Raw genomic sequence first — 72,089 nt, forward strand, 5'->3', positions numbered from 1 at the left:
ATTCCCAATGCGGTTCGTATGGACTTTTTACCATGCGAATTGTGATTGGCAGTTTGTACGGCACTTGTACGATTTGTACGGTAAAAAGACCGTATATGAGTCATACGGGGAATTTTTTTCCAGGATCGTAATCGGCACCTGTATAGTTATCATAAGATAGTGAGAGTGTGAGCGTGTCCTCCTGGGGCTGGAATCTAAGAGGTTTATCCTGGAGGTTGGTAAGAGGGCGAGAGGGCCAGCGTGGCTTACTAGGGGAAGGGTGTCAAAGGACCTTTCCATTCCACCCTTTCAAGGGGTTGTTAGGAGCTTAGGGAGATTGAACCCTGGGGGAGTGTGTGAATTGCACAATTTCCCATTCTTTAATGAGCAGTGTAGGAGGTCTGGAGGTTATCCTTTACAGTAAGTAGGTCCAACTTCAGTTCAGTTAGTTTTTCCTCAATGCGGCGAAGGCTGTCACAGTCATGTACCCGCCCAGAATAAGATGTAGGGCGAGGCCCTTTCTCCTCACAGCACTTACACGGGGCAAAGGACTCATGCTTGGGTTCATTTATGGGCTCAAAATGTAGGGTGGGATTGGCAACTGTGGTGTTAGGAATCTGAGCAGGAAGTTGGCGAGATCACTCTTGTGTATGCCAGTGGGGGGGGCCAAGTGGATGTTTCCTGTGCCATGGAAATAGTGTTAGAAGAGGCGGAAGGTTGAGGGGGGTTGATAGGTGAAGGGGGCCCTGATGTAGTATCCAGTGCAATAGGTGAAGAGGTAGAGGAGGAGCGAGGATGTGAAGAGGTAAAGGAGGAGGGAGGGCTTAAAAGGTTTAAAGAATGGGAGCTGAGGGTTAATGTTGTGTGCAATCAAATTGTTATTATTGGTACTCAGAGATGCAGTCAGATTAGGGTACAGTTGAAGCCCCAGACAGGCGCATAGACCCTCCATATAGATTATTTAATTTGGATATACAAACTAAGGGTGACATACAGTGCACCATTAAATTAATATTCTGGGAAAATGTAACATTATCATACAAAATTCTTTTGGCAGCATTCGATTAGCCCCCACAGTTACCCAAACATCCCAAGAGTGAGGATGTAATACTCCTGTCTTATTTTGTGCTTGTCCTGGATGAAGTCCAACAAGGCAGAATAGGTGCTTGAAGTGGCCCCAGTTTATATCACAATCTTGTCGGCTAGGATAATGGCTCTCCTTATCACATAATACCCATATGGTCCAGCCCACAATTGCAAAATAAATATCCCATAAAACGGGAAGCTAAAGTACCTGTTAGAGAAATACTCTCCTTGTTGGAGTGACAGAGAGTAATTGAACCCTGTGTCTCTCAAATAAAAAATCTTCTTTTTCCTGTTTTGAAACCGGATCATTCATATCACATAGTCATAGACTACAGACATTTAAACAGTCATACACGTACATTTTCAATTCAAAATACACACAGTATGGCACTTATAAATAATTTATTAAAAAAATACAAAACAACCTTGGACAATTACAATGGTATTTTCTGCCAAAATATAGCATCTGAAAGCAAAGACTGGAGTGCCTTCTCGGCACTTGGCTTTCAGTGTTGTTTTTCTGGACTCCCCATGGGGTATCAGAACAGTCCTGGACTGTTTGCTGCCCGCATAGTGTTATTTCTATAAGAGATTGATCCAGACACATTGTAGTATCTAATTGATATCTACCTAATGGATGATGAGTTAAAAACAAATTTGGCTACAGTGGATCGCATATTATTGGGATTCTCTAAATCTGGCTCTAAATTCGACCTCAAGAATTCAAATCAAGTATTTCTAAGTGTCCTTTTACTAGTTTATGAACTTACATGTGATGGAAGAAACCTTGCACCACACCTTCTAGAGAAGTGTGCTATGCTGCAGCCTCCAAACACTCTAAAGAAACTGAAATCCTTGTTAGGATTTCCTAATTTTGGCAGAATGTACATACCTGATTATGCACAATGCATTAGGACAGTGTATGAATTGATTCATCCTGATTTTTCCACTTCTCATTGGACGTCAGAACACAGAGATATACTCAGATCACTACAATCTGATTTGCTTGCAACACATCACTTACACACACTTGTCCTCCGTATTCCTCGACACAAACACATCAGTCAACACCTATGCAAGCTCCACTTGCTCCCAGTCAAGAAAAGGGTCACTTTCAAGATACTCACCCACACCTACAAATGCCTACACAACACTGGACACCAATACCTCAACAAGAGAATCACCCTCAACATACCCAAAAGAAACCTCAGTTCTGCCAACCTCTTCCTCGTGGAAACCCCGCGCATCCATAGAGCCAGAGCAGGGGGAATATCCTTCTCCTACATCGTGGCCAAGACCTGGAACGAGCTCCTGACTGACAACAGACGCGCCCCTTCCCTGAACACCTTCAGGAAGGCTCTGAATACCTGGCTTTCAACTGAATGGAACTGCAGACCCCCTCCCAGTGCAGTGAGACCCTCACAGGTGAGTGGCGTGCTTACAATTCTGGTGATTGATTTATTGATTGATTGATTGACTTGTCAGTATAACAAACCCGATCATTTGTATAATTTTGAGTGCCACTGGCTTTATCTTTGATACTTCTAATTAAGGTGAGACAGTGCCCATTGCATATAAATCGGTACAAAAGGGGGTGGTGATCACCACCCCCTTTTGTACCGCATTGCATATAAAAGGCATTTATATTCCAGTGTGGAAATTTGATTTTTATCCACTGAAAACATACTGACTGCAATACAGATAGCTATACTTAATGAGTGGCCACTTGCACAAAGGAAACACATTATTGTTGTAATTCTCATTCCATCCTATGAGGCTGTTTCCAAAGCTAGCATTCCTAATGCTAAAGCCCTCCATCCTAGATGGATACAATAGTCAACATCCTGAACAGCTGTTGACGTAGACTTTGTCTTAGACCATCGTTACAGATACAAGAGTTTCTTCAGTTTGACATTGTTTATCCCATGCTGAGCAATATTTAAGCAGTATAAATACATTATTTATAGTGATAGTTTAGCCCAACCTACTACAGATACCAAGCACCAATATTCAGTGGCATGCGCCTCTGTTCTTGGTGTGATGTGGGACAGATATTCCAACCGCAAAAAACTCGCACACAGTCACATTCTTTAGAGGACTGTAGTGCTAGGTTGGCTGAACTGAAAGCTTTGTTACTTCCACTTGAGCATACGGATCAGGAATATCCCACACTTGTAGTGTGTGATTCGTATTCTTGTGTACCGTCTCTTAACAACAATTTACATTATTGGTGCCAAAATGGATTTAAATATTCTAAAGGCAACGCAATATAACATAAATCACTTCGGGTGAATGTGGCAGAGCTTAAAGTTACGATGCCACAGGGTCATGTTATTCCTACATTGAGTCATCAACCTGTGGAACCACACGTTGAAGTGAATGTTTTGGCAGATGAAGTGGCCAAATCTGCAGTTGTGATTGCAAAAGTTGCTGCAGTTATTCGTTCTCATACGAGGGTAGACAACTATATACTAGCTGTCGTTAATGCTACATGCGATGACACCCCTTTGCCATAGGGTTTTCCAGCTAAATATACATATCATTTAAGTTAACAAAACATACCCTTTGTTACAATTCCAGGAGTCGGTGATTGTTTGATTCCCAACAAAGACTGCAGTTTGGCCCTAGTGAAAACTATATATGAAGGTGTTGCTTCTGCACATGGAGGTGTGGCAGCCACAATTTTGTTGCTATAGCAGTGTTATTAGTAGCATGGATTATGCAAACAGGTCAAAAATATCTCCTTTGTTGTGACATTTGTCAACAAATTAAAACTTCCGCCGTGGCTCTTCCACAATAGACATACTTGCTGATTTCCAGCAAATCTTTTGGCTGCATTTATGTGGACCACAGTGGTCCTCTTAATTCAGATTGAGTATTTGAATGTATTCTACTTGCAGCTGATTCTTGCTCAAGGTTCCTCTGGGTGTGGCTGCAATGTTCAGCTAATGGTCAAACTGTTATTAAGGATTTGCAATACTTTATCTGAACATATGCAGGCACTAGATTACATTAGGAGTAGGGCCCTGCTTTGGCCTCAAAAGCGTAAAGGAATTCCATAGTGTCCCTGGGTGTAGGGATACATTACTCTTCTTCATGTCGACCTGAGGGCAATTCTGTTGTGGAGAGGATGAACAATGACTTAAAGCAGTCCTCAACAGCTAGAGTATCAGAATCAAGGTGTAGTTGTATCCACCACCTATTTGGGGTACAAAGAACATTTAATAAACTCCCTAAAAGATCTCTAGGTGGCATCAAAATATATGTTCCAGACCTTGAGGGTCCCGACAATGTGGCGGGAGCTAAACCCTTTGATGTAAATGATCGTTGTGCTGTCTTACATTATTTTCAAAACTTCTGCGATGGCCAATCCAAGAAGCAGTTGAAGACATCTGTAGGAATCAAGGATAAGCCAGCAGCTGGATTCCACAAGAGACATTCAAGAAAAGATTGTAGTAAAAAAGGAGTTTGGTCCTTGGCATTCAAGGTACAAGAAATTAATGTTGCCACCGTTTGCAGGTTTGAAAGACAATTGCTTTGTCTTTATTGGTCACATCAAGTGACATCATGTGGCCGATTGTAAACAGCAGACAATGAAGAGTCCTTGGGAGTTCCATAACTCCTCTTGCTACCATACAGGAAATCCCTCTGCAGCTTGTGAGCCCAATTGAAGCTATTTCTTGCCATCTGGGGGAAACAGAGAACTAACTTCAGTTAATTCCCAATACCACTATGAATTCCAGCGACACAACTGAAGTGAGTGCTATACTTACTACTGCATGTTCTGCAGCTGATGTCATTTATACTGATTCACCCCTCGTGGAATCCACCAGTTCTTTACTTGTACCTGTGCCTCCTGTTTTTCAACAAACCTTTTCTGGTTATCATGTGGGACCCAATGATTTTCCAGCCGACTCTTTTGACAGTTCCTCCGTCCTAGACACTCTACCTACATGGACATCTGTTTTCTTTTCATAGCTGAAACGCACTAATAATCCCTCCTTGGATATTTGTTTAGATAACAGTTTCCTTGGTTTTTCCATTTCTTTGGATTGGATTTGAGACTGTTTTTTCCTTACTGATTAATGGCCATTACCTTCCATAATGCTATGCCACAGAACTGGTTGATGAGATGTTCACGTCTCACTCATCTTCACATAACCTAAAAGAAGACTTGTCCTTTGGGAACATTTCAGCTGTTCCAGTAACTGATGGAATTGTTTGGGATAAAGTGCCTTATTATATCTTCGGCTCTATAGAAATACTGCAGGTTCCTTATGTTTTTAGAGTTTCCATGGGGGATGTTATTGTACTGGTTTTATATTCTGATGATTGGGATGTTGAGACTGTAAACTTCATGATCTCGGAGCTGGAACACTACACTGTTTTCTAATCTGAAGACATGTATTTACAGTTCAGCAGACCACTTGTCTAAGACTAGCAAAAATTGAAGAGATGAATGCCCCCAACATTCCTTTTACTGCCCGATTTGACAATTAACAATATTTAGCAAATTACACTGAACAACAGCTTAATAGTATGTTACAGAATGGTACATTTAACTCCACACTTTCAGGTCAAAACAGGTAGTTATAGTGGCCAGTGGACCCAAATGTATGTTATGGATGTTTTTTAATTCCTCACTGGGATTTAAGGCAAGCCTACCAGACCCTCATTATTACCATTCCCAACATTCAGGTATTGTCACCACCTATTAGGTAGGTATTAATTGTGCCAATAATGGTTGGAACATTCAACGCTGCTTGCAGTAAAGCAACATCTTTCGCTCCTGTTGGAAGACATCGACCTATCTATCTGTTTAATGAGTCCAACTCTCGATGTTCAAAAATATTTATTCATGCCACATATAATGAAATTGTGAAACTATTACAAATGGAAGCTGCTGATCAAGATAGTTTGGATAAAATGCTTGCTGTTGTTGATAATAATATTAATATGTTGTCTTCTCGTCTGTTATCGATGTTATGCACAGTGGCAGGTCTTAATTATACCATGGGCAAAGTCAGCTTAGATCTAATGTGCAGTTTAGTTGGACACTTTGGGTCCTCAAAAGAGGATGCTTACCATGCTCTACCAAAATTCTACACACCTATTCTTGGCTTTCAATCAGACACGTATGTACCAACTCATGGCCAAGAAAGACGGTACTTACACAATGTTGCATCTCAAGAAGTTAGAACAGCTCCCATTCACAATAGCAGAGACACCTTACGCAGTGTGCTTAATACAAGGCATAGCATTTTTGCCAATTTCAACATTTCAGTCTACAGCTTGCATTAAACATTTCTCAGTGGGTATATATGAAGCCCTAGGAGGAAGCTTTATATGCCATTCTCTTATCAATGTGAGCAGGCTGAGAAAGAGCTATTCCTTACTGGAAAGGAATACAACTCTTCTGTTGGTCACTCACTTGTCTGTAAACATGTTACCATTCGCAGTGCATGCAATGCTTCAGTAGCAAATTTGGCCTGTTTTCTAAAAGGAATACCAGCACCCTAAATTCTCCCCCTTATTACTGTCCTTTCAAATGGAAGCTATTTAATGTTAAATGACTAAGACTGTGGTGGTATTATGGCCGAGATCCCATACATTTTTGGGTTTCCAACATAGTGACTTGCTGCAATTATGTGTATTTCCACCTACGCCTACAGTCTCTGATAGTTTGTTGTGGTCTTCAATGCCAACTTTCCAGGCACAATTTAACAAGCTAAGCTGACTCAAAGACATTGTTTCAAAAAGATTTTGCATTAACATTTGTCTGGGAAACTTCTGAACTGCAGGTTGCAAGGACGTTCAGTGAAATACAGTCCTTGTTGAACCCAAATCTCTCATTACACTTCTGCAAGCTTGCGCACAGTATCTTTAAGGCTTTTGCAGCCCGCACAGTGTCCTGCAGCTTCCACGTTGTTCTGCACGGACGTGCCGGGAGCCACCCGGCAAAATCTTTTTGAAACAATGTCTTTGAGTCGGCTTAGCTTGTTAAATTGTGCCTTACAAGATGACTACACATCAACACTGCTGTGCACACATCAAGCAAGAGCCCACAGAAATGCTGAACCCTGGCCAGCCCGCAAGTAATCCTGTGGATAGCATTCACCCCTATTCTGGTATTGCATCCTAACATGACATGTGTACAATTTAGCAAACCTGAGCACAGAATGATTAGGAGAAGAGTAGATCATCATGAACAACCATCATTGCACCCTCAAGCCTCAGACTAAAGAAGAACAAGAGTGCCTATTACCCCTGGAAACCTCATAAAAAGTAAAACAAGCAATTGGCAATGTTAAAGAGGCATACAGAGCATGTGTCACATGAACCGATACCCATACATAAAATCTTTTATTTAGCAAGGACATTGACAAATCAGACAACAGGCGTAACAGTATGTATTACATAATACCCAGATAGGCATCAAAAGTACAAAACTGCAAGGCCATTGGCCAGTACAAATTCAAAGTATGCACATGTGTGCATGAGAAACTGCACATGGAATGGGCATCAAAAGTGACAAACAGCAAGGCCATTGGCCAGTCCATAGTTCTGGTCCGCACATGTGTGCATGAAAAACTGCACAGGGAATGGGCATCAAAAGTGACAAACAGCAAGGCAGTTGGCCAGTCCATAATTCTGGTCCGCACAAGTGTGCATGAGAAACTGCACAGGGAATGGACATCAAAAGTAACAAAAAGCAAGGCCATTGGCCAGTCCATTGTTCTGGTCCGCACGTGTGTGCATGAGAAACTGCACAGGGAATGGGCATCAAAATAAACAAACAGCAAGGCCATTGGCCAGTCCATAGTTTTGGTCCGCACATGTGTGCATGAGAAACTGCACAGGGAATGGGAATCAAAAGTAACAAACAGCAAGGACATTGGCAATTACAAATTCAAAGTATGCACATGTGTGCATGAGAAACTGCACAGGGAATAGGTAACACTGTCCACTGCCTTGGGAGTCACCCTAACTCAGGGGCTACAAATGGGCCGTCCAGGCACTGCTATGGGATAAAAGGTGTGGGGAAGGGGACTTTGCATCAACTTTGGCTTTCCGTTGAACCGGAAGGTAGCTGAGTGTCGGGCCAGTTGGAGGACTGGACCTGGGAGAGAGAGAATTGGCTGTGGTAGAGGCGTCAGTGGCTGTGGGAGCCTGAGGGCTGCTTGGACTGGGTGGTGTGGTGACATGGGGAGGTGGAGACATGCTGCTGGGAGACACAGTGTTTGAGGGTGAATGTTGAGGGCTGGGTCTCAACTTCTTGGGGATTCGATAGCCCACAAATGTCTTGGCTGGAGTGGGAAGTGGGATGGGTACAACAGCCTCACTCTCTACCAAAGGTGTATCAGGTGCAGGTGGCCCTCCCTGTGGGGATTTGCTGGATCTGGTGGTACGCTTGGGTTGGCCTTACCTTTTCCCCTGCATGCCCTGTCCAGATAAAGCCCCCACTTTGCTTTCCTGTCCCAACTACACAGGGGTGTAGGTGGGAGTTGACATTGTGGGAGAATCTGCCTTAGAAACGTGTTTGTGCTTAGTCGTAGCAGGCACCTGGTTCACAGCAGACAGGGCAAGTGTTTGTTTGTCTATGGGAGCAGGTTTGGGGATGGGAGTGCCCTTGGATGGGGGTGATTTTGATGAATGTGATGTTGATGCCTGCTTCTTGGCCTTATGCCCATGAGTGTCACATGATGGGCTTTTGGTTTTGCACTCCTGTGTGCCTGTTTTGTGTTGTGGGGATGGTGTCTGTGGTCTGGTCCGCTAAGAGTGCTGCAGTTGTGTGCTGCATGTGGAGGACTTGGAGCCTGAGGGCTGTGGTGTGTGGGCACTCTCATCAGGTGGTGCCACTGGCAGGGTGGTTGCTGAAGGGACAGGAGCTGGACTGGGAGCTTGTGACTACTGAATGGCTTCCGTCATTGTGGAGGACAAAGACTGGACAGTTCGGTGTAGGCCACCCAAGTCAGAATGAATCCCCTCCATAAAGGCGACTACCTGTGCCAACCTCTTGTCATGATCCTGGAAGGCATTCAGGAGAGCTGTCTGACCCACACACAGCTGGCGCAGAAGGTCCACCGCCTCCACACTGAGGTCAGCAGGGGAGACAGGGGCAGGGACAGCGGTGCCTGGGGGAAGGAGACTCTACCCTTCCTAGGGCGGCGGGCACGGACAGCACTTGTTGGAGCAACCGGTATGGTGAGCAATGGACGATGAGTGGTGGAAGAAGAAACAGATTTCGAGCTACCTGTGCCTGCCAACATCGAGGAGTCACTGCTGGAATCTGATGATGTGGAAGTTGGTGTTTCCAGGCAGGAATCATCCAGTGTACTACTATCCCCCTCCAAGGCGCTGGTCACATCAGTGTCAGTGAGCTCATGTGTAGCAGTCGTGCCAGAAGCTTCCCCTCTGGTGTCGGTCCCTTGTCCTTACATGGCCTCGGTAGATGCTGCAAGAGACAGAGACATATGTTCAGTATAGTGCCATACTCACAAACATCATATGCAAGCAAAGCACAAAAGTTGAAAATGATACTCCCATGTTGGCCTCCTCCATGTACAGTCAGCATGTGCAACATTTATGTAATCACTAGAAGATGCATGGAAACATGCAGAGTTGATAGTAATGCCCCATGTGACGTTGACACAGCCAAATAGCTGGCCCTTGCCTCCTTGTAACCTAACATACTATTCTCTGTAAGCCTTCTTACGCGCCTGTAGGTGAGATAGATATACATCTAAACATGTTGTCTCTGTCACATATGGAGTCACTTTAAGGGAACACCACAGATACAGACTGCCAAATGTCCTTTTGCAATGGCCACAAGCTCCTGCTATCCACCATGTTGTGCTTTGAAGCACAAATACAGTTGCACATTGGTGTCTTCTGTGTAGTTGTCACAAATGTTATGTTGTGCTCAGCACACATCTATAGAGGAACACTAACATGATGCTCACTGCTGTTCACTGCCAGGTGATGTCTATGACAATCATACTGCAGCACATGTCACAAGGCCACATCTCATCTGTCAATGACAAGGGACATTGTTTTAAACACATGAGAAACCACATGTTGTAAAAATGCATAACAGCTGCACTCAACACTGAGGCCACTTAAAAGCCATTGCATCACACTAGAGACATCACAGAGGTTCCTACTGGCTCAGGTTTGGATTCATGCAGTCACACCCAAAGTCATGCTTCACAGAATGCTCACACCCAACTTGCTGCTGATGGGCCCTCAAGGGACCATCCAGCTCTGGCTGTGTCACTGCCAAGATGCGGGCCATTAGGGGTACTATGCTCCTGCACGCCAACCTGCCACTCCGAGGGAGCACCTCCAGCGTCATCTCTGCCACTTTTTTGCTCAGCCGGCAGATGTCATCCCACCTCTTGTGACAGTATGTGTGCCATCGGTTGGAGACACCCAGAGCCCGAACCTTGCATGCAATGGCCCTCCATATTGCCTTACGCTGGTGGACCTTAAGCTGCAGGTATGGGAGACAAGAAGAGGACGTTTCAGTGACACTGTGTTATGTACCACAGTGTGTCAGTACAGGAGCATGAAAAAACATAGCACACCAATATATAAATGTTATATTCCATAAAGAGCAGTGCACTTGAACAAAAAACATTTCAGTCTCTTTGTATTTTCTTTCAGTCCTTTATAATCAAATCCAAATGAAATTTTACTAAAAGCAGCCAACACGTTTCATTCTATTCGGCAACACGCCATGAGAACTTCTTCAGGGCTGCAAACAAATTACCATACAACATATATAAGACACAAAATCATATCACTTGACTGATGGACATAATTGAGACTAATTACAATCTTACAGGTATACAAACAAAAACAGGACATTTTAAAGGGTCAGACCCTTAAAACCTACATAAATATTAAACAGCAACATAACAAAGAATTTTATTAGCTTATTTTTCTTCCTTTTTCTTACTCGTTCTATTCGCTTTTTCAACTTCATAAATAATACAGGTTAAGACTTAATAGAATAATCACATACATTAAAGAGACAAAATAGTAATGTGCATTGCTTATCACATCAATTTAAATAGCACATGGAGATATGTACAAGAAACAAATAAGGAAAAAGATGTTTTATTTGTTATATAAAAAAACGGGGGATTTATAGAGAAGAAAAATTTGAATTGGTTACAAAGATAGCAAGCTACTCGTACTCCATATTAAAAAATGGATGGAAATAAATGACAGTCCAAATCTGCCGCAGAAACTTGACCCAAGATGGAAAGAAATAAAAGATGAGGTGGAGACAAGGAGAGATAAAAAGAATTAGTCTACCTCACCTCTTTAATCCAACTACAAGGACTCAGTACTCGCTGTCTTAACGAGACTCCCGTGGCGGATGCCTGACGGAGTGAGCTATACATACTGAGCTTTTTAATAAATTGTCTTTGCACTTGTCTTGCGCGCTGTTTTAAATTGCATTGAACTGTGTCTTTGACTCTTGCCACTGTTTTAATTGTTCACTGCTCTTCTCTCCTGAGGCGAAAAGCCGGGAGATCTCTCTCTGTACTCTTTTATTTCATCGTGTGGTGGACTCGGTTCCATATCTATTTGGGGGCAGTTGCACACCTACCTGCAGCCCTGGTGGCCGCGCCACTCTTCCCCTACCACCCTCTTGCCGTGCTCTTCTGGGTGCCCCCCTCTCGCCGATTAGGAGCTGAGGGACAGACGGGGAGGCTGCGCACAAGTACGGCGGCCATCTTGGGTGAGGCAGGCTTGCTAGTTTGCGGACTAGGCTTGCTGCCTCACGGGCGGGAAGTATAAATTTAGCTTCCATTCTGGGCTCTGGTCAGACCTGTCTTAACGAGACTCCCGTGGCGGATGCCTGACGGAGTGAGCTATACATACTGAGCTTTTTAATAAATTGTCTTTGCACTTTTCTTGCGCGCTGTTTTAAATTGCATTGCACTGTGTCTTTGACTCTTGCCACTGTTTTAATTGTTCACTGCTCTTCTCTCCTGAGGCGAAAAGCCGGGAGATTTCTCTCTGTACTCTTTTATTTCATCGTGTGGGGGACTAGGTTCCTTACCTATTTGGGGGCAGTTGCGTACCTACCTGCAACCCTGGTGGCCGTGCCGCTCTTCCCCTGCCACCCTCTTGCCGTGCCGATTGGGAGCTGAGGGACAGATGGGGAGGCTGCGCACAAGTACGGCGGCCATCTTGGGTGAGGGAGACTTGCTAGTTTGCGGACTAGGCTTGCTGCCTCTCGGGCGGGAAGTATAAATTTAGACGGGGATGGCTCCGCGCAGCGGACGTGAGCAGCTGATGCGCCTAACCCGTGCCAAAGGAGCGCCTAAGGAAAGCCCGTCTGCGCCCGTCAGCGTCCCGGAGGCGGACGGGTGCGCGACCTTTGGACGCAGCACCAGGGAGGAACCCGAGGCAGCACATCTCCTGGGCTTAAGACAGTCTATTCATAGAGGCTGAATTGTCCATGACCACTGTTTAAGGGAAATTACCATTGCACTGGCTGTGGGTGGTCATTGAAGGAAGTATGGGCTGAGAGGCGACTCGCGGAGCCAGCGCACCATGTCATCCCGATGGTGGGGGGGGGACCATCTGAACGCTTTTTCAGCTGTGCCCTTCTAAACACTCGGTCTGCGAGCAAACATGCTCTTGATCTGTTTAACTACCTATCAGAATCTAATCCCGCCTGCCTTTTCCTGACGGAAACCTGGCTTGGCGAAGCCTCAAGTCCAGATGTAGCTAATGCCCTGCCCTCTAACTACTTTATGCTGAGGAAGGACCGGTGCACAGGTAAAGGAGGGGGAGTGGCTCTGGTGATAGATAGACGCTATGAGTGCTCTATCGTACCTACGAAAGACATTCCTGGGGCAGAAGCATTGGGATTTTGTCTGACACTTTCACCCGCCCAATCTTGCGCGGGTCTGCTGGTTTACAGACCCCCAGGTCCTATTGGATAATTTCACGAGGGGCTGGACTCAGTGATTTTGGCAATAAGTGTACAGTTTAAACATTTCATTCTCCTGGGCACTTTTAACATTCATTTTGATGCAGCGGATGCTGCGGATACCATCAAAGTCTTAGACATCACTACTCCATTGGGCTTGTCACCCTATGTAGCGTCTCCTACTCACAACAAAGGGCATATATTGGACAACATTTTCTCCACTATGCCTATTACAGTGGCTCCCCCCCCTTCCCGTGTTGTGGTCTGACCACCTACTAGTGACTTTTAATATCCAGTATAAAACCACCCTGGGTGTGGTTTTACCACAATGGGTGTCAGCCCCGGTTGTCCCATGCCCGAGTAACCGCGGATATGATTGAACAATATCTGTTAACTCACCCCTGTTTGTCGACGGGTGACATAGAGGAGGACTTAGTCCGCTTTCAAACGTGGCTCATGCAGTGTTTGGGGGAATTGGCACCGCCTGGGCGGACTCCTAAGAACTCTACGCGAGCGTCTGCCCCATGGTTCACGCCAGCGCTCAATACCAGTCGACGGCTCTGTAAGAAGGCCGAAAGAGCATGGCGATCAAACTATCCGGAACCATTGAAGGAGGCCTATAGGTGCTGCACTAAGGCCTATCACAAGGAAATTTATCTGGCTAAGAAAGCCTACTTTGCTCGAAGGATTGAGGAGGCCACTAACACCAGCAAAGAAATCTTCCTGATTGTGAAGGAATTCACATCGCCAGCCTCCTTCACTCCAAAGTCCTCTTTTCCGGAACCTTGGGTTATGCAACTAGCAGACTTCTTTGCTAACAAGATCAAAAGCATCCAGGCAACTTTTCCATCAGGGATATTGCCGCTTGCCTGGAAACAGGCGCTGGTTCTTCCTCTTTTGAAGAAACCCTCTCTGGACCCCGCCATCCATGGTAAATACTGGCCTATCTCTCTGCTCCCGGTCCTGGCTAAGGTGGCGGAAAAGCATGTACAGTCCGTTCTCTCAGACTTTGTTGAGTCACACGGTGTTCTGCATTATACCCAATCCGGTTTCCGTGCGAATATGAGCACGGAAACGGCACTGCTGGAGGTGGCGCAGGCCATTAAGGAGGTCCAGGACACCGGAGGGAAGGCACTGCTGGTGTTGCTTGATCTTTCGGCGGCGTTTGACACCGTTCCACACGACCGCCTATTGGTTAGACTCTTGGAGATTGGCGTCGGGGGAACGGTGTTTAGATGTTTTAAGTCCTTTCTCTCCAACCGGCAACAGACAGTCTGGGCTCCCCCATACTCAGCGGCAGTGCCGCATCTGGAGGTGAGAGTACCCCAAGGGTCGATATTAAGCCCCACTCTTTTCAACATATATATGTCCCCTCTGGCGGCGCTGGCTGAGTCATTTGGCGCCCAGATTGTCTCATATGCTGATGACACTCAGCTTCTCTTCACATGCGGAAAAAACATGGACTTTAACGGGGATCGCATTAAAAGCTGTCTGGGTGCGGTTTTTGCCTGGTTTCAACTTAATCAGTTGAAATGCAACTCAGACAAATCTGAGGTTCTTTTCTCCGTCTGTTCTCCGAATCCCTGTTGGAAGTCCTGGTGGCCGGCGGATATGTTTCCTCCTTCCGCTGTGGCCTCGGTGGCTAGGAATCTTGGTGTTAGGATGGACAATTGTCTTACTCTTAAGCCACAGATTCTGAGCCTGGTCGGTCAGTGTTTTGGGATACTGAAAATGCTAAGGAAATTCCTCCCTTTCCTATCTATTGCCCATAGGAATCCCACGGTGCAAGCTATGATAGGATCAAGGCTGGACTACGCTAACATCCTCTACCTGGGTCTCCCGAAGTACCTTCTTTCAGGCTTGCAGGTAGTGCAGAACTCGGCCGCACGGGCAATCTTTGGCCTCGGCCATCAATCCCATGCTGCGGGACTGCTGGAGTCTCTTCACTGGCTGCCAATTCAGAAACGCATTGAGTTAAGGCTCTCACCATGGCGTTTAAGGCACTCCATGGCACTGGTGCCCTCTATTTGCGGAAGAGAATTGGTTTTCACCTGCCTTCCAGAGCCTTGCGTTCGGCGTCATTGTCTCTGACCACGGTCCCGGCAATTAGGCGTGCTCGGATTGGTTAGCGGTCTTTTAAATATCTTGCGCCCCAGGCCTGGAATGCCCTCCCACTGTCCTTAAGAAAGAGTGAGAGCTTACTGTCGTACAGAAAGGAGCTCAAAACGTGGCTGTTCGGTCAATAAGTCTCCTCTATTCCGCCGTGGCTCTGCCGTTATGGGTCTGATAGCGCCGGGACACTCTGCTTGAGTAACTGAGCGCTCAATAAAACACCAGCTAACATAACATAACATTGTCCATAGTCAGTTCACAAAATAGAAGAATAAGTAACCTTACGGCAATAATATACCTCCAGCTCAGCATCTATAATAGATTGTGTAGAATACTATTAAAGTTAATTACAGATTTCATTATTTCCCTAGCACCCAAATAGGGGAGCTTAAAACACCTCACAGTTTTTAAGGGTCAAACATTTAATTACTATGAAGATTAATATCGTCACACTACTCTTTTCGTAATTATAACAAAAATACACATTAAAATATTCATAAATGATAACGAAGATCTGGTATACTTCGCTTATCATAAGATAATGTGGACCAATGAGATGTGAACCTAAAATATTGGCTCATCTTAACTTTGCACTTACTCCCCATGTAAAAGAAGGAGGATAAAAACATTAAAAGTCCCTAATTACACTTACCAAGTATGCTCAGCGTGCCAATAACCATGCACGTAAACAATGGGGAGGGTACCCTTAATATGTAATCTTAACCCCCAGTGGGTTACGATCCACCTGAAAATAAGGGAAAAGAGAACACGAACACTAAAAAAGGTTTGTAACATGCGTCATTGCTATAAGCATATCTCTAACCACTAATGGTTCGAAAAAACCCACCATCTAATAGCGTGCACCTAGTGACCTTCAATCTGCCATACTCAGCACTATACTACTCAAATTACAAGAAGGTGTACTACCATACAGAAAGGCACATACAGTAATCATAAAACCTAAATACAAAAAGGAATTATACCGTAAAGTCTCATATTGTAACATTGCACCACTATAATATAGTGGCATTCAGCTTAAAATGTCCCCTTAAAAACAGTTACAAAATTTCAGACCCAGAGTATAAGGATACCAAAATCATATCCTCGTAAACCCCAAAATGAATGATAATACGCCCAGGCTCACACAAAGACTTTCCGTAAAAAGCGATTGACCACACCTCCCAAACGACATCTCATAGTAGAGATCCTCCATTTTGTAACTACGCAGGCTTTAAATATGTCTGAAAATAATGATAACCAGCTTCACCTGTGAATTTGGAAGCTCGTGTGCTCAGCGACGATTATATGGAAATAAGCCAGCGCGATGTTTAAAGACACTTGGAACATGATTGAAACGATCTATTATCAACATATCTATATTCAGTGCCATCTTTGAATGGCACGAGTAAAAGAATAAATGCACACTCAGTAATCGTCAAATATCCTTAATACATATACCCTATCCAATGTCCCATTAAATAAAGAAGGAACATCAGATTTTCATCCCATCGAAAAGACATGCCGTACTGGAGAAACGGACGCCATCGGTATATAGAGATTTCTAAAAAGGAGATGCACGTAACATAACGGCAAAAAATTCATATCACAAAATATTTAGTGGCACCAAATGATTTATTTAAGGAGCACCACTAATAAACAGCATCTCATAGTCAGTATTTTATAATGTTGAGCAGAGGCCATACAGCAGCCATACATGCATCAAATAATCCCATAGAAATGTATACATGTATGATGATGGACACAGTACCTGGCTATCTCATACACATGCAGAGTTCAAGCACAGAAACCAATGTGAAGAAGACCCTCATCTGCGATGCAGTATGTGAGTGAGCAATACATATAATACATTTGAAATGATGTGTCGGGGCAGACTCACTGTGTCCAACACTACACATCCCTCAATGTCCTTTGTCAGTGAATGGATACCTGTGTCATGGTGGTCAGATTTAGGACCATAATCTTACATTCTCACACTCTTATCACAAGGTGTAGTTTTGTGCAATCCTCACGCCTAAGATAGCTCATTGAGAAATAGGGTGGAGAACAACACATATGTTTCACTCAGTCCGTTTACTGATGGGTCCTTTTAAAATTGGGCAGTTTCTGCGCAGGTCAGTGGGACTCACAATGAGGTTAAACGTGGGCCATCAGAAAATTCACATGCATGTACAATATGAAAGGGGAAACAGTGCCTAAACTAATCCTGGCCGGTGAACTACGCTCCGCTCGCGGAGTTTGTGTAGGTTTGGTAACTTCGCAGTTCGCGTAGAATGCGTAGTTACCGAATACTACGCAATCTGCTACGTAGCATAGCTGTTTTACTTCTTAGCGTGCTCAATATGCATTCTTGCGCATGCGCTAACAACTTACCGTGATTCTGCGTTCGCCGACTCGATTTTCTATCCATTTGCGTGCGCCACGAGATTTGGAATCCAGCCGCACGATCCCGCGAGAGTGTGCGAACGCGAGCACGTCATTCGGACGAGCGATCTGAATTCTGGCGGCAGTCTTGGTAAGATCGCAATCCCGAACACGCAGAAACTACAATCTGGCGAAGAATATGTCTCGAGCATCATAAAACCTTCTCAAAAATCTTAATTTTGTTAAAAAAAACTCCTCAGATTGTGATTTGGCTGTAGTTTTTTGTGCAAGGAGTCCTTTTTCTTTTTTTACTTTTTTGTTCAAGGGAAAGGAAGTGCCCCTGAGTCTCCAACTTCCTGTTCCTGTCCAGCAGGCTCCTCCCAGTGCTTTGTCCATGTGCTGTTCACTTTCATTTTGATTTGGAGCTGGAAGGATCACTTTTTGTGTCTGTCTGCTGCATTATATCATTGGATTGGATTTGAGGACTTTTGGATTTGAGATTTTACAAGTAAGTTTGAGAATTGGTGTACTTGTTTATTTGATTGGGGCTTGTTTGTGCCAAAATTTTTGGGGGGATTTTCATTGTTTTTAAAATGTATTGTTGTGGGTGGTCTGTAGTTTCAGTAGGGGCCTAGTTGTTTTTCTTTGACATTTCAGCCAGTAGGCCCAGAGGTACCCATGGGTGCATGTTTCTGTGGTGTCTGTTGAATTTTATTTCAAACATCATGTAGGGCATGGATGGCATTGGATTGAATTGCTAAATGTGCTTGGGATGTATTTCACTTTTTGTGTGTGTGTGTGTTAATAAATAAATACCATTGTTGGATGTATGTGCGTGCTTGCTGTGTAACTTTCCAACCTTCGTAGTCCTGTTGATTTTCGTTTTAGCATTTTTGTATTAATGCTGTGTTGTTTAGCAGGCCTCCTTTCTCTGGTCATATAGGCCTATTTGAGTTCATTGTTTTCCATGGCCTGTTTTGACTGTAAGTGACCATGTGGCTTGGGGCCATTTTGTGGTGGTAGTTTAGTAGTGTGCTGCTTTTTCCATGTAGGCCTGCATGTCCTAGCTTTGTTCTCCTTGGCTTATGCTTGTTGTTGTTGTGGCCTGGCCATGTGGGTGGCAGCCATTTTATGAAGGAAGGCAGTATGCTTTTGCCATAGGCTTACATTGTCTGTCTTCTATTTCTTTTGCAGTGGGTGACTAGTGACCATTTTGTGGAGCCTTCCAGGCTGCGTGCACTATTTTTGCCATAGGCCTGCATTCATTGTCTGTCTTCACTTTCTTGTTATTGTGGGTGGCCTGGCCATGTGGGTGGCGGCCATTTTGTGGAGTTAGGCAGTGTGCTTGCTTTTGTCATAGGCTTCAGTCCCAAGCTTGTGGCCTAGTCTGCCAGTAGGCCCAGAGGTAGTTATGAAGGGTGCATAAAAACTGTTTCTGTGATGTCTGTTGAATTTTAACATAATTGATGGCATTTGGACTGAATTTCCAAATGTGGTTTTTGGGGTGGAATTTCACGTTTATTGGTGTGTGTTAAATAAATAGGCCTTTTCAGCCAGTAGGTAACCCTAGGTGTTCAGCTCGCGCAGTTTTGGCAAGTCCGCACTGCGCGACAACGCGGACTTACACTTTTTGTCTTCTTCGCACGCTCAATAAGCGTGTTGGCGCACGCGATAACGACTTTTTGTAAAGATCGCGATGCCGAACACGCAGAATTTGCAATCTAGTAAAGAATATCTCTCGAGCAGCATAAAACCCTCTCGAAAATGACGATTTTGTTCATTTTGCTAATAAAACTACTCAGGTTGTCATTTGGCTGTAGTTTCTTGAGCAAGGAGTCATTTTTCCTTATTTTTACAATTTTTTAAAAGAGGAAGGAAGTTCCCCAGAGTCTCCAACTTCCTGGTCTTGTCCTTTGTCTTCACTTTCTTGTTATTGTGGCTGGCCTGACCATGTGGGTGGCGGCCATTTTGTTAAGCCAGGCATTGTGCTTTTGCCATAGGCCTGCATTGTCTGTATTGTCTTCCTTTTCTTGTTGTTGTGGGTGGCCTGGCCATGTGGTGGCGGCCATTTTGTGTGACCAACCACTGTGCTTTTGTCATAGGCCTCCAAGCGTGTGGCCTAGTCTGCCAGTAGGCCCAGAGGTACTCATCAATCATCATGGGTTCATGAACCAACTGTTTTTGTGTTGTCTGTTGAATTTAAACATCATTTAGGGCATGGATGGCATTGGGTTGAATTGTAAAATTTAGTTTTTTGGGGTGGGTTCACTTTTTGGATGTGTGTTAGGCATTTTCAGCTAGTAGGCCCAGAGGTACTCATGGGTGCATGGACTGTTTCTGGGGTGTATGTTGAATCTCATTAAGGGCATGGATGGCATTGGATTGAATTGCAAAATGTGAGTTTTTTGGGGATATATTTCACTTTTTGTGTGTGTTAAATAAATGCATTTTTTGCAAGTGTATTTGTTGTTGTGGATGTTGTGTAATTTTCCAGTTTGCAACCTGTTTTCAGCCATGTGGATTTTCTTTTTTGCATTAAAGCTGTGTTGTTTATCAGGCATCCTTTGTCTGGCCCTATAGGCCTGCTTGAGTTTATTGTTTGCCGTGCCTTGTGTCTGTGAGTTACCATGTGGCTGGGGGCCATTTTGTGGTGGTAGTTAGTAGTATGCTGTTTTTGCCACATAGGGCTGCGTGTCTTTCCATTGTTCCTCTTGTCTTAATGCTTCCAAATCCATTTCCATTGCCAGCTCTGCAGCTCCCTGATGCTGCATCCATCACATGTGATGCACAAATTTAGACCAAATAGGCTCCACTACATTTTTGTTTTTGTTCTTTGCTATTCCTATTCTTCCTGAGTATACAGTTACACAGTACACCAGGAAAGCCCTGGTCTTGTTGTCAAAGACGTCTCATAAATGTAATAATTGTGACCACCACATACTAAGAGGTTATATATTATATTAGTTTGATTGTACTATCTTTTGACTGGTGTTCTTATGGCTTTTTTGCTTTTAGGTGCACAAAAGACTGAGGAGGAGGTGTGTCATCATCGCCCATGCCAGACAGAGGTCCTGCTGCTGTACACGACGTGACATGTGAGTGACCTGACCAGACATCTTTGCAACTTGTGCAATTGACTGAGTGCTGCTGACATCTGAAGAAGATGGCCCGAAGAAAGCAGGTACCAGGTCCTCCAGTACCAAGAAAGTTGCTATTGAGAAGAGGTAACAGAAGGAAGTGAAACTTAAGTCTGGTGTGCCACCCAAAACCTTTTTTGGGAAATCAAAAATGACGCCTGCAGCAGCGGTGTCCGGGGGCAAGCTTGGGGCAGCACCTCCGCATCAGTGGACCCAACCCACCAACCCAGGCCCAAGCACAAGAGTGTGGAAGAGGTAGACAGCCTAATGGTGGAAACCAGTGATGCTGAGCCTGAGGTAAACTTATCGCTATCTCAAAGTAGTTCACAATCAACATAGGAGGAAACACAGCAGATAAGTGGTCAACAACAACACCCGCAACCACCGCCCGCAATAGTAGTTGTTGTTTCTCCCGAAGTAGGGGCAGTTCAGGAAATTGAGCCTCATGCAGAGGAAGAAGAAGAGGAAGCCACTCATTCAGAATATCCATTGTCTTCCACATCCCCAGCAAGGAAAAGGAGGGTTAGTCCATCAAGTTCTTCGCCAAGCCCCCCTTCTGATGATCTAGATGCCACTTAGAAGCCACAAACTGAGTCTGAGAGGGAGACATGTCCCAAGAGTAGGCTAGGGAAAAGGAAGGTTCCAGAAAGCCTTACTCTTATGGAGGTTGATGTAGAATAGCAGGATGATGATGATGAGCCAGTCATCACGAACATCGCTCCCGGCCCCGAGGAGATGGAGACCAACATTTTTACCCTATCCAAAATCGCTGCGAGGGATGTAGCACGCATACCTCCAACACAGGTAACACCATCATGACCTACAGCTTCCATATTTGCATTAGCAAAGGCCCGACAACGACCTACATCCAGCACAACCACCACCTCAGTAGAAGTAGGTAGTGGTACAGCACATAGTCAAATTCAACGCACACCCTTCAGTTCATCCGGTATTGGAAGTGGCACCTCCAGCATGAGGCAAAAGTTAAGCTCCCCAGTTTGAGACTTCTTTACGGTTAGCGAAAAGGAGGAGAACATTGCTATATGCTCCATTTTTAATACCTCTGTTAGTCGGGGTAAGCTTGGTACAAACTATGGTACCGGAGGCCAAATAACCCATCTGAAAAAACACCACTTCATCAACTGGGAGGACAACCTGCGCGGCATAAAAACTGCAACTATTGGTGTTGGTGGGGATAAACGAGTAGAAGAAGAAGACCCGATCACGGTGGGAGAGGAAGGTCAGGGAGACATTCTCTCTGGTAGTGGTACACAAAGTAGCCCTGTCCCCAGAAGTTCATTGTTATCGTCGCCCACATCTTCAGCAACATCTCAGTGGCACCAGAGTAAGAGTCATCCTGAGACAGCAAGGAGTACCGCAATGAAATAAGGTGCATCGTTGAGCCTAAGAGAAAGGAAAACCATGCAGCTCACCATTATCAGCATGTTTAGGGGGGAGGGGCAGTACGAACGCAACCACCCAATAGCACGTTTGTACAATGCGAAGCTGGCTAAAATGTTAGCACTGGACCTTCTCCCTTTTTCTTTTGTTGGAGGGGTGGGTTTTGTGGAATTTGTGACAGCCATCTGCCCAAAATGGCAGGTTCCCAGTTGCTACTATTTTGCCAGAGTTGCTGTTCCAGCACTACATCACGACGTGCTGGAATTGCTTGGAAACGCCTTGAAGTAGAGTGTTATTCAGAGTATCCACATGACAACGGACATGTGGACCAGTTGCCAAGCCACTGATTACATGTACATCACTGCACAGTGGATCTCTTTCATGGGGGTTAAAGAACAGATATCTTCTGGTGTTGACGCTGCTGAGATTTTTCATGCCACTCTCAAACATGCAACTGTAGCCATGTTTGCCATGGAGAAATCTCATATGTCTGCAAACATTTTGGATGAGTTTAACAGCAAGGTCTTTGAGTGGCTGCACCCAATAGGGCTTAACATTGGTTTTGTTACCACGGACAATGGCAGTAATGTAGTTAGGGCCATGAAAGATGGCGGCTATTTCAGGGTCCTGTGTTTGGCACACTGCATTAACATTGTTGTTCAAGACTTTCTGAGAAATGAATACAAAGTCAGCAACTTACTGGTCACCTGCAGAAGAATATGCACACATTTCAGCCATTCTTTTAAAGCCCGGAAGCAGCTGAGGGTCATTCAATGTGAGCATAAAATGCCAGTCAAAGCACTCATCCAGGAGGTGCCAACACGTTGGAATACAACTTATTACATGCTTGATCGTCTGTTTGAGCAGTACATACCACTCAATGCTTATGTCATGCGAAGATTAGGGGATCATTGAGATGGGCCAATGGGACCTCATTAAATGCCTGACAGAGATGCTACTTCCTTTTGAGGTCATCACATGTGAAGTCAGCTGGGAGGACTGTACTATGGGCCAAGCTATCCCATTCTTGCACATGCTAGAGCAACAGCTGAAGGAGGTGTCTGAAACGTACACAGGTGTGGATGACAAACAAGACGCACATTATTTGGCGGAATCCTTAGCCGTTCGCTTATCGGAAAATACAAGGATTCAAAATAACATTGTGTCACATCCACATTACATTACTGCCACAATTTTGGATCCACGGTACAAAGTATTTCTGAACAGTAAGGCAGTAATTCCTTTTTCAGAAGAGAATGTTGCCAAGTACACAACTTTAATAGCTGAGCAAGCCATTGACTTTGAAAACGAACGGCTGGTACTTAGAGGCCCCCCGCCCCAGGCCAGAACAAGTACTACAGGGCAGATTCCAGAGTCAAGTTCTACTTCAGAGCCTGAGGGCAGTGCGTTTGCCTCCCAGCAGTCACCAAAACCAACACTACCAAAAACATCAACAACATCCACACTCCAATCGGCAACTGTTGGTTTCTACGGCAGAGTTATGGTAAGTCCAGTGCTAATGCAAAGGCAAAAGAGGCCGAGCACATCGGAGCACCCCTGAGCATTGAGCGGACAGTCCAGGCCTATCTGGATGACCCAACAGAGGTCTTCATGGATCGAAATCAATTGGTGTATTGGTATGGGAAAAGAAGCCAATGGACAGTGCTCAGCAGGCTGGCTATAAAGTATCTGGCTTCCCCTGTTGCAAGTGTCTCTTCTGAGCGTGTTTTCAGTGCTGCTGGTGCCATTATAACTTTGAAAAGGACCAGTCTCTCGCCCAAAAGGGTGGCGAGGTTAACCGTGATCAAAATGAATCAGCACTTTATATCAATGGACTACAAAATACGCGAATCACATCAGGAAGAGGAGGACGACTTCGATGATATAAGTAGTGGGTTACATGACCTACTTCTGTCCGCACCACCAGAGTTTGAGGACGATCTCCTCTTCCCTGACAACTAGGCTTTCAAATTGTTACTTTCTACCTTCCTTTAATTGTGTGTATAAGTCTTTTTTTGCTTCAAATCAAATCACAACAAATCCATCACCACCGTCTTCTCTTTTTTATTTCCCTATTGGAGTTGCACCTCTGTGCATTTCACTGTCCACTACTCAGAGTCCTGCTCCATCTTCCTGACTCACCCTAAATACATTTCCCTCAAGCCAGACATTGGATGGAAAATAGTACAAGAAATGTTGCCTCTACCAGTCCCTCCAGAAGAAGTGGAACGTGACTATAGCTATCCTCCTTTTGTTTCCGAGCCGAAACTCATCACTGTCAGAACTAGGCTACCGCCTCGGCAGGCATAAAAGCTCATCAATTTCAGAACAGAAGGTACTACTTGGTAGAGAAAGACAAGAGACTCTTCGAAGAAACTTGCTGACATGTCACATTTCATTTATGCAATCTCAACTGACCAATGACCGCTACCCAGGCCACGGTCCATCTCACAGCACTGACCTTGTGAACCAACTTCAACTGCGACAAAGTGCCACAGATGAGTAAGAAATCCAAAACAGCAACTAACACTCAAAATTAATGTGGAGTAATATAATGAGGCCACTGGCTGTGTAAAAAACACACACCTGTCAGAAAGAACTAGGCATCTGACAGCCAAAGAGAAGAGCAAGACAGGTAATGTTGGCATGTGTTGTATGCAGACTCGGAGTGATTGCTGTTTTTTGTGTTGATGACGTCATGATGAAGTCAAACTGTACTAGTAATTAATCTACCAACCAAAAGTAACTCAAATGACAGTCAATGTTTCCCTTGTTGTTGTTTAATAACCAAATTGTACTCCTACTACTGCAGGCCAATATCCGTTGCAATTTTTAATATGGAGTATGAACTTAGTCGGAGTCGTACTCGGGTACACTACAGACTGGCCAACATGTACAACACCATGATGATGACCATAATATCTTCGCAGTCAGTCAGTTGGATCGGAGATGATTGATGGAATAACTCTGGTCATTTCAAATCAAGTGGCATAAAAGGTAAATAAGTCAACAACCACAGCAGACCTACATGTCTGTGTAGTGGTGGAGTCGAGTAGTCACGAGTGTACTAGTGAAGGTATGACTGACAGCCGTGTGTTGATTTAGTTACTTACTTTGGAAAATGCTATGTTGCTGTATATGTGTCCACCTGTAACTGTTCTGGTTAATGGCGCTGTAAACAGGCTTGTAACAAAATTGTACTTCTTCTGCAGGACTATCCATTGGATATTTGAATATGGACTCTGGACTCACTCGGTACACTACAGACTGAGTTGGACACCATGATCATAATGACGAAATATACTCTTCGCAGTCAGTCAATCCTTAGGATTGGAGCTGATTTATGGAATAAGTTTGTTTCATGAAGTGCCTTAAGGTAAACACAAGTCAACAAGAACCACAGCAGACCTACATGTCCGTGTAGTGGTGGAGTCGAGTGCAGTGGTATGATTGACAGCGGTGCATTGATTTATTCACTTAATTTTGAAAATGCTAGGTTGCTGTATCTGTGCTTTGTCTGGCTCTGTCAAAATTTCAGCTACATGGAGGTTTGGTCACGGCCCGGTGCCATGGGCATGCTCTGTCCAGTTGTTGGTGTAGCTTAAGAAATGCTGTAAACAGAGTAGACAGACATGATGTATCTATCCATGCCGCATCAGTCTAAAAGTGTTCTGTTCTCTGTCTTGTTGCACTCCACCATAATTGACGCATTTTTGTATTCATTGATTTTTCAATATCCCATTTGTTTTTCCATTTTCACACTTACAGGCCGGCTTTTACCCTGTGCTATACTTGGAAAAACAACGCACACTTACCTTCCCAATGTATATACATATGCAAGGCAGGCAGTGGCATCACCCAAAATTGATGGACGGAGCATCCATGGAAGGGACTGAGGACCAAGAGGAATGCCGAGATGCAACTCCCCATTTGACCAGGATAACACAGTAACAGTATCAACTTTCTTCATCTTTTAAACAATTTGATTCATTTTTTGTCTTCAATCATGAATACCATGTGTTGTTATTATTAATTATGTTTGCTCTCTGCTTATAACTCATCCCTACAGCTATTTTTAAATTTCCTTTACTATCTTTAAAAGTAAGCCTGGGACAACAGAACAGAACACAAACTGTATGTAATCTGTGTCTCTATGAGTGCAGACAGGTAAGGCAAAGTGCACAATTATATACTGATGCCCTGCACTGTCTAATTGTCTAGTAGTAGTTAGTAAGTTTTACTTATCATTATTAACCATCAAGTTATCATCATCATGCATACATTTCCTTTTTCACCCTTAACACAATTATGGATATGGTAGTCTACAAAGATTGTGTTTTCTTTTGTTGTTGTTTGTCCATGCGTTCTGTTTTTCTTTGTCAAACCTTTCCACAAACCCCCCTTCCCAACTATTCATCAAACCCTAACCCTCTCCCCCGGGTTGTGTGATTTATTGATGTATGACTACATTAATGTACGCCAATAATTGATCACATGCTTGCTGGGGCAGACGTGGCAAAAGCAACACTAATTAAATTTCAAGGCAGGGGGAGGATCTTCTTCTGCTTGCCCACCCATGATGATAAGTATATTTGGGAGTTAACTTTTTTAACAAAGCAACCTAATCCATCATCCTTAATTGCCGGCATTGATTGTCATCCTTCTTATTACACACAGCACTAAAAGTTACACTTGTGTCTAGTATAGGCCTAGTTGAGTGACTCAAAAACAACTACAGTTTGTAACTTGTTGTAATAGGCTATCCCCTCCACCATTATGTTTTATTTACTTCGCTCTACTACTCTTTTTTTGTAAATGCTACTGCCAGTGTCTACTACTGCTACCACCACAACCATGGCATCTGATTCTGCATTCTCTTCAGAAACCCAACCAGCATCGTCATGCAGCCATCGCTGTGCCTAACTTAAACATCAATCACAGGTAAGAAAAGAAAAGATGTTTGGGGTAGGTATAATAATGGACTAGGAGGAGGAAGAGGAGAGACTGACCGTACTGGTAGGACAAGTCACTCAGTGAGGGGTACCGCATCTATCTGTTTGTGTCTTACAAAGTCAGCCAATTATTGTAATAAAACACTGGCTGTGGCCCTGCAGCAGCAAGGAAACAGTGTGACGTAAAAGAGTAACCCCACCCACAAAACATTAACCACATCGTATGTAAAGTATAAATATATATAATTTAATCCCCTAATAAAAATAAACTATGTAAAAAATCCCACAACACCACCTGACCCCACCCCTCACCCTAACTGCAACCAATGTCCAAAACAAAAAGTCCAAAAAATCAAATGTCCGATTGTCCATAGAAACCCCAACACCTGATTCCCACCCACCAAAAGAACATATAAAAAAGGGGCAATTGAACAGGGTCTTTAGCGGCGGGCTCTTCGGATGTCTCTCTCCAGTGCCTTGAGTCTCTTCTTGACCTCCTCTAGCTCCTCCTCCAGTCGCACATTCCGGAGGAGCATGCGGCGTGCATATGCCCTGCAGTTGCATCCACAGGGGGGGCAGCAGTAGTGCTGGGTGTTGTTGGTGGGTGGCGACGGGTGGCTGCCTGACCGTGGCCCTGAACAACTGGAGGGGGCTGGCTGGGGCCCGGGGCATTGGAGGAGGCTGCAGCTGCTGCCACCTCCTCCTCCTCCTCTGCCAGAGCCACTAGCCCTCGGTACTCGGCGCAGATGGCCTCCAGCTTCCAGCACCGGGCCAGGACTGCCAACTCCTTGCTCGTTGGCTTTTTTGGAGGAGCTATATCAAGAAAGAAAAGACGAATATTTTACCAATACTCTTAGCAAAACAGTAACACAAAATTGATTCAACACATAGTGGCATAGTAGCTGTAGCACTAGCAAGCACAGTACATATCATTTGTGGTATGAATCTGTCCTCCCACTTCCTCTGACATTTGTGGGAGTTTCAGGCATTATACTAGCGCTATGGCACAGTACACCAGTCTTCTTTTTTTCTTTAGTTTAGCGAAATTACATAACCTTGTTGTAGCCAGCATGCCAGCTGAGTCAGCTTGCTCCCAAGACAAACATACTCGAGTCTGACTCATGACGCAGACTCACGTTAGTCTATTTACTACTGTCTGCAGGTGGGGAAGCTTGTAATTTTCTATTACGGGTGGCACTGGACATAGTCGCTCTGTTACATCAAGGGCAATTGCTCAATTTCCCTTTCACCCTGCCCTGACTACTACAAAAAGGCAGATTATATATCTTATCCAATGATCATTGCTTATATATGGGACGACATGAGATACTTTATTTTGATTGATTGTGTAACCAACAGATAGGCCACCCCCTATAGCAGGCTGGCTGACAGTAAAATCAACATAGGTAGGGAGTGGTCCTCTGAGTCGGAGGAAGGAGCTGATAACTACATACATACACAATATATATATATGATGTGCTTGCAAATTACTTTTGAGTCAAGGGAGTATTCTGAAAATACAACTTATATATATTCTCCTCTGCTTTGCTACTGTGGCTAGGTTCCTTTTACATTCTATTCAAAGACTCTGGTCTGCATCCAGTGACAGTCGCCACCTATGCTATCTATGATGAATACATCCAGGCATCCATCCATTCAAAGTAAACATCTAATAATCTATTTATTCTCTCAATAAACCTTAGTTTGTTTCACCAACAACCACCATGTGTCCTTCCTTGTATGCCTTGGCTATGAGTTTGACCCAAACACCGCTGACGATTCTTGCTATCCTATCCACCCAAACGGTGTGGGCACCCATTCAGGCATCTTTTCTTTGACCTTCCACCCATTCTTCAACAACCCATGCATCTGATTCCTATCAGCCACCTATGCATGCTTCCAACGTATCCTTCTATGCCAGTCATATTACATCTTGCCCGTACTTCCTCCTTCCACCCTTCTTTCCCTTTTTGATCAACACATCCATCAAGATCTGATCTGACTTTTATTCTTCTCCATAAAACTCACAGCTGAGTTGGAGTCAGGGAGAAGAGGCCATTGGTTACTCAAGTCACGCTGCTAATGCTATTGCTGCTAATGCCATTGCAAGAGGGTGTCTCTTCTTCAACCGTCGTTAAATGTTCACTGCAACTTCATACTTACTAAGTCTCAACAGTACAGTGAGTGTACAGTAACAGTACACCCTTCCCGCTAGTGTAATGTCAATAAGTAAGGAACATAACTTACCACCACCCGCCGCTGCTGCTGGCTCACCCCCTGTAGTGCCTCCTGCAGGTTCAACTGCCCCATCTCCTGCTCCTTCCAGAATGGCCGCATCGCCACTGGCCCCGGCACTGGTGGTGGTCCTGTAGTACGCCTAGAAAAAAATATTACACATTTTTAGATGCCATATACGCCTCTCCCTATTCATTCTTTTCACTAGCAAGATTGAAAAAAAACTGTATACATACATATACAACATACATCACTAGTCCAAATCGGGTACTAGAGTAGAGTAGACACTAGTAGTGTTATGGTCCCTAGGGTCATTCTAGTCTACTCTACTCTTTGCAAAGTTAGCCTGAGCCATGCACAATTTTAGCTTCATGTCTTTTACGCATGTTACCTCGCACCTTGTTGTGTAAGATGCCTTTGAGCCCACATGAGCTCATACAACTACTGTCTGAGCATTGCGTACAAGACAAGAGTTCGAAAAACAAGCCACTTTGTTATGGAGTTCTGGTCCATCCGTATTGCTTAGCCAGAAGATGCTACACTTTTTGGAATGACTGAGAAATGCTTGCATTATGCTATCTAACGTGCACCATTTTTCTAATAGCAGACGGAAGATTCCCTTCTACGAACGAACCAGAACTTTGCAGAGCTTATGATGTTACCAGTACTTCTACGTTCTAAGGTGTGGGGTCCCCCAGAATTCGCACAGAGATCATTTGTCTGACTCTTCGGTGGACTTTTAACAATGTTTATCCTTATGCATTTTGCTTTTGTAGCTGGCTCGTATAGTATAATGATTTGAATTGTAGAACAACGTACAAAGCTTGTCACTTGTCAGTTGAAAATAAACCTTTTGAACTTCAACTTACACAAAGACTCTGTGGTATTTGGTGTGCTGGACTTGCACAAGTGAGTGAGTGAAAGGGTGTTATTATGTTCTGGGTTGTCTAATCATTGGGTATCTTCGGGGGTGTTTGGGGACCTAATGAGAGAGTATAGCTAGTTGGTCTGGGGATTGGGCGTTCTGACTGAGGTGTGAGGAAGGTCCAACCTCCCATCAACAACATTTTATTTTCTTGTGCATAGTTATGTATGTGGCTGTGCAGAATCCCCACAACAGTAGTAGTATATCCTATCAAAAATAGTCGAATATCTGGTTGGGCATTTTGTTGGTGGGAATTGTTGAAAAGCCTCAAAGATTAAGAAGACCAGAAGAGAACAACCCAAAGGACTGGACTCCATATCTAGAGCTATTGGTGAATCTGAGTTTTATTTAACTTTTTAAATAAAGAGTGGCCAACTGGACAAGCTTAGCTACAGACATACTAATAGTAGTAGTACAGAGAGTCATAGACTCATAGCAGAGGCAGTTGGAGGCAGGGACAACAACAAGAATGTAGAAACAGTCTAGATCATAGAAGATTTGGAAAACATTGAATTAGGAAACAGAAATAATAGATCGGAAAAAATAAGGTGCAGTAAAAGTTAGGGAAATATAATAATTATTATAACCACTGGAGGACTTACTGGGGCCAGCAGCAGAGCCCTCGGCAGAGGAGCGGTCCTGGCCCTGGGAGGCATCTTGATGTTCTTGGTGTCCCGCCGCCGCCTGTGACCCCGACGTCTTGCCCCTGGGTGCTGATCATATAAGATATAAGAAAGAAAGAGACAAACATTAATGATTAGTGTACTGTGAAACAAATAAAATATTTTTAAAAAGACTCAAAAAACATTTAAGGAAACAACAATTGCAATAAAATTGACCTATCTCATCAGATCGACTAGTAGTATTAATGTGGGTCTCACAGACTGTCTACTTATTATTTATGAACACTAATCCAGTGTTCCATTCTGATTCCAGAATACTAAGTAAGCCTATTTACCACCTGACCTAGCTCACATATTCCAGATGGGCCAATTGTTCAATAAGTCGGCATTTACATTTTAGCCCTCAAAAATGCATAGGTGTAGGACACATGCATACATTTGTGCATACACCAAATTGTTGGTTGGTTGCGTCTGATGTAATGCTAATGACACTGGTAAGCCTTACCACTCACTAAACAAACTACAAAAGGTTTTACTAAGGACTGCGGTAAGCAGCACTCAGTAACAGAGAGGATACATCACGCAGACCTCTACAAAATTACCAACTAATACTAACTAAACCTATTAATCCATCCACCATTATCTCTTCTTAGTGACAGGAGGACAAAGGAAGGACTAGCCAGAGTCTCTCTAGCAATAGCATTACCTAACTTAAGTTCTCGAAGTAAATTCTTACATAATCAGCCCAAGCGAGCGCAAAGTTGCAAAGTAAGAGCAGCTGTGTCCTACAATCACAGAAGATTTTGAAACGTAATTTACCTGCAAAGTAAGCAGCAGTATTCTTGCTATTCAGAAATACACAATACTTATACTACTAGTATATTAGCTACTCACCAAGCCCCAAGACCTCGACATCTAGCAGGTGCAGCAGGTCCTGCTCCCGGTCCAAGATGTCGGACCACCGGTGGGACAGCTGGTGATGGGTGCGCTGGACCCCGATTGTCAAAACACAGCCCGGCGCCCCTTCGCCCACCGGCGGTGACGCTCCTTGGTCTGGTACCTGGAGCCAGGCCTGCCACCTGCTGCCAAGGTCAAGGGGAGGTGGCGCTGCACAAAAAAACAAGGGCATCACCTCTGCTTCTTCAAAAAGCTCCCGGACCTGCACCCCTGGACGGCGCAGTCTGCCGCAAGGCAGGTGGCTCTTGGGCGCAGACGCCTTGCCCTTGGCGAGCCTGTTACCATTAGTACCATTAGGCATGGTTCTGGGGTGAGCGGGAGGCACAAAAGAAAATTTAGAAGGGAAAAATAAAGTTAGGGGGAGGAGTAGGAGCTTAAAGAAGGAAGAAATATAAAAGAGGAGAAAAATGAAAAAAACGAAGTAAAAGTAGAAATAAATGCAAAATATAGACTTATGAACTGAGAGGGATAGATAATAAATAAAAAAGATCAGACAAACAGTGTAAAAACCTAATGATGGCAAAGATAGAGGGAGGATAGAAAAACAGGCCCCAGAACCATAGCATAGAAGGAAAAAACAAGATGGCCGCGCCTGTCGTGACCACGTGGGTAATTTCATGAGATATTTCCCCGTGAACACACGCAAACAGTCCCGGAACAGGAAATAAGGCATCGCGAACGAGCGGGACAAGTGAAAAATAAGATGGCCGTGCCCATAGGCGACCGCATGGGTAAGTTCGCGAGATACTATCCCCGAGCACGCAAACAGACTCCCGAAAACGCAATACGCATTCGCGAGCAAGAAAAACCCATCGCGAACAGACGGGACAAGCAACTACACGTGCTCGCGTAGCTATGCGTAGCTCGCGAAGCGCATGTGCAACTTCGCGTAGCTATGCGTAGCGCGACTACGCACACTACGCCCAGGGTTAGCCTAAACATGCGAGACAGAACACATAATGAAAACAATGGAAGGATGACATCTCCAAATTACATTTATCTGATGTGTCATAGGTGAATTACCATCAAGACTGTTACACTCAGGCATTTTACTCTTGTGCATAATGCACACATATCCATAGGGGCTATATGAAAACTGTACACACATTATTCAGTACCCCATGGACAAAATACATTTATAATGTCACACATGATCATGTGAAAACCTCATGAACTATGACATCACATAGCACAGGCAATGTTTATTCAGACTGTCCAAACCAGCAGTGTAACTGTATGGCTGCAAAAACACTGCATGTCCCTCCCATCCTTCAATACAGCCATGGATCTGTGAAAATAAGGCTACACACCCTATTGACATGAAGTCAGCATGCTAGGCAGGGTATCACACATTTACATTACCCAGTCTCAGACCAACGTTTGTATTGTTATTGCTGAAGATGGGCTGTAGAAATGTCCTTGTTGCCATCCTCCCCAAATACTCAAGTGAAATTCTTACTAGGCCATCTATGGAGCATGGTATCTGAAAAATGAGGATGCATGCACATTAACTTGCACTCATAGGCACATACTACTGCAAAGCAACATCATGTGAGCACTCTGAGCACTCTCAACATTTAACTCTGAAACACTTACCAGTACATCTGGAGCACCATATAGCCACCCATACTGTGCAAGGTCCTCGTCCACCAGGACCTCAAGTTCCTCTGTGGTGAAGGAATGTATGATGTTACAATGCAAACATGTACAACGTATGCCTTTTACAACACAGTTTTTACAGCACAACATCCATTCCAACGCATGATTTTACATCACATGCCATCACAACGCATTTTTAGAAACTACATTTGCAACGCATTCCATTACAACGCATACCATTACAATGCATACATTACAACTTATATTACTTTTAGGGCAGCAGTAGGGTAAGTGTTGGATAGTGTAGGGGTAACAATTACTATTCCCACTCCAGTAAGTGCAACAATAGGGTAAGTGTTGGATAACGTTGGGGTAAAAATTACTATTCCCACTCCAGTGAGTTCAACAGTAGGGTAAGTGTTGTATAGTGTAGGGGTGAAAATTACTATTCCCACTCCAGTGAGTGCAACAGTAGGGTAAGTTTTGGATAATGTAGGGGTAAAAATTACTATTCCCCATTACTAACCTTATAATGCGTTGTAATGGCATGCGTTGTAGTGACATGCGTTGTAATGATATGCATTGTAGTGACATGCAATGTAGTGGCTGCGTTGTAATGGCATGCAATGTCAAGGATGTTGCATTGTAATGACTGTGTTGTAAAGGGAGTGCATTGTAATGACTGCGTTGTAAAGGTTGTTTCCCGTGGTGAAGGGACGGGCCCTGATGTTCTCAGTTCTCGCCATCACTGGGTCCAGGAGGCAGGAACAGTAGCAGTTGGTGGTGAAGAGTGGCAGGCAGCAGTGTCTGAATGCAAGTGAAATGTGTGGCTCTCTCACAGACATATATAGGCCCCTGGGGTTGTTTCAGTGGTACTCAGCTGCTGCATTTGGTCTTCCTGGTTAGCATTTTTCAATTGTAACCAATAACCAGGACTGTGGTGGCGGTGCACGCCTACCGCGAGTTTCAAATCTGTAGTCACTACCGCGATCGCGGTTCCCATTAGCTGCAATGGCATTGGAACAGGCGGTGTCACACCACAGGAGCCAGGCAGTCAGTACCACAATGTTGCATCTTTCAATTGTAACCAATGACCAGGCCGAGGTAGCGGAGCACGCCTAACGCTGGTTTCAAAATTGTATTGCTCTACCGCAAATGCGGTTCCCATTGGCTGCAATGGCATGGGCATTGGCGATGGCACACCGCTGGTGCCAGGCGGTTGCTACCGCGATTTGTCTTATTTCAATTGTAACCAATGACCGGGCCCGTGGTAGCGGAGCATGCCTACCGCGGGTTTCAAAATGGTATTGCACTACCGCGATCGCGGTTTCCATTGGCTGCAATGGCATTGGCATTGGCGGTGTCACACCATAGCTGCCAGGCGGTTGATACTGCAATCCTGCATCTATCAATTGTGACCAATGACCAGATCCGCAGTAGCGGAGCATGCCTACCGCGGGTTTTAAAATTGTATTGCACTACCCTGATCGCGGTTCCCATTGGCTGCAATGGCATGGGCATTGCCATAACGCGGGGTCTGGCGGTCGCTACCGCGATTTGGTATCTTTCAATCACAACTAATGGCCGGCCCGCGGTAGCAGAGCACGCCTACTGCGGGTATCAAATGTGTAATTCAGTACCACGGTTGCGGTTCCCATTGGTTGCAATGGCATGGGCATTGGCGGTGGCACACCACACGGGCCAGGCAGTTGCTACCGCGATTTGGCATATTTCAATTGTACACAATGACCGGGCCCGCTGTATAGGAGCACGCATACCACACCTACAGACCTACAGACACATTATGCTCTAGCAATGGCAATAGTCAATATTCATCATTGAACACTAGAACTTCACAATCACTTCACTTCATAGCACCTGTTTGTAAAATTGAATGCTAGTGTGACATGCAACTCACTGATGCCTACACATGCCATGTCAGTGCACATGATTACATGCTTTGGCATGTACTTACTCACATTTCACCTATGATATTTGTGTGCATGTACACAGATTTGGTGTGTAATGGAGTCTCATATTTGTGCATATGTCAATGTGTGAGATGGCTAATCAACACACAGTAATAATGGCCAATAATGGCCTGACCACATGATGTTCCTATTTCACTGTGTACATTGCTGTGTTCATTTTGATAGTTGATCAGATTACACACACTGTGCTCAATGTGTAGAATAATTGTGCTCTGTTTGACTTACACAAGAAGGTATGGCAGGTACAGCAGCTGCGTAGAAGTCAGCAGTGTTGCTGTTTCCAACATGTGCTGTGTCACCTACACCCAGGGCTAGTGACACAAGATGTATGAGTGTACCATTTACCATTCACATAGTCAGAATCTGTTTTGGAGGTAGTCAGTATGTACATGTATAACTACATGAGATCAAGGTGTCTGTGCATGTGACATGTGCATTAATCTGTTGTTACAGTCCAGTCATTGTTGGCGCTGCATCAGTCATGATGTAAGATGTTTGACACATCCCATAGGGAAATTATATTGACATGTGTCCCCTTTCATAATATGTACCAGATGACCAAATGTGAATCGCCCGTTCCCACTGCTGGCGAGCATGGAGGATGAGGACATTATAAGCAGGAGTGGGAGGAATTTGCATAATTGCGCTATGCAAAGCTCCGCGGAATGGTAAAAAATCTCCTCAAACATGGGGCGTTCCTCAAACACGCAGAATTGCTTGTTACGCCCATTCGCGATGCTTTTTTCCTGTTCGCGAAAGCTGTTTGCGTGCTCGGAGGAAATATCTCACCAACGCGCATTTTGAAAGTGCGAACAAGCCAAAAATTCCGCTAAGCAGCGGATTGTGGAATTTTTGGCAACTCTGCCTTCTCCACAGAACACGAAATTACCCAAATTCCACAAATTCCGTAGCGGAATGGAATTTACTGCCCAGGCCTAATCATAAGGAAATTCCGTCTGGATCGCCTTACCCTTCAAGACCTATGTGGCCAGTTGGAGCCCCATCTGAGGCCTCACAGAACCTATCCGACTGCTTTGACGACAACAGTTAAGGTGATGGTGGCCCTGCATTTCTATGCATCTGGTTCGTTTCAGTACACGGTGGCCATCGCCGGTGGGATGTCTCAAGCTATTTTCAGCATGGTGCTACGTGATGTCCTGTCCGCTATGATGACATACAAAGGCCACTACATCCACTTCCCAAGGAGACATGAATTGGCAGTTTTTGGTGCCATTGACTGCACACATGTTGGCTTAGTTCCACCACAGGCAAGTAAGCACATCTACTGGAACAGGAAACATTTCCATTCCATAAATGTGCAAGTGGTATGCTAAGCGGATATGATTATCTCCCATGTCTGTGCCGAATTCCCCGGGTCTGCACATGACTCCTACATACTGCGTAACAGCATCTTCCCACAATTGATGGCGAATCTGCATCCAGAGAGTGTGTGGCTTGTTGGTGAGTACGCAGAGTCAAGTAGTGTGCTGTATGTGTGACATGCTATCCTCATCGACTGTTTATATTACTAAACTGCTCTCAGAATCTCACAATCTAGGTGACTCTGCGTATCCCAACTGTCCTTGGTTGCTGAGCCCACTGAGGAATCCAAGGACCCCGGGTGAAGTCAGCTACAATGATGCACATGGGAGTACACGGCATGTGGTGGAGATTACTTTTGGGCTTCCGAAGTCTAGATTCCGGTGTCTGGACAAGAGCGGAGGTGCACTATTCTACTCTCGCCAAAAGGTGTGTCAGATCATAGTTGCATGCTGCATGCTCCACAACCTGGCCTTGCACAAAAAGATCCCCCTGCTCCTGGACAATGATGAGCAGCTGATGTCCCCCCTGCAAACCCACACATGCCCAGTGACGACGATAGTGGAGAAGAGGAAGGGGTTGACCCGCATCAACAGCTCATCGACAACTACTTCCCTTGAGTGTGAGTGACATTGTCTGTTGTCTTTGAGGGTAGTGGCAAGGCCTTGAAGACCTTTTTGACTGCTGGCTGTTGTTGGCTCTGTGCTAATGGCTGATGTGTGTGGCGCAGGGTATTATTATCCAGGTACCTCATGTCTATGTTGATGTTGTTGCTCATTGTTTTGTGTGCTGGTTTGTGTACCTTGATGACTACTGGTGTGTTCTACCTGTATTGGCATCACCTGACAAGTAAATGTCATTCTCTTGAGTCTTCCTAGGTCCCTTCACCCTCTCAATGCCTCGTCACAATCAGAGCTTATGGTACATTTGATTCTGAGTTGACTTGTACATACTGTGATAAACATGGAGCTGACACAAAGACACAGGTGTGTACAGAGTGTTTATTTACAATAAGTATTTGTGACAGAGAAGGTGATGGAGAAATGGTGCTAAGTGAATTTATGAGTTGTCAGTGATGGTAAATGAGACAAATAGAGTAGTCACCACATTGGTGTAGTTACACAGTCCAACAGACTCCTTCCATCAACATGGCAATGTGGGTAAGGCTAGTCAACAAAGTCAATGTCAAGGGGAACAGAGGTGCCATCATGGCTGGCTCGGCAACTAGCGTTTGGATGGTGCATTGCGATGTGATCCTTCCCTGGTGTTTCTCGGATGACCCCTTTTGCGTTTGGCAGGGGGGCATCTGCTGCAGGCTCAGCGGTGTCTGAGGAGTCATTTTGTTGCAGCTCACCCCTCTCTGTGGCCGCAGCTGAAGTGGTGGGAGTATCAGCATACAGGCCACTGGAGGGGGGGGTTGAGCTGTCATTTGGGCCACATGTCTGTCCCTCAGAACATCCACAAGCTGGCCCATGAGGTCCACAAGTTGGCCCATACATGTGTCCATGGACCTCGGCAGTAGGCGCAGCTCACGCACTTCTTCAACAACCTGGCCCATTTGTCCCTGGGTTTGCTCATATGCCCCAAGGACTCTGGCGATGGTGGCCAGGGCTTTGGTCCCAGTGTCCTCCTGTATTTGTCCCCCAGTTGCCCTCCCAACTGCCCTGCTGACCCGGACCTGTGGCTTTGGCACTCAACGCACCCACAAACTCTCTCTGATTGTGTGGTGGTGTTGGTAACCATTGAGGCAGGAAGAGTGTTGCAGGCACCAGTGGTGGTGTTGGCGGTTGAGGCCGCACAGATCGTTGCAGCAGGGGTCAGCACTGTTGTTGTTGCTGTGGTGGTGGCGGTGGTGGTGGTGGGGACAATGAGAGCCTGAGACGTGGTACACCCTGGCAGTCTGGATGGGCCAGGTTGTTGCTCCTCATCCGAGAAACGTAGGGAGTCTGCAATCGAGAGCTCATGTTCTGGACGGGGGCGAGACTGGCTCTGCAGGTTGGAGTTGTCTTCTACAGCAGTTGCATGTGGATCTCCTGTTGAACAGAGGTGAAATGGTCATTGAAGTGCACTCCACAAGCTTGGTGTTCAACATTTGGATGTTACATGTGATACACCACACACTTTACATTGCAATCACTCGGTATGGCTGCAAGATACTGAACATCATGAAATGATGTTGAGATTCTTCCATTACTTCTGCATGATTTGACATGTTACTAGAAACCATGTGACACATACAAATTGTGTGATTACAGGGACATGTCGTCATCTAAGGACTTGCAGCACATCAACTTTATGTGGTGCATATTTTTGGTTTGCTCTGTATGGAATCCCTTTCAGATAAGCAAGGACAAGTCATTGTAATGTCACACATATCTTTTTCATTTCATGTACTTTAGTTAGTTTGTCAGATTTACCATGAATGTTTTGTGTTTATATGGGCCTTCATGCTCTGACACCATGGCACTCACACATTGTATTCTGTGCTGTGCATGATTGGGCCCTGAATTTGTTCAATATGTGGCTTGGTGGTTCAAAGTTTAAATTCTGTGACAGTTACGTATGCTTAGCTGTCTGCACACTGGATGTGGCTTTTGGATCTATGCCAAGTTGAGTGACATGTGAGGGCTGGTGTGGTCATATGGCTAAATGCATCTTGAGAAGGATGGCAGGGTGAATAAACTGTCTACCTATCTGTGCGGTGACACAGTGGAAGGAAATAGCTGCCACATTGTTGTGGGTGGGAGGAGTGTACCTTTCTGCTCAGCAGTGGGACAAGGGGGCCTGTTGGGAGTTGTAGTGCTGGCTTGCTTCCCAAACATATCCCTCCCTGTTGAGAAGGCTACCTACCTGTGAAGTGGAGCAGAGGAAGGGAATATGTTTCACATGGCTCTTGGGTGGGGGAGTGTTCCATCCTGCTCAGGGGTGAGACAAGAGAGTATGAGAAGGCTACCTACCTGTTAGTTTGAGGAGAGCAATGCAATTGCTGATACATGGTTGTGTGTGTGGGGCGTGTTCCATCCTGCTGAGCTGTATGTAGGACAAGGGTGCCTGGTGGGAGTTGTAGTGCTGGCTTCCCACCCACAAACACCCCTCCCTGTTCAGATGGCTACCTACCTGTAAGTTTGAAGAGAGCAATGCAATGGCTGAAACATGGTTGGGGGGTGCTCCATCCTGCTCAGCTGTGGGACAAGGGTACCTGGTGGGAGTTGTAGTGCTGGCTTCCCACCCACAAACACCCCTCCCTGTTAAGATGGCTACCTACCTGTAAGTTTGAAGAGAGCAATGCAATGGCTGAAACATGCTTGGGGGTTAGTGTTTCATCCTGCTGAGCTGTGAGACAAGTGTGCCTGGAGGGAGTTGTAGTGCTGGCGTCCCACTCACAAACACCCTTCCCTGTTAAGATGGCTACCTACCTGTAAGTTTGAAGAGAGCAATGCAATGGCTGGCACATGGTTGGGGGGTGCTTCATCCTGCTCAGCTGTGGGACAAGGGTACCTGGTGAGAGTTGTAGTACTGGCTTCCCACCTAAAAAAACAATCCTTTTAAGATGGCTACCTATCTGCCACATGGTTGTGGGGAGTGCTCCATTCTGCTGAGCTGTGGGACAAGGGTGCCTGGAGGGAGTTGTAGTGCTGGCGTCCCACTCACAAACATCCTCCCTGTTAAGATGGCTACCTACCTGTAAGTTTGAAGAGAGCAATGCAATGGCTGGCACATGGTTGGGGGGTGCTTCATCCTGCTCAGTTGTGGGACAAGGGTGCCTGGTAGGAGTTGTAGTGCTGCTGCCTGTACACATGCCTCCATGGAAATATTGCTAGCTACCTTTGGGGTGATTCAGAGGCAGGGAATGTTAGATCTGTGAGACAAGTGTTGGGAAGAGTGTATTGTACATAAGTGCATTTAGGTCTAGGAAGTGTAGCTATCTAGTTGTGCAAGACAGTACATAGCAGTGTAATGATAGACATTTGTTGGTACTTACCAACCTCCACCCCTTGGTATTCCTGTGAGACTCTCTGGATGCAGTGTGTCAAGCACCTTCTCCTCCAATTCAGTGAATGTTAGTGATGGAATGGGAGGGCCACTACCAGTCCTCTGAGCCAGCTCATGGTTCTTGTTGACACGCTCTTTCACCCCGGTCTTGAGGTCATGCCAACTCCTCCTGATGGCCTTCAAGGTGCGCAGGGAGGTCCCCACTGCATTGAATTTGTTGACTATCCTTGCCCACATTTGATTTTTTGCGACTATTGGTGTCTGTTGGACCATGCTGCCAAACAAATGTGGATCTACTTTGATTACCTCTCTACCATCACTGACAATTCATTGTCAGTGAATTTGGGCATCTTCTCCTATGACATGGTGTGTGATGTGCAAATGGGGGAAAAGTGCAGGTGTGAAGGTGGTGGTGGTGATGTGTGTGGTGTGTGTGGTTATGATGGTGTGATGTGTGCTGATGTGCCTCTCCTTTGTGCTATGGGGTTGTGCCCTTCAGTTGTGGCGTTGTGCAAAGGATTCTGGGCAGGGAAGGGGCTGGTTTTATACTCAGCTACGTGGGTGGGTCAAAATGGAGTAGTCATGTCAGGTGTGTTGTGTGGGTTGACCTGGGATTTGTAATTTTTACTTGCCATTGGGATGTGTCATTGGGGTGCGTTAGTTGTTTTTTGAGGCTGAGCCAGATTTATAGCCACACTTGGTAGCCTTGTTGTGTGTTTGCTTTCGACCGCCATTACTCTTACGGCGCAACCGGGGCATTCGGAATGCAACAGTCTTTCCGCCGGCTCTCCCATTCATCATTTGTTGCGATCGTGGCAGTCGGAAACAACTGATCATTCCGCTGGCACCGCCATCGTATCATAATTTCATGTGTGGTCATTCTGCAGGTCGAACAGCGGTTTTGGGTCTTTACGCAGCAAATCTGACTGCCGCGGATGAATTTTCAGCTGTTCTGGACGGTCCTGAGGGAGTTTCGTGGAATCCATCTGCTGAGGTCAGATTTTTCTGGCGGTTCACCTTATTCTGACCGCTGGATTTCCCACGGTACATGCAGACAGTTAATTTCCACTACTACGGCAGTCGCAATGTTTTTCGGACCGCCATCCGAATCAACCCCTTTGGTTTTTTTCCGTTGTTAGTTGGATCTGTTGATCTCACCAAAATCTTTCACAAATATGCTTTTTTTGGCCCTGCAATGGACACACCCACCAAGAGACGTAGGGGGTCTGGGTATTTTTCAAATTTTTGGTGCGGCTCCCAAAACAAATAACCGTATTTTTCGAATAATTCTGACATCAAAAGACAGTATAATTAAAATAAATCTCATAATATAACATGAAGAAACATCAAATTCATTACAATATATGTTACAAGTTCAAAACAATCATACATCTAACATTACATTATATTATCACACTTTATTAAGTACATATAGCTAAACAAAGCAATAAAATCCTCTCCAGATATATTTCCAATTAAAATATACTTACAATTTTGTGGAAGTAGGGCATGTTCTAAAATCATGTTTTACTGGCAATAATTTATTTTGAGGAACCCCTCCAAAAATGCCAAAATGTAAACAGCAGAAACAAATATAATCCAGTCAAGAATGAAAATCCATAGGTAAAATCCAATTTTCCATGAAGAAACATGAGAAAATTATAGATAAAAAATGCCACAAACTATAAACTGAAACATAAAGGAAATTGAAATAATCTAATTCCATTAAAAGAAATCTCAAAAACGAAAATGGGGATACAAAAATATAATGACCTTGGCAGAAGTCAGCTTCACTCCTGAAAAGAAATCTAGAAAACTTTTCTCAATGCTACCCAAGATATTCCCATATACAATAAAATCTATAATAAATGTGAACATATTTTAATAACATAAAATAATACATTTCAGCAAGTACATACAGTCACAATCTTCTTAGAGCACACTAATAATAAGACAATAACACATATTAACCTAAGTGCTACACAACTACCTACTTCTAACAATGCATACATTAAATTGCGTTATGTAACACTAAACAACCACCCCTAAATCTCGATTTAGTAGTAAAAAAGAAATTAACTGTATTGGTTACTAACCAGGGACTCTCATTACACTGAATATCCTTTCTCGCACTAATGCTTATTATATGATGTGACCCACTTCCCACCCAGGCTTCAAGCTTCAGTCACCACACTTCTTGTACCTCATAAAGGAATCAACGTTATAATTGGGATAGGGATGAATTGTCATAGGTATTGGCTTGAGAAAATGTTATTCAGAGTAATGTAAATATTTATATTACTACTACTTACTATATGAAGGTATACCATCACACATATAGCAACTGGATTCCTAAAAGAGTACCTCCTCCAGATTGATACAGAAATTGCATATTAAAATCTAGCAAAATACATGTAATTTGCAGTTAAGCTCACATTGGCTGCTAAATCACTGGAACCAAATTCCAAAGGTTCACATCTCCTAACATCCAACCTATAATGGGAGATAAAAGTAGGAAAAAAGGGGGGACCATGTGGCTGCTTTACAAATGTCTATAATAGAAGCTCTACATATTTCTGTCCATGCTGCAGCCATTCCACAGATAGACCTACCTTGCACTATACCTGGCAAGACTATTTTGTGAAACATAAGCTAAATTGATCAAATTCTTGTCTAATGTCAAAAGAAGTTCAAAATTAATAAGCATGTGTTCTTGTCAAATAATCTTTCACTGCCCTAAAATGCCACTGTATGTAAGGAGTCTTCCTCAGGAGTAGAGGGAACTGGAAAGAAAGTAAAAAAGGATACATCTTTGTCTTGATAAAGACAAGGCAGTACCTTAGGACAGAATCCCAGCCCCAACTTTAAAACCAATCAATTTGAAAATATCTTCTAGTAAGGAAGTTTATTGGACAGTGAATCCAACTCACCCAACCATCAGTCTATAGTGATGGCTACTTAAAAAAAGATTTTCAATGATAAATATTTTATGTCTACTTTAGCCAGATGTTGAAAGGAATGTGATTGTAGAGTCTTAAGTACCAATGGCAGATCTCATTAAGGAGTTGATGGTTTACTAATTGGTTAACTTGACAAAAACCCCTTCAAGAGCCTACTAACCAAAGAGTTTCACAAGCTGCTCTACTGCTCATATAGCTGCCCATTGAAGATTCAGTGCAGAACAGCTTAACCTTTATCTCACCCATAAGCCTTCATAGTGGATAACCATCTACAATTCTATGCTTATGATACCACAGTGGAGGAGCAGCCTAAGATTTTCAAGACCCTTCTCTCGACAGTCATGGTGTCAAACAAATCTTCTGGCATATGGCCACAGGTAGAAGAGGATATTGAAGTGGAAACTGCTGTACTGTAAAGACCTACTCTGGTGAGAAAGTGTATATAAGTGGAGGAGGCCAAGTATATGTCAATGCATTCATCCCTCAACATCACTCGTCCTGAAACCTGGACAGGAATTTGGGAGTTGAAAATTCTCTGCACTGGCGAAAAGTTTCGGCTGTGGGATACCAAACCTTGAATTATTTTTTTGAAAGAATGTTTTGCCATGCAGAATCATGGGAAAGAGACAATCCCCTGGCCAATCTGTCTGCTAGAAAATTGTCCTTCTCTCTGATATGTGTTGCTGAATGTTTAGACCCTCTGCCCAACTGAGAATTTGGTAAGGTCAGGCTACAAGGGACAAAGAACCTTTTCCCCTCTATTTGTCAGTCCTCACCATTATTACTTGATTCTTAAGAAGGTAAGTGAAGTTGAGAAGAGCATTAAAACTGCTTTCACTTCCTTCCAATTTCAATAATGGGATGTCTCCTTCGGAAGCCACTTCACCTGCACCATTAATAGATCGAACTAACAAATCAGAAATGTGTATAACATCATTTTGTTTTTGCCACCATAGTATGCCTTAAAATGTGCACAACAAATAAATGTGCACATGTTTTGTTGTAACCTGTATTATTTTCATTTGGTTAGTTTCTGTTACTTTTTCCCTAGCTGCTCAGCCAGTGTGAGTGTGATGCATAGAATGTTGGTGTGATGGTCTTGAATGGAATGTTTGGGTGCCTGGATGCTTGAATGTGACAGTTGGAGTATGGGCTGAGTAGCAGGCAGACTGCTCCTGGTGGGGCTGCAGCTCTACAACTCATCTACTTGTAACTGAATTTAATAAATCTACATAACACTACATCGTGGCTACGGACCTCGTCACTACAGATTTTTGGCGACGATTCTTGAAACGAAACTACTTTCATTTTATCTAATGATCTCTGCATTGTCGGCTCTAGGGAGAGCATGTGTTCTGTCAACCCTGGGTTAAATTATCGCTAACGTTTGGGACTCTGCCTGCAATGTGTGTTTTTTTGCCATCTGGTTTCCATGTTAGGAAACTATTTTGTCACGCATAAAAACATTGGTAAAATGGCTTTTCATACCGCCAACCAGAGCAGGAGTTTTGCGGTAAGTCATAATTTGGAGTTGCAACGGTTCAGTGGCATGTTGTTTTATGCAGTTTATGTGGCGTGCTATACCACGTTATGAATCACACAAGATGTTTGAAATGTGCCATCGGCACCGGGGAACACATCAGGATTCTGTACTTTTGCTGGTGGATACCGTGGTTTGTATATTACCTACATGGAATTTGTTTTAACCTGCCATAGAACAGATTTAAAATAACACATAAAGCATTAAAAAAAAAGGAATCCGTTACCTCCCACGCAACTCTTTACTGCACGAGCCATGGCTTTCCTTCACGAACAGCGGTGTCTCTCTCTAGCTCCACCCGCAAGCGCTGCTTATCATCGTGGAGTGCACACATGCACCTGGAGCCACCCGACACATCTGTCTGGTACATGCCGCCATCTTGTGTTTGCTGACAGCATTTTCCTAACTTCTCTGCATCTGGAGATTTCAGCACTCTTCATGCTGGCGTAACACTCTTTTTGTTTACTGTCTTGATGTCTTGGCAGATGCTATCGCTTTTCTGTTGTGCACGGTTGTGCACAAGCATTGGTTGGGTTCATCTGTTCTGCAATCAGGGGAATCTCAAGACATAGGACTTCCTTGAAGGAGCGTACGGTAATGTTCCTTCCACCGGACCGGACTCGGGTCAAACGTCTTCTCTATAATACAGAGGACTTTATGACAGTTTCCAGTGTAACTATTGTGCCACTTCTCTCTTTTAGTAACATTATTGTGCTTCTGCCTTTAGTGTATTGATCTTGTATTCACTTTTAGCTGTGTGTATCTTGCAAGCTGATTCGTGTGGGTGTTCACTCACATGTGTCCTCGTCTCTTATTTTGAGGCATAGTCCAGTTGCTGCAGTACATTTTATTTGTTCTTGTCTACAAAACTTTACACAAGCTGTGGTCATTTCATTTTGATTGGGGATTCCATTTACATGTATTGACAGAATTTTCACTGCTCAGTGTTGACATTGCTGGTCTATATTTTAGTTTTGTTTTTTGTTGGGTCGCCCCTTTATCACAGTTGATGGATTTTAGTGCCTTTCAACGTAGTGTTCACAGTTCATGGGTGTATTCACCTTGTGCTTCACACTTTGTTATTTTTTTCTAGTGGGTGTTACTCCCATCTACGTAGTTCTAATGGGTACGAGTCCCACATACACATTTTGTTTTATTCACACACCAACCTCTACGCAGGTGGTCTAATGGGTAATAATTCCATGTATATACGTTGTGTGTCCACACTACCACTACCAACCTCTACACAGGGGTGTCTTATGGGTACCAGTCCCATACTATTGTTTTGCTCACTCCTCTAACCTCCATATTGTGGTTCTAATGAGTACGAGTCCCATGTATACTATTGTCTAGTTCACACATAGGGGTTCTAATGGGTATGTGTCCCATGTGTTCTATTGTCTAGCTTATGCTTCTAGCCTCTACATAGGGGTTCTAATGGGTACAAGTCCCATGTGTTCTATTGTTCTGTTTATGTTTCTAACCTTCACATAGAGGTTCTAATGGGTATGAGTCCCATGTGTTCTGCTGTTTTGTTCATGCTACTAACCTCTAAATAGGGGTTCTAATGGGTACGAGTCCCATGTGTATCATTGTTTGTGCGCACTGCTGTGCACACTCGTGGTTGTCTGCTCTTAAGCATTTTTGGCTGCATGGTCAGCAGTCAACCTTCTTTTCTTTCTTTCCCTTCTATTTTCTTCGATTTATGTTGAGTGTAGATTGTCCTTTTTATTTCTGTTCCATTTACTCACCTGTATTTTGGGGAAAGTCAGTTTGGGTGTCCGTCACCCATTTCTAATGTTTCTTACAACACTTTTAGAAGGATGATGGGTGGGTAATATATATATATATATTTATCTTTGCATCTCCTCTACATTGTTCATTTTTCTTACATGTACTTCTTGTACATCTCTTGTATATTTTCTCTGAATTTTCTTTTCATTTCTCTTGCACTTCGGTCTTAACCTTTCATTTAAGTGTCTCTTGTACTTACTCTTGCATATCTCCGGTGTATTTTCTTCCTTGCTAATGCTTGATTTTTCTTGGTATTTTGCTATGATCCTTTCATGTTTGCTTTCACTTTCTTCTTGCTTTTTCTCTACTTTTCCATTTTTCTATTTCTTGGGATTCTCCTTGGGCCCGATTCACAGAACTAACTTAAGACAAAATCCTAAACTTACTACCATTTTGGTAATCACAGAAGGCACTTACTCATTTTGGTATTCACAGAAGGCACTTACTCATTTCGGTATTCACAGAAGTTCGGAGTCCTAACTTTAGGACTCCTAAAGGCCTTCTGTGAATACCGAAAGTCTTAAAATTAGGTTTTTCTCAGTTTAGTAGTAGTATAGTTAGGACTCCTAACTTTAGGACTCCTAAATGCCTTCTGTGAATACCGAAAGACTTAAAATTAGGACTTTTCTCAGTTTAGTAGTAGTATAGTTAGGACTCCTAACTTTAGGACTCCTAAATGCCTTCTGTGAATACCGAAAGTCTTAAAATTAGGATTTTTCTCAATTTAGTAGTAGTATAGTTAGGACTCCTAACTTTAGGACTTCTAAATGCCTTCTGTGAATACCAAAAGCCTTAAATTAGGATTTTTCTCAATTTAGTAGTAGTAAAGTTAGGAGTCCTAACTTTAGGACTCCTAAACTGAGAAAAATCCTAATTTTAAGACTTTTGGTATTCACAGAAGGCATTTAGGAGTCCTAAAGTTAGGACTCCTAACTTCTGTGAATACCGAAGTGAGTAAGTGCCTTCTGTGAATACCAAAATGAGTAAGTGCCTTCTGTGAATACGAAAATGGTAGTAAGTTTAGGATTTTGTCTTAAGTTAGTTCTGTGAATCAGGGCCCTTGTTTAAACCTTATTCTTCTTTGTAGTTTCTATTCTTGTTTTATGGAAGAAGGGAAGGTATGTTGTACCCTGTATTATTTTCATCTGGTTTCTTTCTGTTACTTTCTCCCTAGCTGCTCAGCCAGTGTGAGTGTGATGCATGGAATGTTGGTGTGATGGTCTTGAATGGAATGTTTGGGTGCCTGGATGCTTGAGTGTGACAGTTGGAGTATCGGCTGAGCAGCAGGCAGACTGTTACTGGTGGGGCTGCATCTCTACAACTTCGCTATGTGTGACTGACTTTAATAAATCTACATAAAACTACATCTTGGCTACGGACCTCGTCACTACAGATTTCTTACTATGAAAAACAGAAAAATACTGTGAATTGGTTTAAACAGCCTGGCTTGATGGTTTGTTGTATATTTCCATGACTTACAACTGTACCATTACAAGGATGAAGTCTGTTGTGGATTTTGACAGAAGTGCAAATGTTCTTATATTCTTATATTTTATGGTGCTTCCTCTACTGCATTGAGTACATACAAGAAAATGATTGGCAAATAAATAACTTAACGAAACCTATTTTGCAACTGGTGGAAAGTTACATGAATGTAATGAATGCCTTCAATTTCCACTTGGAAATCCAGAACAGGTCCATCACCACCTCATTCCTTCACAGTCTAGGAAATCTGGGACTTTCACAACACATCAGAGTACCTACTCATGCCACTGAATACCTTCAATGGCGTTTAAATCTCCTCAACCATGTCTATCACCTGGACAGACCACACCATCAACAAATTGGAAATCAGCATTCCATACCATAACCCGGAACCACAAGCCTGTTCAGATGCAGCCGGAGCAGCATCTTGGAGTCCAATGGGCTTCACATCCTGGACCAGAATCAGCCAATGCCTAGCAATGACTTTAATAACAACGATAAACATTTAAATGAGTGGATCTGAACATGCACCGACTCATTGGCACCCCGCAAACACAATATTCAGAGGACATGGAAACCTATCAGCTGGTACACTGAGGAACTCTGAGCAAACAAAACAGCGCTGCAAACAACTGTAAAGTAGATTGAGAATTAACCACTTTGAAAACGACAAAGAGGCATATAAAGCAGCACTGAGACGATACCACCAGCAAATCAAGGAACCCATGAAGTCCCTTGCAGAGCACATAGACAACAGAAATAATGGAAGCAAAGAAATATTTCTAATCATCAAAGACTACACCTCGCTAGTCTCCGCTATGAACAACATCACCCCCTCGCAGAAGCTTTACGACAACCTCTCTAATTTCTTCAACAACAAAATTTAAACCGTATACAACAACTCCAGCTGAAAACCTGCACCTTTACACCTAGCTTACCCACAAATAACCACAGAAACACTGTGACTTCCTGGGAAAACTCACTGATAAGGAAACAGCCAATATCATAAGGACCATCCACTGCGAGATACCAATGGACCACTGCCCTATCACATCTTCAATATGGGTGCCGCCCCTATCAGTAAAGTCCTTACCCATATCCTGAGTAACTCCATCATCACTGAGATATTACCAGATGCCTGGAAACTCACAGTGGTCAAAGCACTGTTAAAGAAACCGTCGACAGACCCATCTGTCATGTCCTTTAGGCTAGTGTTGTCATGTCTGCCCCTTTGTATATACATTTGTCCTATCCACACAATAATAACGATTCTACCTTTTAGCTTTCTCCTGTCTTTTCGACACCTGGCTCTCTGTACTCTATCATAATCCCTGTAACTGACATACATAAACATGTCCTCAGGAATGGTTTAAATATTCTGTACAAGGGTCCCCACTTTTTTTTATCCTTGACCAACATCCAGCTGTGCATGATCATATTTGTTTGGAAAAAGATTTATGATTATTTTCCAAACATTTATGATTGTTTTCAAAACATATTGATTCTTTGAAGAAACCCTGGAGTGACCACTCTAGCATATAAGACCCTTATTCCCTCTGCAAATTAGAGGAAAATTCCTTCGAAGCTGACACGGGGTCCTGCATGCTGAATCTTCGACACGCAGCGGTTTGACATCCCTTGCGGGGTGTCATCATCCAAGCAGAGGTGGGCTCCTTTGTTCTTAACCATCAGGTGAGGGGAATGGTTCATCCCTATCAATCAATCAATCAAAGCATTTATATAGTGCACTACTCACCCAGAGGGTCTCAAGGCGCTGGGGAGGGGGGGTCTGCTACTGCTCGAACAGCCAGGTCTTGAGCTGCTTCCTGAAGGCGAGGTGGTCTTGGGTCAGGGGGAGGTGGGTCGGGAGGGAGTTCCAAGTCTTGGCGGCCAGGTAGGAGAAGGACCTTCCTCCTCTTGTGGCTCTTCGGATGCGGGGGACGGCGGCGAGGGCGTGGCTGGTCGATCGAAGCTGGCGGGTGGGAGTGTAGAAGTTGAGGCGGCTGTTGAGGTATCTTGGGCCTTGGTTGAGTAGGGCTTTGTGAGCGTGGGTGAGGAGACGGAAGGTGATTCTCTTGTTGACCGGGAGCCAGTGCAGGTCTCTCAGGTGTCCGGAGATGTGGCTGTGTCGGGGGATGTCGAGGATGAGTCTTGCTGAGTCGTTCTGGATCGGCTGGAGTCTCTTCTGGAGCTTGGCGGTGGTTCCGGCATAGAGGGCGTTGCCGTAGTCCAGTCGGCTGGTGACGAGGGCCTGGGTGACCGTCTACCTGGTCTCGGTGGGGTTCCACCGGAAGATCTTGCGTAGCATGCGCAGGATATTGAAGCAAGACGAGGAGACGGCGTTGACTTGTCTGGTCATGGAGAGGGAGGAATCCAAGATGAAGCCCAGGTTGCGTGTGTGGTCTGTCGGTTTGGGTGCACTGCCCAGGGCGGGGGGCCACCAGGAGTCGTCCCAGGCGGAGGGAGAGGAGCCCAGGATAAGAACTTCCGTCCTGTCTGTGTTCAGTTTCAGGCGGCTGGTCGTCATCCACTCGGCTACGTCTTTCATCACTTCGTGTAGGTTGGCTCTGGCGGTGGCGGGGTCGTTGGTGAGGGAGAGGATCAGCTGAGTGTCGTCGGTGTAGGAGATGATGTTGAGGTTGTGTTGGCATGCGATGGCCGCAAGGGGGCTCATGTAGACATTGAAGAGGGTGGGGCTGAGCGAGGAGCCCTGAGGGACGCCGCAGATGACTTCGGTGGTTTCTGATCTGAACGGTGGAAGGCGGACTCTCTGTGTCCTTCCGGCGAGGAAGGAGATTATCCACTCCAGTGCCTTCTCCTGGATTCCGACGTTGCTGAGGCGCTGCACTAGGGTGTGGTGGCAGACAGTGTCGAATGCCGCGGAGAAGTCCAGGAGGATGAGGGCCGCTGTTTCTCCGTTGTCGAGCAGGGCTCGGATGTCATCGGTGGCAGCAATGAGGGCGGTCTCGGTGCTGTGGTTGGCCCGGAAGCCAGACTGCGAGAGGTCGAGGGATCCATTCGTCTCGAGGAAGGCGGCCAGCTGTTTGTTGACGTTCTTCTCGATGACTTTGGCCGGAAACGGGAGGAGCGAGATGGGGCGGTAGTTTTTGAGTTCGGTGGGGTCTGCTGACGGTTTCTTGAGTAGAGCGCTGAGTTCGGCGTGCTTCCAGCTCTATGGGAAGGTAGCGGTATCGAAGGAGGTGTTGATGATGTCCCGCAGGTGGGGTGCGATGACAGCGTCGGCCTTGTTGAAGACGTGGTGGGGGCAGGGGTCGGTTGGAGATCCAGAGTGGATGGTGTTCATCGTGCGGATGGTGTCTTCGGTGCTGATCGGGGTCCAGGCGCGTAGGGTGGTGGTGGGGAGCGTAGGTGCGGTCGTGGGGAGCGTTGGTTGTGTGCTGAAGCTGTTGTGAATGTCAGCGATCTTGTTGTGGAAGTAGGAGGCGAGGGAGTTGCAGAGGTCTTGAGATGGGCTGATGTCGTTGTTTCCGGCGTTGGGGTTGGAGAGCTCTTTAACGATGTTGAAGAGTTCCTTGCTGTTGTGTGCGTTGTTTTCCAGTCGTTCCTTGAATGCAGTTTTCTTGGTGGCATGGATCAGTTGATGGTGTTTTCGGGTGGCGAGCTTGAGGGTGGTCATGTTGTCTGGTGTAGGGTTTCTGCACCAGGTTCTCTCGAGGGCTTGGCAGTTCTTCTTGGAGCTCTTGAGTTCGTCGGTGAACCAGGGTGCTTTCTTGCTGCCGGGTCTGCTAGGTGGGGTCCTCAATGGGGCGAGGTCGTCTGCGCAGCTGCTGATCCACTTCGTGAGGTTGTCGGCGGCCTGGCTGGGGTTCGCTGAGCTGGTGGGGGGGTGCTGGCTCAGGGATGCGGCGAGCTGGTCGGCTGTGATCTTGTTCCAGCTTCTGCGTGCAACCTGTTGCTGGTGGTGGTGGACCGTTGTTCTTTTGAAGCTGAAGTGGATGCAGCTGTGGTCCGCCCAGTGGAGTCCGGTGGCGTGGCTGAAGACGATGTCCTTGCTGGATGAGAAGACGGGGTTGAGTGTGTGTCCGGCGTAGTGGGTGGGGGTGGTCACCAGCTGCTTGAGACCGAGGTTGGCGAGGTTGTCCAGCAGGGTGGTGGTGTTGCGGTCATTGTTGTTCTCCAGGTGGAAGTTGAGGTCCCCGAGGAGCATGTAGTCAGCGGAGGGGAGGGCGTGCGGGGTGATGAAGTCGGCGATGTCTTCGCTGAATTGTGTGCGGGGTCCCGGGGTTCTGTAGATGAGGGTGCCTCTGAGGGTGGTCTTCGGGTTGGAGTGGATCTGGAAGTGCAGGTGTTCGGCGGTTGTCAGGGTGTCGTTGGTGTTGGTCGTGATGCGGATGGTGATCCTGTGGACGATGGCGATGCCTCCTCCAGTTTGGTTGCCGCAGTCCCTCCGGGTGATCTTGTATCCATCCGGGATGGCGATGGCGATGTCAGGTGCTGAGGAGGCGTTCATCCAGGTTTCCGTGAGGAATGCGACGTCTAGGGATGTGGTGTCGAGGAGGTTCCAGAGTTCGACGGCGTGTCTGTGGACGGAGCGAGTGTTGAGCTGGATGCACTTCAGGTGGTTGCTGCTGGTGCTCGGCTTGGCGGGTGCGGTGCAGGTCCGGATGCAGGTGAACTTGCAGGAGTGGCAGCTGAAGGGTCCGTGGGTTCGTCTCGGGGTGGCTCGGTAGCATCCCGGGGTTCGGCCGGTGTTGAGTGCGTTGAGTTCGGTGGTGTTGTATGTACGGCGGGGGGGCTGGTGTCTGCGGGGGCCAGTGGTTCAGGCGCTGGGCGCGGTCCAGGCGCGGACAGGCGCAGACGGGCTTACCTTTGGCGCACCTTCGGTGTGCTTAGGGCGCGCCCGCTGCGCGTCAACGCTGCCCGTTTGCCACTCTGCCATATGAGGAGAGTGGGGGGTGGAGCGAGGGAGGAGCAGCTGGGAGGCGGGAGCGGGGCGGCGAATGGGAAGGGTCCTAGGTGGAAGGGGCGGGGCCGCAGGGGAGCAATGGCGGGGAGCGGGGAGGTGGCGGGAAACACGGCGGGGGCACAGCAAGGGCAAACAGCGGGTAACAAATAAGAGGACAAAGGCTGGGCACAGAAAGGGCAACAGAGGATACAGCAACAATCAGAGGGGAAACAAACCGCAAATCACAGGAGACAGGTCACGAAACGGGCAACAGGGGGGAAAACAAACAGTCAGCAGGAGAAAGCGGCGCTGCGCTATGGAGGCTGAGACCACACCAGTGGTCAGTATCACAGCTGCGGGCAGCGGCGGGATCGGGCAGCCTGGGCACACCCACGGGGAGTGTGCGCGGTGCGTGGTGGAGTGACCGGCCCAGAGGGTCAGAGGTCACTGCACACCACTGCGTGTACTCCTCCCTATGAGGTCCAGTGGGAGGGAGGAGCAGCTGGGAGGCGGGAGCGGGGCGGCGAATGGGAAGGGTCCTAGGTGGAAGGGGCGGGGCCGCAGGGGAGCAACGGCGGGGAGTGGGGAGGTGGCGGGAAACGCGGCGGGGGCACAGCAAGGGAAAACAGCGGGCAACAAATAAGAGGACAAAGGCTGGGCACAGAAAGGGCAACAGAGGATACAGCAACAATCAGAGGGGAAACAAACCGCAAATCACAGGAGACAGGTCACGAAACAGGCAACAGGGGGGAAAACAAACAGTCAGCAGGAGAAAGCGGCGCTGCGCTACGGAGGCTGAGACCACACCAGTGGTCAGGAGCACAGCTGCGGGCAGCGGCGGGATCGGGGCAGCCTGGGCACACCCACGGGGAGTGTGCGCGGTGCGTGGTGGTGTGACCGGCCCAGAGGGTCAGAGGTCACTGCACACCACTGCGTGTACTCCTCCCTATAAGGTCCAGTGGGAGGGAGGAGCAGCTGGGAGGCGGGAGCGGGGCGGCGAATGGGAAGGGTCCTAGGTGGAAGGGGGCGGGGCCGAAGGGGAGAAGCGGCGGGGAGCGGGGAGGTGGCGGGAAACGCGGCGGGGGCACAGCAAGGGAAAACAGCAGGCAACAAATAAGAGGACAAAGGCTGGGCACAGAAAGGGCAACAGAGGATACAGCAACAATCAGAGGGGAAACAAACCGCAAATCACAGGAGACAGGTCACGAAACAGGCAACAGGGGGGAAAACAAACAGTCAGCAAGAGAAAGCGGCGCTGCGCTACGGAGGCTGAGACCACACCAGTGGTCAGGAGCACGGCTGCGGGCAGCGGCGGGATCGGGGCAGCCTGGGCACACCCACGGGGAGAGTGCGCGGTGCGTGGTGGTGTGATCGGCCCAGAGGGTCAAAGGTCACTGCACACCACTGCGTGTACTCCTCCCTATGAGGTCCTGTGGGAGGGAGGAGCAGCTGGGAGGCGGGAGCGGGGCGGCGAATGGGAAGGGTCCTAGGTGGAAGGGGCAGGCCGCAGGGGAGCAACGGCGGGGAGTGGGGAGGTGGCGGGAAACGCGGCGGGGGCACAGCAAGGGAAAACAGCGGGCAACAAATAAGAGGACAAAGGCTGGGCACAGAAAGGGCAACAGAGGATACAGCAACAATCAGAGGGGAAACAAACCGCAAATCACAGGAGACAGGTCACGAAACAGGCAACAGGGGGGAAAACAAACAGTCAGCAGGAGAAAGCGGCGCTGCGCTACGGAGGCTGAGACCACACCAGTGGTCATGAGCACAGCTGCGGGCAGCGGCGGGATCGGGGCAGCCTGGGCACACCCACGGGGAGTGTGCGCGGTGCGTGGTGGTGTGACCGGCCCAGAGGGTCAGAGGTCACTGCACACCACTGCGTGTACTCCTCCCTATAAGGTCCAGTGGGAGGGAGGAGCAGCTGGGAGACGGGAGCGGGGCGGCGAATGGGAAGGGTCCTAGGTGGAAGGGGGCGGGGCCGCAGGGGAGAAGCGGCGGGGAGCGGGGAGGTGGCGGGAAACGCGGCGGGGGCACAGCAAGGGAAAACAGCAGGCAACAAATAAGAGGACAAAGGCTGGGCACAGAAAGGGCAACAGAGGATACAGCAACAATCAGAGGGGAAACAAACCGCAAATCACAGGAGACAGGTCACGAAACGGGCAACAGGGGGGAAAACAAACAGTCAGCAGGAGAAAGCGGTGCTAGGCCCTAGGGGTTTCTTAGCTGCACACACACACACACATATATACATAGCTACACGAATATACATGCTACACATGCAGATCTAGGCTTGGTACGTTTAGGCAAATTACTTAGGGTGCACATTTTAGGAATATGCAAGTACTACTCTTTTTATTTGAACTGCTTATGTTCATCTGATTAGCACTATGGTAGAAATGTATGTACTATTTACTATAATGGTACTAGCAATCTCTTTCGTATGCTTCTGTCTCCTGATTGTTGCTGCCAATATGTTTTAGACAAGACTGATACTGGACCAATAAATACTTACTGAAATGTCCTTATCGCCATCCTGTGTATTTTCTGAGAATAAGTGAGCACGAGTGACTGAGCGAAAAGTACTTTACTGTTTTCCACGATCGCTGATGATTCAGGGTTGTCATGTTCAGCGGTTGCCAGAAACTACCTACACCACCATAAGATACAGGGGGAGGTAGTGGCACTGTAGAACTAGCTGGTCTAATGACTGACATATCCTGTGGGGTTATCTGGAAGCATTTGGGACACCAGGCCCTCAGTTTAGGTCATCCAAAATGCGCTGGTCCTGGGGATTCTTAGGAACTACGTGACATGGCCCGGCCAACGTTGGTTTGGTTCTTACATTAACATTGAAAATCTGAGTAGCTCAGTTGTTCTTTCTCAGAAAACCCACTTTTCAGAGATGTCTGAAGTGGTAAGGGAAACCCGCCTAAGCTGAGCAGATATACTCTGCGAATGGGTGAAGGTTTAACAAGCTTGCAAGGGTAGAAGGTTCCCACATTGTGCGAAAACCCTAATATTTCTAAAAACATCAGTTCTTCTCCATTTTAGAATGGGGAAGAAGAATTTGCAAATGCTCTTAACATCACAGAGAATTGCAGACATACAGTAACTATAGAGCTGTTGAAACACGGCATACCTGCAACAGATGGCTGTGTTGCCTTCATGATTGAAGCACACAAGGTCTTCAGATCAGACTAAATTGTTCCACACATACATTGTAGTTGAACCACCAGAAGATTACATTCCATACGGAGACATTGAAGTCCCATTAACTTACCAGCAACACAGAAACTGGTTTAAAGGTGCCTTCCCACACACAACATCTGTCATGGGACTCAGCATAGAAGGAGAAACCTGTCCGGTCTTGGCAAAATACACTCCACATCCAGAGATAGATAAACTACCAGTGGATGAAGTCTGTACAATATATTGAGACAATGTCCGGCTATACAGACAAATGGAAGAAAATTCTGTTCTGGATAGCACAAAAAATTGCACAGCTGGAACCAGTATTTCCCCATAAGGGTCTGCAGGAAAAACATAGAATGCTAACCATTTGCTTGCCAATGGTGATGGATCCCTTGATTGATGATTGTACCACTCGAGGAACAATCTTTGCTGCTGTCTACATCAGAATACATGCTACCCCTTCTAGATCAGTCATTCAGAAAGTATTGAAACAGATATAGAATGAGTACGGGACAGGACCTATCCTGGAATTGGAAATGAAACTGATGGGTAATTTTGCCTAAGTCGCTGCAATCATGCGGAGCAATATAAAGGGGGAGGCTGCAGCAGTGGCTACACACAGCCGCCTAAGGAAATTAGCACCTATAAATAATGAGCAAGAATTACCAAACATTATCGAAGAAACCTATGCTGCATTAGGTAGCGATAATTTGGGAACCAGAAGCCGCAAATGGTGGGTAGTCCTGACTAGGACAACTCAAAGCAACTACCCACTTCTTTTAAAAAGAAATGGGAAAATTAAAATTCTAAAAATAACAATTCAGACATGGAATTCTCGATCAAGTGGTGGGTCTCCCCAACAGGAGTCTTCTGAAAAGAGGTATTGCCTAAGGAATCGTGATAACGTTAGGAAACCTGACAGGTATCAGGACACTAATACACGTTCCTTTCAGGGTTCATCAAAAAACTCACAAAGGGATGGGTGATCATAACAAAAGCAAGAAGATCGACCAAAGACAAAAACGGAAACAAATTATACTTCAGATTATATTATCAAACAACAGCAACCTAAAGCAAAACCTCAATTCAAAAAGAAGAAAGTAGCTGGCTCAAACATTAGACATACCCAGGTTACTGAGGACTCAGCTTCTGAACGGGGAATGGGCACTGACGATGCTAGACAGCGTGGCAGAAGCAACAATAGCTCACCAGGACCTGAAGGATTTTCCGGTGATAGCAGTATTGAATGACCACATCAGAGTGGAAACACTTGATACAAGAATTATTGTCCCACATAAACTATACTAAATTACACTCCAAATAGAGGTGGACATCTCAAGAAAGGTTAAAGGTCTCTAGTATGTGAGAATTTAACATATGGGTATGACATACTGCTTGCAGAAAAAGATTGGCAGCCTGACTTTGTGATGGACTGCCCAAGAGGGCAAAGCATCATTTTTCCTGCTTTCTCTGACCTCGTTCCAGAATCTTTAAAACATACATATGCGCAGGAGTGGGCACCAGCTCCGGCATTATACCACAACCATGTAGGGTAGGACGTGGAGTCTACTAACCACAAGATCCCATTAAAATCAACTTCAAATCCACAGAGACAGTACCCTATTAAAAACGATGCAAAAAGACAGGTCAAAGAAATCTTGGACCAACTTGAATACAAAGGTTTGATTGAGATTTGCACCTCCCTAATAAATAATCCTTTGTTTCCAGGATGAAACCTGCCAAAACATCTGGAGTGGGTAGGGATAATATCCACCAGAGCTGAGTAGGACAAAAATCCTATATGTTAGCTGTTTGGTTTGTTCAACATTGAAGGATACAGTGTTCCAAAATATTGTGCACCTTATCTTTGTTCCCTTGAAACTCGCTCTGCATCTTTCATTTCAACATATCCGATAGCGACACAAAGACCGTGACTGGTGGGGCTGTAGCTGACCAAGTCGCAGCAGCTTTTAATCATACAGGTTTTCAAGAAACCGACGAGGATGCTTTAATCATCCCTCCAAATTATAAGAAGAGCCATCACTCTAAAACTTATACGTCTAGTTTTAGATTACCGACATTTAAACACATGCCAACGGACATCTGCAGTTCAAAATGCACATAGTGCTGCATTAATGAATAACATTGTGGGGAAGAAATACAAAACGACATTAGATATCTCAAATGGATTCTTCTGCCTAAATATAGCTCCAGAAAGCAGATATTCTACAGCATTTTCTGCCCTGAGCACTCAGCAAATGTTTTTTCGTTTGCCCCAGCTGTATAAGAACAGCCTGGGGCTATTCTCGGCAAAAGTGTCAGAAGTATTACAAACATGTGATGAGGAGGCAGTGTACTATGTAGATGATATTTATCTGATGGGCGATTAATTACTTGAACACTTGTGCAGGGTGAACAACATAATTGTGGGATTTGCCAATTTGAGATACAAATTTAATTTAAAGAAATTAAAAATTGCTCATCTCAATGTCCTGTTTTTAGGATAAGAGGTATCACGTGAAGGCAAGAGCTTGGCAGTCAACATTTTGGATAAGTGCGCTCTACTCCAACCTGGTTTGCAATCCATTTTAGGATTTTTACATTTTGGCAGAACATACATTCTAGATTATGCAGAAAGAGTAAAACCTTTCTATGACTTAATCAGACCTGATTTCACACCACATCAGTGGACATAGTAACACACAGATACTCTCTGATCAGTTCAGGCTGACATGATAGCATCAAACCATTTGCACACATGTGTGAATTCTACTAACATGGTGATCCAGGTGGTCCTGGGTTTATCAGGATATGCATATATCACTTTCAAGTCCCAGTTGCATACAAGTCCCATTTATACACAAATCCTGAAATTCGATTTGTGGCAAATGACAAAATATTAACAGCAGTATAGACAGCTGTAGTGAAAGAAAGACCACTAGCACAGGGGAAACACATTATAGTTTTAACCCAGGAACTAACTTTAGAAGCTGTTACCAAAGCAAGCATTCCAAATGCAAAAGCACTGCATCCACGATGGATACAATGGGTCAGTTCTTTCACTACAACAGATGTAGATTATAAATACGATTCTATAGTAAAAACACAAGCGTTCCTGCAGTACGAACAAGAATACCCTCTCCCGAATGAAATCTTGCCTCTAGAAAAATATGAATACACCATTTATACTGATGGTTCTGTTCAGCCTGCCATAGGAAGTAAACAACTGTATAGCGTAGCATGTGCTATAGTGAAGGGACGTATGCAGGATGGTAAATTCCATCCCAGCAATATGATTACGCAATCTCTAGGAGATTGTACAGCGCAGTTGGAAGAGCTGAAAGCCCTGATACTACCACCACAGTACACAGATCGGGAATTCCACACCCTAATAGTGTGCGATTTTTTTTATTGTGTGCAGTCCTTTAATTAATATCTTCATTACTGGGGCCAGAATAGGTTTAGAGAATCCAAGGGTTGCACAATTAAACATAAATTGTTATGGGGACAAGTGGCAAAACTGAAGGCATGCCTGCCACAGGCTCAAGTTATCCACACCTTGATTCATCAACGGGTTTGGCATAACCATTGAAGGGAATTCACTGGCTGATGAAGCCGCCAAGGTGACAGTGAAAAGTGCTGCCATTGCTGCAATTACTTGTTCTAGTACGAGGATAGACGGTGACAAACTGATAGCTGTCAATGTCTCAAAGAACTGCTCTGCCACCCCGGAAGGCTTTCCACTCAAATATTTCTATAAATTAGATGCACAAAGCACACTGTATGCTCAAATTCCAGGATTGGGGGATATAGTTATACAAAAGATGGATCGCAGATTAGGTTTAATTCTAGCTGAACACAAGGCTCTGGGCACACACAGGAGTCACTGCTACAATTTCAATACTGAAGCGGCGATTCTGGTGGCCAAGTGTGTCTAAACAAACCAAGGCTTATGTCTTAAAGTGCTACATCTGGCAGCAGATGAAAGGTTCTACCATAGCACGGCCTCCACAAACACCATTATTAATTTCAGACAGACCTCTTGCATTTGTCTATTTGGATCACATCTAGGTGGCAGTAGATTCATGCTCTAGATTTCTATGAGTTTGGCCTCAGCGCTCGGCTGACGCTTGAACTGTTTTATAGGATTTGTGAGTCTTTATCAGGACATACGCAATTGGCACGGTCCATTCCGACTGAGGCCTGCGTTTAGCTCACGGGCTTACAAGGAAGCCATGAAAAGTATGGGCGTGGCCTTGCGGTACTCCTCCCTCTGCTATACTGAGAAAAATTTGGTGGTGGAGAGGAAAAACCAGGACCTAAAGCAATCCTTAACAGCAATGTTATTAGATACAGGCGGTAGTTGGGTCAATCACATATATGGGGTCCAGAGGGCACTAAACAATATGCCAAGAAAGTCCCTATGAGAACCTGTTTGGGGCAAGAATGTGGGTACCGGACCTTGATTGTGTCAGCACAGTGGCAGATGTAAAACCATTTGAATTGAATGATCGGTTGGCTGTTTTACAGGAGCTCAATGAATTTCAGGCATTGCAAAGCAGCGTCCAAGTAAAAAATACTGCCACTGGAGAAGTGAAACCAGATCCGGCAAGACCTGTCTGGGGCCCGAAGATTGGGGACCTGGTCAGAGAAAAGATTGTTGACAAAAAGGAGTTTGGGCCATCTTACAGAACACCTGTACTTGTCCTGGCGGTTCAAGGACCAAGAACAGTACTTATTGCCAGGAAAAAAAGAAAAAAGATTTGTCTCCATTGATCTGATCAAAGCACACTACGTGGCCGATCCTCAACGGTAGGCTGCGTGGGATCCTGGGTAGCTGCAGATCTCCTCTCCCTACTATACAGATAGTTCAGATGGAAAGACTAATAACGTGTCAAGACTCCTCTGCACAAAATGCCACAGTAGCCAATAACGGAGTGTGAATTACACCTGTTGAAACAGAACAACATCCAAATGAAACTGGAAAGCATATTGCAATTCGGCCCAATACTGATACATACAACAATGTGCCTTCACAAGAAGCAACTGCTAGTTCCACAAACACTGCTGAGCTCCCAAAGATTGATCCAACTGCATCTTGCTTCTTCATCAACTTCGATTACTTTTCTTCAGATCCAAGTGAACCTGAGGAAACGCCACCCATTTCTAAAAAAGTAAGATTCTGACAAATCTATCTGTGGCTAAAAAAGACTTATTTTGTGTCCGCTTGGTTGCATCTTTGGTTTGTATTAAGGATCCTGTTCCTGTTAATTTGGATTGGTATAGTAACTGTCTTTTTCCTACTACTGAATGGACATTACCTCCTACAACGCTCTGCAGTACAACCTGTGAACTTGGACAGGAAACCACATACGCCATCACACTGTGAACAGAGAGACTTGTTCCTAGTGAACATTACAGCAGTTCCAGTACCGGATGGTATAGTCCGGGTTAGGGCTTCATATGATGTATTTGGTCCTACTAAACCTTTGAAAATTCCACACGTATTTAAAATTGTATTGAAAGATTTCATTCCCCCGAGTACACTCTCTGATGATTGGGACATCTTTCTTCAAGGGAATTGTATGAAGATACACCTGACTATGACAGTATGTATTGTTACCAGCATTATGGTCATCTCTTTTTGCACAGAGCTAGTGTTCCACACACTGTCAACACTTACCATCAATTGGAACATTGCCCAACACGACCAAAAGGTAGTTCTGCCACATTTGAACAGACATTTGCATACATTTAAGGGTTCAATCTATCAGACCCAATGTCATATTACTATAAGCTAGTACAGACAAATGCAACTGTGAAGAAAATGATGCTGACAAATACTACACTTATATATTCAGCAGCCTTTATCTCCCAACTGTCTATACAAGGATCCAACTTTGGAGGGACACAATTAGACACAAAATACATCTGGGGGACGAAAGATTGGCAGGTTCAGGAATCTGAGGCCTTATTCTTTTACAGTAGCAGTGGTTGCCAGAAACTACCTACACCACCGTAAGATACAAGGGGGTGGTAGGAGCACTGTAGAGCTAGCTGGTCTAATGGCTGACATATCCTGTGTGGGTGTCCATAAACGGTTGGGGCACCAAGCCCTCAGCTTAGGTCGTCCAAAACCGGCAGGTCCTGGGGGTTCCTAGGAACTCCATGACACAGCTGAACTAGAAACTACTGTCCAATCTCCCTTCCCAGCCAACGTCAAGGAGAAAACTATCAACAAGCAGCTCCCTCAATACCTCAGTGCACACCAGCTCCTGGACATCACACAATCAGACTTCTGGCCCAACCACAGCACTGAGACTGCCCTCATAGCAGCCACTGATGCTATCAGGCTAGTCTTAGACTGAGGAGACACAGTGGCCCTCACACTACTCAACTTCTCTGCAGTCTTCAACACAGTTTCACACTCCACCCTTATCAGAAGACTATGTGAAATGGGCATCCAAGGACCCACCCTCAATTGGATCTGCTCTTTCTTAGCAGGAAGAACACAAATACTTCTTCTGCCACCCTACATGTCGAAGGCCAAAAACCTCATAAGCAGAGTCCCCAAGCTTCATTTCTCAGTGCTGATGCTGTTCGGCTGTATGACCCTCTAACAGACCTCATCAGATCACACAACAACATACTCTATTACACCGATGACACTCAACTGATAATCTCCCTTTTGGGCACGACCCAATCTACAAAAGCCAACTTTGCCACCTGCATGACCACGTTAGCCACCTGGATGAAATCCAACAGCTTGAACCTCAAATCAGACAAAATGGAATTATTGATCTTCAGAATGAAATCCTCCATTTGGGACTGACCGGGGCACCACCCCCACCCCCAGTACCCATGCCAGAATATTGTCAATCATCTTGGATGCCAACCTGCACAAGAAAGAACAAGTGAGTGCAGTGACCTCAATGTGCTTCCACATCCTAAGAATACTTCAAAATATATTGAAATGTCTACCAGAAAATACCAGGAAAATGTTTATCCAGGCCCTGATTTCCAGCAGACTTGACTATGCCAGCACAGTCTACACAGGAATAACCAAGAAGCGTCTAAATAGGCTCCAAACCATCCAAAATAGTGCATCAAGGTTCATCCTGAACTTACCACACTGCATCCACATCACCCCACAAGTCAGAGAACTCCAGTTGCTTCCAGTGCACAAGTCCCCTCACAGGTCTCAGACAGATCCACAGCTTGAATCATAGATCACAACGGCTCTTTGAGTACCCTATGGATTGTCCCCATCCTAGGCCGATGAAGCAGCTTGGATGTTGATCCCAGTTTCCAGATACGGGATGTAGATCCACTGCCTACAGTTCAGGAATCTGTTTTGGGAGGTTTCATTTCATAACTTGATATCCTGTCTGCAGTGCTCACAATTATGTGTGTAAAATGATGGCTTTCATAGCATGTATTAATGATGCTGGCTCCAAGCAAGAGTTCCGGAAACACAAGCACAGTACGAGTGAAGATTCTGTCTGATGCCAGCCTTCCCAACTGGGCCACTCAAGGAAAGGCAGAATATCCAGACCTTGTATAGGAACTTCTCTTTCTTCAATGAATTTGCTGATTCACCCCAATTCCCTAACCATCAACTAAATCAATGCTCGGGAAGAAACCCATCAGCAATCCCATTTTAAACAGGTCACAAGGAATTTTTAATGAGAGCCCTGCCTCCTTCCCTTCCATGTGTCACTCTCTAACTCAGGAATACAGGCAATACATATCCACAGTCTAGGGGGACAGTGTGAAAAACACCATTTCGTGCCATGTCAAAGTGAGGGGCAGTCTAAAATGCATCCCACTGGTTACAGCAAACATGCACTTCCAAGCAACATGGAGCCCCACTAGCAGGCAAGTTGTACACTTCCCAGGCAATATACACACAGGGATGTCAGTGCAGGGTTTGTGCATGACATGCAAGCAGCCCTTTACATGAGATGTCTTGTTGGCATGGTGCTCTTTCTTGGGAATGCCCTCCCACAATTAACTAGGGATTCAAAAATGGCATGCTTTCACCGCCACTCACAATGCATATCCCACAGATGCAGACAGCACTCTTGTGTAAGTTAAGTAATCATTTCTTGCTTTGAAAGTACAATTATTCTCTGAGCTTGTTTTCTCTGAAAAGCTTTCATCTAAATTATAGTTTAACTGCACCACTAAGTCTCTAAATTCAGCAGGGGAATCTACCACTTACGCCTTGATAAAATGTAAAGCCATTACTCTTCAAGACATCCATTCTCAGCAACTAAACAATTGGATGTGGTAATATATAACGCAACAAATCTTGATATCCCACCTTTCAATTTAATCATTCATTATCCAGAGAAAGGGAATATAAGGTTCTGTCAGTTACTAAAAAGAAGGCAGGCAGTTTCTCGCTTTTACGGGAACTCTGCAATTAGCAGTATTTCTATTTAAATGTGATTATTGAAAATCTACTTTGGTTTGAATATCGGGAAATTTCAGAGGTCCGCATATAAAATGCATAGTGAAAGTGCTGAGCATCTTCTGAAAATCTTTCCGAGGTGCTAAATATTTATTGGGAGTTACTAGTGTGTAGGCACAAAGAATAGAGCTTGGAATCTCGTGACAAAGGTTTAAGTTAAAAGATCAGTGGTTATGGTTATGGAATCCGAGTATGATACACTTGTCTGCTACTTTCTTTTTAGCAGTTTGTATACCTATTGTTTTCTGTTACTGCAAATTATTCTGATTGTAAGTGTTTATTCTCAGACCATATTGAACTGGCCTGCTGTTGAAATTTAGAAAATACATATCAAATTTGAGGCAGATTAGTTTCGGAATCCATCCCTCAGGTTGGATGATACAATGGGTGACACAATTAGTCAGGATGCGCTAACGTTGAGATACAACAGGAGGAATGTACATTGTCATAATTCTCTGTAGCCACAGACACCAATATGCCATATTTATGTTGTAGTTATTCCATGATCACAATGATATTTTCTGTGTCCTCGTCCAATATGGATTACAGAATTGTGCAACAAAAATATAGTTCGGGTTTCCTTAAGGCAAACTCAGAATCAGTACTTCAACTATTGTTTTATTCTGCAAAGACACAATTTAATCTTTACAATATTTCTATGTATTCAGGTCAGTTTCCAAATGACTAATCTCCAAGGCTTTAGCAGCTTTTGATAGAGAAGCCACAATGTATCTTGAAGGTCCAGTAAGCATGCTTCGAACCATGAGGAAACATGTACTCAAACTTCAATATGACTGCTGCCATTTCAAAACATTAAGAGAGATCAACTGGCTCGGGGGTAATGCAGATTGCAGTTAGATGTGAATGCTTAGTCGTTCTCCAGACATCAAGCACACAAAAGGTGATAGGAGGAATGCCTTCAATTTGCATTCTAACCCATTGTTCTTTTGCCCAGCATGCCCCTTTAGGGCCTGATTAAGATGTCGGTCGGACCACCAACGAGCGGCCATTGGTGGGGGTCTGACCGACTGACAGTCCTTCGGTCTGACCACCGCATTATGAAAACTGCAGCCTCCAACAGGATTTGAGAATCCGTCTGCGGTGGTCAGAATCGCATCCCTTAAATGGCAGGGGTGCTGAGGTAGGCACCACCGTTGGGATTACGATACCCCTTTCCGACTGCCCTTCCATGTCGGATAGACTGCCATGAAAAGGTTGTCAGAAAGGGACTTCTGTTGTGGGCCACGAGGCACATGTAGTGCCCCCACACAACTCCATCCACTGGGAGTCATGCACCACATGTTGCACGGCATACAGTGCATGGGTGTGCACAAAGTGCTCATTTACACTGCAGATTCTACTGCAGCCTTTACCTGGGCCGCTGTTCAAGTTGCGTGTAACTGAGCACTTTCCGACTGGCAGCCTGGCTGTCACATCAAAATACAGTGCTCGGACCTGAACATCGCGATAGCGGTCGGCAGTCCGGCCGACCGCTATCCTAATCGAGCCCTTAGTTTGTACCCATCCAAATACCCATCAGCCTTAACCCAGCTCCAATAGGAACAGTCTAGCCTAAACTGCCAGGACAGATCCTTCCTGATCCCGAAAACAAGCAACCAAAGACTAGTTTCACCCTGATTGGGGCTCTTAAGTCAGGTGTAGCATGGTTCATTGGTGCAATGAGCATGAAATCCATTTATGGGCATAACAATGTCACCTAGGTCACAAAAGGTGAAGAGATGAATGGTTGCAACTTGTCTAACAACTGCCAATCCCTCGCAGTAGTATTCAAACCCATTGTTCTTCTGCCTACCATACCACCTCAATTTTTCCTTAGTCTGTCCTCCAGAGACATGATGCTCTTCATCAAGTGGTGCCGCTGTTCCAAGAACTGTGCCAGACCACCAGCAAACTCAATGCCACTGAGTTCAGAGTACTACTCTTGCGCACACGCTGACTAAGGGAGGGGAGCTCATGACACTTCCTTAGACCTCTTTAGGCAGCAGGGGCAGGTCCTCTGCTAAGGCAGAGGAACGTCTCCACCCAGCTTTTAAGCAGTAAGAAACATAAATTGACAATAACTTAGAGTTTATGTTTTGTGTCCTGGTACTTTGTGGCTGGCGGGTGGACGAGGCTGCTCTGCTCTCAGAGCAGGGCATGAAAGGAGTGGTTTGCCGACTCCCAAGTGTCCAATGACTGTTCGGCAGGCCCTCTCGGGACACCCAAACCAGTCATGGGCACTTCCCTGTTCTCAATCAATGAAGGCTACATTACAGCCTGCATGGAAAGCATACCCATCCCTCCAGTTCCTGGCTGAGCGCCGTGTCATGGCACTCAGACCAATCACAACACTGCATTGAGGAGGGAGCCTGGTTGCCTGCTTCCTGTTCCTTTCGGAGGCAGGAGAACAGGAGTGCAGGAACAGAGAAGATTCAGGACCCAGCCTCGAGCTGAGTTGTTTAATTTTTTTATTTCCGATTACCCCCTGCGTGACACCCAGACCCCACCCCACCCCTGCGCATTGTCCGCATCTACACAGCCATTTTCTACACCGCGCCCACAAGCTTCTGCCTACTTTTAGTCAGAAGTCAACTTTATAAATAAGAACTGTTTTGCCTTTGATGTGTTTTTTTAACCTATTCAATGTGGTTCTTCGTAAGCTAATTTGCGAAATATTAGACATGCAAAAATGAAAAGAAATGGCACCCAGCATATCAATGGATGTCTCCCTGACGAGTCTCATGATAAGTATGTTCCTCACTGGAACGCTTTAAAATGATGTGCTAATAACAAACGTGAAGATTTTTTGTGAAAACTTTTAACATATTATTTTAAGACAACCTCTTCAAACGACTTCCTCCAAGTTTCTCATCTGCTTAAATATGGATGAGTGAGTTCCAACAATGTTAAATCTGTTTACTGCTAAAATGCCAAAAAGGCCGCAGATGCAGCACTTTATAGGTGATAAATAGTCCTTGCGAAAGAACACACTGACAGAAGGAATGACCTTTTGCTCATTGCAAAGTGACTTGGAGAGCAGCAGTAGTTTTTGTGTTGTTTCCTTGACCACCCATCAACTTTACAGTTGGCCTGTATTAATCATTGGAGAAAGAGGTAGAGGAAAAATTGCTATGAACTCGGTACGAGGGCCTCTTGACAATACATTTGCCAGAAAGGTTACCCAGTATTAATTTTGCTAGCAGAAGCAATAGAATTTGGATGTGTTTCACTTCCCTCTGTTTCTATCTACAAGCGTTTTTGCTTTTCTTTACTGCCGAATATTGCTATTTTTCTCTTCTAAACTTTTAGAGTGCCTTGAAAGACAAATATTTAATACAGTTTATGGCGAAAGCACAAGATATATGTAAAAAAACCAGATTCATAACAGGATCCTATTGCTTTCGAAGGCTTGCTTAATTAATACATGACTTTAATTTCAGTAAACATGGAGGCAGGACCTGGGCACTGAAGGGCCCTAGACTGCCGAATTAATTGAAAGCAACCTGATAGGAAAGCTAACTTACAGGCAATTCAGAAAAGGTCCGACTACAGAGTTAATCTGGCTTTGGTGTAATTAATGAAAGTCACAGTGGGGACCACTAATTACGGATTGGTTCCTACACACGACTTTGCACTGACTTTCTCTGAAACTCAGTTTACCCTACCACTGGAGCACGCCATCTCTTACTGGAAGACTATACACGCCAATTTGTATAATGTGTTAGAAGTTATGTTTTCAAATGTATTTTAATCATTTTCAGTTAACTAAAATAGTTACCTGTATAAAAAGAACACCACATTAAAAAAACAACACATATATATATATATTCACTGAAAAAACCATAGGTTTCACACACGTTATAGTTAGGAATTAGCATCCCAGAAGGACCCCCAAGGGCGAAAAAATGTGTTAATCTTTTTTTTCGAAAAATCGCCGAGTGCGCACACCCTGCGCGCACCACCCAAACGGAAAAAAGTTCGCGCAGCGTTTGCGGACTCCGCTATTTTTCGAAAAAAAAAAAATGTATTTGGCCCTTGGGGGCGAAGCGCTCCGTGCGCGCATGGTGCGTGAAGTGCTCGGTGTGCGCACGGCACGAACTGCGTAAAGTGGGGGCACGGTGCGCGAAGCGCACCGCGTGCCCACCGCGCGTGCACGGTGCGAGAAGTGCACCGTGCGCGGGCCGTGAAAAAGTTTTGTGTAAAAAAATATATTAATAAATACATAACTTATCATTTAAAAAACCATACAAATTCACTGAAAAAACCATAGGTTTCGCACATGTTATAGTTAGGAATTAGCATTTAAAAAACCTTGCAAAGTCACTTAAAAAACCATAGGTTTCACACATGTTATAGTTAGCTGGGCATTTCCCTCGTAAAAAAACAATGAAATTCCCCCGTTATAGTTAGTGCAGGCAACTATAACTCACGCGACCGCAATCCGCTGCTGATGACGTCAGATATTACATCACTGATGACATATGTGGCTTTCTGAAAAAAAAAAAATGAAATATAGGTATAGCTAAAGATGAATGGAAGAAGACATGGGTAAATAAGTGTCTAAATACAGTGATGAAATGCCCAGCTAACTATAACATGTGTGAAACCTATGGTTTTTTAAGTGAATTTGCAAGGTTTTTTAAATGCTAATTCCTAACTATAACGTGTGTGAAACCTATGTTTTTTTCAGAGAATATATATATATATATATATATATATATCCACAAGAAAAGCTGCACCACTGTTGAGGCACCACACACGTGCGTCTTAACACCTTGTTTATTCGTCAAGTCGCAGGGAAATCAGATTCACCTTCACACAGCACAGGTACCAAACATGTTTCGGGCTCATCCGCCCTTGTTCACTGGTATCACGAGAGAGCCACAGCAGCAGAGTCTCGCGCCGTTTGCGCGGCGATTCAAATATAGTCCCGCCCACTGGGTGTGCCTTGCTAGGGCATTCTGGTCTCTGTAGTTTGCTGTATTTGAATGTACATATTGTAATGCCGCTGTAGTTCTCAATATTTTCAAAACTGTAGTAGTTTGTTGAGCGAGGCGAGGCTGGGTCCCTGCTATCATACTCTTCGAAAATGGCAACGCCGTTCCATTCAGCGCTATTACCTTCCAGCAGGGACCCAGCCTCGCCTCGCTCAACAAACTACTACAGTTTTGAAAATATTGAGAACTACAGCGGCATTACAATATGTACATTCAAATACAGCAAACTACAGAGACCAGAATGCCCTAGCAAGGCACGCCCAGTGGGCGGGACTATATTTGAATCGCCGCGCAAACGGCGCGAGAGTCTGCTGCTGTGGCTTTCTCGTGATACCAGTGAACAAGGGCGGATGAGCCCGAAACATGTTTGGTACCTGTGCTGTGTGAAGGTGAATCTGATTTCCCTGCGACTTGACGAATAAACAAGGTGTTAAGACGCACGTGTGTGGTGCCTCAACAGTGGTGCAGCTTTTCTTGTGGATATATAGCGGCCTTGCCCAGGTCGCGAGGCACCCCGCCGCGGACGAGCGGCTCCTAATGCGCTGGAAGGTAATAGCGCTGAATGGAACGGCGTTGCCATTTTCGAAGAGTATGATAGCAGGGACCCAGCCTCGCCTCGCTCAACAAACTACTACAGTTTTGAAAATATTGAGAACTACAGCGGCATTACAATATGTACATTCAAATACAGCAAACTACAGAGACCAGAATGCCCTAGCAAGGCACGCCCAGTGGGTGGGACAATATTTGAATCGCCGCGCAAACGGCGCGAGACTCTGCTGCTGTGGCTCTCTCGTGATACCAGTGAACAAGAGTGGATGAGCCCGAAACATGTTTGGTACCTGTGCTGTGTGAAGGTGAATTTGATTTCCCTGCGACTTGACGAATAAACAAGGTGTTAAGACGCACGTGTGTGGTGCCTCAACAGTGGTGCAGCTTTTCTTGTGGATATATAGCGGCCTTGCCCAGGTCGCGAGGCACCCCGCCGCGGACGAGCGGCTCCTAATGCGCTGGAAGGTAATAGCGCTGAATGGAACGGCGTTGCCATTTTCGAAGAGTATGATAGCAGGGACCCAGCCTCGCCTCGCTCAACAAACTACTACAGTTTTGAAAATATTGAGAACTACAGCGGCATTACAATATGTACATTCAAATACAGCAAACTACAGAGACCAGAATGCCCTAGCAAGGCACGCCCAGTGGGCGGGACTATATTTGAATCGCCGCGCAAATGGCGCGAGACTCTGCTGCTGTGGCTCTCTCGTGATACCAGTGAACAAGGGCGGATGAGCCCGAAACATGTTTGGTACCTGTGCTGTGTGAAGGTGAATCTGATTTCCCTGCGACTTGACGAATAAACAAGGTGTTAAGACGCACGTGTGTGGTGCCTCAACAGTGGTGCAGCTTTTCTTGTGGATATATAGCGGCCTTGCCCAGGTCGCGAGGCACCCCGCCGCGGACGAGCGGCTCCTAATGCGCTGGAAGGTAATAGCGCTGAATGGAACGGCGTTGCCATTTTCGAAGAGTATGATAGCAGGGACCCAGCCTCGCCTCGCTCAACAAACTACTACAGTTTTGAAAATATTGAGAACTACAGCGGCATTACAATATGTACATTCAAATACAGCAAACTACAGAGACCAGAATGCCCTACCAAGGCACGCCCAGTGGGCGGGACTATATTTGAATCACCGCGCAAACGGCGCGAGACTCTGCTGCTGTGGCTCTCTCGTGATACCAGTGAACAATTGCGGATGAGCCCGAAACATGTTTGGTACCTGTGCTGTGTGAAGGTGAATCTGATTTCCCTGCGACTTGACGAATAAACAAGGTATTAAGATGCACGTGTGTGGTGCCTCAACAGTGGTGCAGCTTTTCTTGTGGATGTATAGCGGCCTTGCCCAGGTCGCGAGGCACCCCGCCGCGGACGAGCGGCTCCTAATGCGCTGGAAGGTAATAGCGCTGAATGGAACGGCGTTGCCATTTTCGAAGAGTATGATAGCAGGGACCCAGCCTCGCCTCGCTCAACAAACTACTACAGTTTTGAAAATATTGAGAACTACAGCGGCATTACAATATGTACATTCAAAT

The sequence above is a fragment of the Triturus cristatus genome, chromosome 5_2 (genome assembly GCF_964204655.1).
Source record: "Triturus cristatus chromosome 5_2, aTriCri1.1, whole genome shotgun sequence".
NCBI classification, from domain to species: domain Eukaryota; kingdom Metazoa; phylum Chordata; class Amphibia; order Caudata; family Salamandridae; genus Triturus; species Triturus cristatus.